Below are 70,430 nucleotides of genomic sequence, written 5' to 3'. Positions count from 1 at the left end.
GGTGTAGTTTCAGATTCCACACTGCAACTATCTTTAAGAAACTACCACTTGGTGCGCCTGGGTGACTCAGTTGATTAAGTGTCTGCCTTCGGCTCAGGTCATGATCTCAGGGTCCTGGGATCGAGCCTGCACCCGGCTTCCTGCTCAGCGGGAAGCCTGCTTCTCCTTCTCCCACTCCCCCTGCTTGTGTTCCCTCTCTCGCTGTGTCTCTGTCAAATAAATAAATAAAATCTTGGAAAAAAAAAAAAAAACCCACTCCTCTCTTTTCCAACTACATATCTGTGAGGGCAGAATTTCCTCAGTCAGAACACCGTATCACAATGGACAGTACAGAAGCAGATACAAGGCTCCTGCAGTCTTCTATGAAGATAGTCATTAAAGAGATTGACAAAAGTAAAGAACACCCCTGCTCCTCCCCCTAAATTTGTTGGATGTTGTGGAAATGTAGACAGTTTTGGTAAAAGTATGTTCATTTTTCATACATATATTTCATTTTATGGATATATTTCATAAAAATATTTTGTTTTCTGTATAAGAAACCCATTACATGCATGGGCTTATTGTTATTTTTAGATGATTCATAGGTATTTCGGTCCTTAGTAATTCTTAAGACTGTTGAGGTGTCCCAACACCAAAAGTCTGAGAACCACTAATCGATGCATCTAATTTGAAAATTGCAAGGGAGCATTTTAAAATGTTTGTTTTGGAAAGGGACGCAAAGGGCCCCCACTTCACACCCACCGAGATGGCGCTAATAAAAATCAGTGTTGGCAGGGACGTGGAGAACTTGGAACCCTCACCATCCACTGCGGGCGGGAATGTAAAATGGGACAGCTGCTGTGGGAAAAAGTCTGGCAGTTTCTGAAATTGTTAAACAGAAAGAGAAACAATCCCACTCCTAAATATATACACCCAAGGGAAATGAAGACATGTATTTGCATAAAAACCCAAGCACAAGTGTTCACAAGAGCATTCCTGATAAGGGCCGAGAGTAGCAACATCTGAACGTTCATCAGCTCGTGGATGCATAAGTAAAATTTGGTATCTTCATGCAAGAAGAGATGATTTTGCAATAAAGAGGAATGAATTTCTGATCCACGCTACACCATGGAGGAACTCTGAAAACATTCTGCTAAGTGACAAAAGCCAGTCACAAAGACCATATACGGGATGATAGCATTTATATGAAATGTCCAGAATGGACGACTCTATGGAGATAGCAGATTAGTCGTTGCCTGGGGCTGGGGGTGGGGTGGGAATGGAGGAAGGGACAGTTAAGGGTTGGGGAGGGTTCTTTTTGAAGCCATGAAAGTGTTCCAAAATTTGATTTCAGTTGCAGACCTGTATGAGTATACTAAAAAATATTGTTTTGAATGGGTGAAGTGTTTAAAATACAAGAATTATAGCTCAATAAAGCTGTTGGAAAATAATCTACTTTTTAAAAAGCTGTGCTTGGGGTGCCTGGGTGGCTCAGTGGGTTAAGGCCTCTGCCTTCTGCTCGGGTCATGATCCCAGGGTCTTGGGATTGAGCCCCTCATCGGGTTCCCTGCCCAGCAGCAGGCCTGCTTCCTCCTTTCTCTCTCTGCCTGCCTCTCTGCCTACTTGTGGTCTCTGTCTCTCAAATAAATAAAATCTTTTTTTTTTTTTTGATGCTCAATTTTTTTTTTTAAGATTTTATTTATTTATTTGACAGAGATCACAAGTAGGCAGAGAGGCAGGCAGAGAGAGAAGAGGAAGCAGGCTCCCCGCTGAGAAGAGAGCCCTCTGTGGGGCTTGATTCCAGGACTCCGGGATCATGACCTGAGCCAAAGACAGAAGCTTTAACCCACTGAGCCACCCAGGCGCCCCTAAATAAAATCTTTATAAAAAATTAAAAAAAAAAAAAAGTTGGGCTTGTGTGCGAGAAGTATTGTGTGGGTGAGTGTTGAGAACCCTGCCCTCTGGTGGCCAGTTGCAGCATAGCATCCGGAAATCAAGGAAACGGGCTCTTGCTAACCCGAGACTTACCACAAGAGGACAGAAGAAGACAACAGTTGCCGGGCTAACCCGTGAGAAACCCGACTCCCAACCTGAAACCTCACACGCAGCCAGGTACCCAGGCAATGGGACAGGGGACCAGGAAGAGCCAAGCTGGGGCAAGCGAGACCTTATAGAGCTACCCACAATAATGATGCCTGGAGTACCCCGTTAGCAGGCTAAGTTATCTCCACCAGCTCCCATGTAAGCTTCCACATACGCCCCTAGGGAGGGGACACCCCAGACCATTAAACCCAGAGGGGCTGAAGAGGATGCAGAATTGAGCAGCAAAAACCTATAAAGTTATTGGACGCCAACTCTGGCCACTACTGCCTTGGCTCTGGGAAAGCCTCAAGTATATAAAATTTTTAGTGGCTAGTAGGTGCTTAACAATAGCATTCGGTCATTCATTTAATGAAGAAAAAAATGTCTGAGCACCTGCAAAGTGCCAGATACTGTAGTAGTCACTGAGGTCACAGTGATGAGGGAGAAAGACCTACGCCCTGCCCACATGGGGTTTCCAGTCTAGTGGGGGGAGATATGCCAGCAGCAAAATCCACCAGGTGAAAAAGAAGAACCAGAACACAGTTTAGGGGCTGTGAAGGATGACAGCTGCTCTTGGGACACCTGAGAGAGGGGCCTAGGACTCCCTCCTGGCAATCAAGAAAGAAACGTAAAGAATGAATGTAAAGCTCCTGGCTGGATCAGTCAGTGGAACACTCGACTCTTGACCTTGGATTTATGAATTCAAGCCCCATGTTGGGTGTGGAGATTACTTAAAAATAAAATCTTTCAAAAAAGAAAGAAAGAAATGTAAAGAAGGTGTAGGAGTTCATCAGGTGATCATGGGAAAAGGAGAGTTTCAGGCAGAGCAAACAGTCTGTACAAAAGCTTGGCGGTGAGTAAAAACATGGCGCCCTCCATGCCTGAAGGAGGCCCGTTTCACTGGAATACTACTCAGCCGTGAAGAGGCTGCTACATACATGCTACATTCATGCTACATGGATGAACCTCAAAAAAATCATGCTAAGTGCAAGAGTTCAATGACAAAAGGTCACATGGTATAGGATTCCATTTTTACGAAACATCCAAGCTAGGCAAATCCACGAAGACAGAAAGCAGATTGCAGGGATGAGGTGGGGCAGGGGGAGGGACTGCTTCGTGCGTGTGGGGTTTCCCTCCATGGTGATGGAATGTTTTGGAAATACACAGGGGTGACGGGTGCACAACCTTGTGAATGTACTAAGTGCCACTGACGTGCGCACTTGAAAATGACTTGAGCCCATGTTATGTGAATTTCACCCCGAGAAAAGAGTCCAAGGTGTGGAGCTGAGTGAGCTAAAGGGAGACGGGCCAGGAAGGGGCAGGCCGGGCAGCAGCCAGGTTCTGCTTGCCTGGGAAGGCAGGGAGGAGTAGGAGTTTGCTCAGGGACAGGGAAGCCATTTAAGATTGAGTGGGGACAAGCTCTGTGTGACTGCTGGGCTAACAGAGATGACATAAGGAGCGGACCATCAGGTCAGAACTGCTGGTGCAGGGTTGTGGCAGAGGAAGGGGCCGTATTTACTGTCCCCTGGAGCATTGCTAGGATCTTACCTGAGTCAGAAGCCCTGAGCCCCGGTGGGTGGGTCAGCTGACATGAGACACCGAGAACTGTCTCAGTCTTCCCCTTCCACACTCAGCCCGGACATCTGTCCTGTGCCTCATCAGGGGCAGTGACAGGAACTCGGCGCCTTCCATGCAGCCTGCTCTGTCACGGGGCTGTTCTGATGGAACAAGAATTCAAGCCCCTCGTTGAATTCAAGCCCCAATTCCTCGTTTTGAGCTGAAATCTGCACCTTCTGCATGTGGGTGTCTCTCTGTCTCTGGGCAGCCTGCACTCCTTCCCACAACAATCCCTGTGGAAGTCAGAGGCCGAGGTCCCTGAGGATCCCCATCCTGATCCCACTTATTGCCCTTTATCTGATCTTTCACGTCACTTCGTTCCCCCTGGACACATTCCTATCAATATCTCTCTTAAGGGGTGATGTCCAGAACGGTACCCAGCCCACCTGGTGTTCTGGGAGATGAGGGCCAGAGAGCATCTGCCACCTCGTTTGCTCTGCACACCGTGCTCCTATTAATACAGTCAGGGAGCCCATCTAGAAGCCCCCTCACCCTGCTGACCAATCAGAGATGATGCCAAGCCCTTAAATCTTGTCTTATGTTCTCAGTCAAGCCACAATACCCTGTCCCATAGTTGTGAGTTGATTTTGTGGGGATTTTGGACTTACATTCACCTTGCTAGGCCTGGGTCCACTTTCTGGTAAGGAAGCAGATGGCTTGGCTCTGGACTAGATCTGACCCCCAGCTATGTGACCTTGGGCAAATCACTGACCTTTTCTGGGCTGGTCCAAGAGCCACCAAGCCAGAGTAACACCAGGGTTAGTGTCTGACTCAGCCTTTCCCTTGCTGTGTGGCTTTGGATAAATTGCCTCATCTTCCTGAGCCCTGCTGTCCCTGCCTATAAAGCCAATGATAACAGTGCTCACCCCTCGAGTGTCAGGACTGAAGGTGATACGGAGTACAGAGCCCAGCACGTAGGCTGGCTCGGGACTGGGTTCTGTTCCTTCACAGGCTGAAGGATCTGGAATAACCTTGGGCAAGTTGCGCCACCCCACAGGAACAGATGGTGGGTAAGGGTCCTACGTTCCTTCCACAGACATTTCTCAGGAGCCCACTGTTCTGTCATGGGCAGATATGCGGGGAGATATCCAGGTGGCCAGTCTGCCAGTGAATGTGGACACGGGCTTGAATAGTTGCTCACACGGCCACCACATGAAGGACCTGGGGAGGCAGAGAAGCAAAATCCTGAGGCCCCAGTCCCATACTCTTTGGCTGCCAGTCCTCTCTCAGGGCCATGATCTGCTGTAGCTGCTGAGTGTGGGGCGTGGATCGCTGTCCTGGGGAGGGAGGAGGTTGCCCAGACACTCTCTATCCCTGGCGAGGGAAATGTGTGGCTGTTTCAGTCTGGCCTGCTCACTCTCCTCCCTCCCTACGGCCTCTCCACCTCTCCTTTGCAGAGTCCCTTACACATTTTCCCAAGGCATTATTATGAGTTACTTTGGGTCAGGCAGTCGAAAAACAATACCACAGTTTCCACTTTCGTTGTTGGGAACAAGGAAAGAAGGAAAGAAATATCACCCCTAGTCCTGCTCCTGAGAACCACTGAGGATGTTCTGGAAGATATCCTAGTTTTGTTTTTTTTTTTTTTTTTTATAATTTGTGTGCATTTTTTTTAATTAATAAAAATTTTTATACAGTGGATTTTTGGTTTTGCATATTTTTTTGTTTTGTATTTTATGCAGTGGCTTTTGGTTTTGTATCTACTCATTCCCATTTAAGATAGGGAAACTGAGGCATAAAGGGTCCAGTGACTGTCAGGAGGAGTCAGAGGAGAGGGTGGGGCACGAAGCCCCTGTTTCCGTCCAAGACTCGTGACTCAGAGGACCACCTGGGCCACCCTCCATGGGGGCCTTGGAGTAGTGCGAGGCCCACATGGAACAGGTTCCCACCGTCTGCTCTCCGGAGTATGGAAGACCCAGAGTCCTCTGTCAGTCGTGCAGAGTGACAGAGATGGGCGCTCCCACAGGAGTGCCTCTGGGCCCATCCCCTACCCGTCCTGGACACACACCTTCTCAGAGCCCCTCATGGGGGCCTGAACTAAGTGTCCCCGATTTTTCCCTTAAGGCTCAAAACTAGGGAAAAAATGGTTCAAAAATCACCCCAAATCCCAGCCCTCTACAAATTATACAGTAAGAAGTGAAATTTTCCATTTTGCCCACCCGTCTGTCCCCTGTCCCCACCCATTTCTAACCAGTTACCAGGTTTTGGGGCATAGTCTCCTCCAATCCTACCTGGGGTATCTAGACCCAACTTGCTTTCTCTTTTCTTTTTTTTTCTTTTCTTCTCTTTTCTTTCTTTCCTTCCTTCCTTCTCTTTCTTTCTTTCCAGAGAGAGAGAGAGAGAACACATGCAGGGGGAAAGGCAGATGGAGAGGGAGAACCAGACTCCATGTTAAGCAAGGAGCAGGACGCGGGACTCGATCCCAGGACCCCGGGATCATGACCTGAGCCAAACGCAGACGCTTAACCGAGTGAGCCACCCAGTCGCCCCTACACCCAGCTTTACATGTGAGTTTACAGAAAGTACTCAGCTGAAGACACTTTTCCCTTTCTTTTCAAAGATGGGATTAGGCTATTAATATTGATCTTTTTTTTCGCTCAGTATATATCATGGACATTTTTTCAGTTCCATGTTTATAGATCTACTTTATCCTTTTAAATCACTGCGTAGAATCCCATTACATGTATGCACATGATTTTCGGCATGACAGTGTTGCCAAAAACACTTGCATCTAAATCTGTAAGTACATACTTGCATACTTGCACCTCTCAGGGGTGGTTCCAGGCTTGCTGTGTTTCTGTGTGATTCGTACCTGGAAGTAGGATGGTTAATTCCATGGAGGGGGTACATGGATAGAACATTTTAGTACCTGCTGTCAAATACTTCCCTAAGGGGTTGCACCAATTTACAGCCCCACCCCCTGCCCCACACCAGATAGAGGATGAGTGTGTGTGTCCCCAAGGGCCCCCAGCACTGGGCTCCATCGGTCTTTAAACTGTCTGCTCCCCTTTCTCCTTCATAAAACCCGAGGCTTACCCTGGTGGGACAGAAGAGGCTGAGTGAGACGGTGTGGCTGGGGGCACTGTCCCCCCCAGGATGTCCACGACGCAGTCCCCTGTGGATGGTACCTACCAGGCAGAAGGGCTTTGCAGAGGTGATGAGGGTTAGTGGCCTTGAGGGAGGGGGACAGTCCTGGGTGGTCTGCTTGGGCCCCATCTCACCATGTGAGTCCCAAACAGCAGAGAACCTTCTCTGGTTGTGGTCAGAGCAAGAGGTGGCCTTGGAAGTAGGGTCACAGAGATGTGACACTGTAGGCTTTGAAGATGGACACGGAGGCGGGGAGCCAAGGACTGTGGGAGCGGGACATGGTTTCTCCCCTGGGGCTTCCAGACCAGGAGGCAGCCTGTCGGCCACCTGGATTTTAAGGAGGGAGCCCCAGGGGGGACTTCAGCCCATAGCACTGCGCAAGGATGACTTCATCAGCTGGTGATCAGCTGTGATGGCAGCACTAGCAGAGGAAATCGGTGGGAAGCCCAGAGCTGCTGGTTGCCCCCATCCCTCGACCAGACTTTCCAACTCCAAGATCCTCTTCCTGGGAGGAGCCCTGTGCCCTCTCTGGTCTCCTCACCACACCCGGACCACACCAGGCTCCTTCCTGCTTCTGGGCTGATTCTCCCACGGAGGGGGCACTGCTTCCTCCTTTTGAACGGGGTCATTCACCTCCCTCCCTGCCTGCTCCCCACCCCGAAGCCTTCCTGAGCCCAGGCGGGCCACAGAAAGCTCTCCTTCCTGTGAGGGAGTGAGGTTGGGCTCACCTGTGTCTCCAGGCAGAGTCTGGAAGCTGAGCAGGCCGGTGGGCAGAGGCAGGATGGCGTTCTCAGCCCGAGGAACAACTGACCCACAAGAGGCTGTGAAGGTTAAAATGGGCGGCTTCCTTGTGAGCAGCTACCAAGGGTCGCAGATGGGCTGCGCTGGCCTTCCGTCTTGGTCTGTTCAGGCTGTCCTCACAAAATCCCGTATGTTGGGGGACTTAACAGCAATCTCATGTGGATGGGGTCATACAGTCCACACTGCTTTTATTTCATGCCTCTCCCCCTCAGCAAGGATGTGGGAATGTCTTCCCACATCATCGTTTGTAAATCCATCATTTGTAAATTGCCCTTTTCAAGAACTGCATAGTTGGGGTATTCGGGTGGCTCAGTGGGTTAAAGCCTCTGCTTTGGGCTCAGGTCATGATCCCAAGGTCCTGGGATCAAGGTCCTGGGATCGAGCCTTGCATTGGGCTCTCTGCTCAGCAGGAAGCCTACTCCCCCCACCCCCCTCCACCTCTGCCTGCCTCTCTACCTACTTGTGATCTCTGTCAAATAAATAAATAAAATCTTAAAAAAAAAAAAAAAAAAGAACTGCATAGTTTCCCGTGGATACATATCATGTGTTTTCCTAATCCCAGTTCAGGACACAAACAACACTGTATAAAATTGTTGTGGGGGGGTCGCCTGGGTGGCTCAGTCGGTTAAGCGTCTGCCTTTGCCTCCGACCAAAGCATAATCTCTCGGTCTGAGGATTGAGCCCCACGTCACGCTCCCTGCTCAGCGGGGAATCTGCTTCTCCTTCTCCCTCTGCCCCCTCCCAAGTAAAATCTTTTTTAAAAAAAAAATCTTTTTGCACAAATCTTTGTGCACTTGACCAGTAATCTCTTGGGATAAATTCCTAGCAATGGCATTGTTGGATCTAAGACATACCCCCATGCCCTCTTCTTCCTCACCCGCTCTTTTCTGAGTCTGTCTCTACAGGAAGCAAAAGAAAAACATAAAGATTTTCCATCTACCTGTTCCCTAGCCATACCCAGTTTCCCTTCCTGGAGGCAACTAACATTATTATTTTCTAGATAATTTTGTCCGGGGGTAACCCAAATATATATTTCTCCCCAGCCCATGTTTTCATGCAAATGGTAGCCGACTGTGTGCACGGTTCCACCTTTCTAGAACATTTTAAATCCCGGGGGTTTAAATCTTCTTTCTTGCCTAGATTGTCTCTGGACAAGTGGCTCTCAGCTGTCGAGGCTGAGGGGAAGGCAGGTAAGGCAGGGCTGGGGTGCAGAGGGCCTCCGGGAGGGGCTGGCACTCCCACAGAGACTCGGGACAGCCCTGCTTGTGGCTGCCCTCTGACCACAGAGCTGCATGCTAAAGGGAGTGTGGCCCTTCCACCAGCATCCTGCCAAGTCCATGTCTGGAGCTGCCCCCGCTCTCCAAGGGGAGATGACGTCCCTCACCCCCCAACCTTGGCCTTGGATTATTTATAGCCATCCCAGTCACCACTTAGCCTGGCAGCCTGTCATTTGGAAGCCTGACCAAGTCCCCAGCAGACGCTCAGACTTCGAGATAGCCCCTTTGACGTGCACGCAGGCGATGCCCTGTAGCCAGAAGTCTCTTGCAAATTAAAGTCAGGGCTCAGTGCTATGGAACCAAAACCGGGGTAAGAGAGGGACTGAGGCCTCTGGATTTCCTGCACCTGCCTCCTCTCTACCACTGAACTAGAATCGGTTATCCTGGAAGTACGCTTGTGCTATCTCTTCTCAAAGGAGATGGGCTAGTGCTGCGTGTGAGGCTGACCTTCCAACAGCGAGGCTCAGGAAGCTGCAGGGAGGCCACTGGGGCTTGGGATAACCTCTGGTGAAGGTCCGTGTACAGTTGTGGGAATGCGGCCTTTCCCGACTAGCCTGGGTTGGCAGCGTAACATGCTGCACGCTTTCCTGCCTCGAGGAAGACTTGAGACCCTTTGTGTGCCCGCCATACTTCTCTGCTAAAACTCAGCTTTCACCATGCTGCTCCCCTAACAGCCACAAGATGAGCCCCAGCTCCCCCAGAAGGAGGAAATCTAGTGTATCACTGAGGCCTTACCGAGAACAGACATAGCTCCAACTGGTTAGCTTTCGGCAGACTTCCACTTATTTAATGAGTGGTTAGCGCCTCGATTTACACGAAAACCCTAAAAAAAGAAAAAAAAGGCTTCATCATAAAATAAAATCAGAAACTGGTTGAACTTATTTGCTACATTGTCCTTTGCTTACTGGTGGCTGAAATAGATCCTTCTTTCTGGCAAGATCTACTCTGTGTGGTGAAGGTTTTGTGGTTATTTGATGCTCACAACATCCTTGGGAGGTGGGCATGCTTCTACGGGGGGTCCAGATGAGGAAACGGAGGCTTGGATTTGGGCCAGGAGCTTCACCCAACCCAAAGCTCCTTTGGGGCGCATTATCTAAAGTAGTCTCCCTCTGTCCCCTCCACCCTGCGCCCCCAGCCATAAATCCTCTGTCCTCTGCCCTGGGTTCTATTTCTCCACAGCCCTACCCTCTGCTGGCCAACACAGCACACCACATTCCTCTTCATTCCATGATATGATTTGCTTATGGCCTGTGGCTCTTATAAACTAAGGCCTCCGAGGTCAGGGAGTTAGTCATGCGCTCTGGTCATAGCCACACCCCAGCACCCAGGACCCCGACAGCCCTCGGTGGGTACTCAATACATTTTGTTGAATGAATTCAGGGCCAAAGCCTAGGTTCAGACACAGGTCTGCAAAGTGGGTGCTTTTTTGGTCCCGCTGTCCTGCCAAAGAAAGCAAGGCTCAGAGTTTCCACGGTGGATGGAGCCAGGTGGAGGCACTCAGGGTTGGAACCCCAGTTCCCCAATCCCAGGCTTTCCCGGTGGGTTTCCCAGGGAGAGAAGCTGCAAGGGAAGGTGACAACCAGTCATGCTCCTTCCTCCCACCATCCACCTGGAAAGTTTCAAGCAAAGGGAATTGAGTGTAGGGTGGGTACCTGGGGTCTTTCCGAGCATGGCAGTAGAGCCTGTTCAAAGTGCTCTAGAGGAGTGGGGGTTACTGACCTGACTACCCTGGTATAAAGTCCCCCCTCCACAGCCACAGTGGCAGACTCCTGCTCAGCTTGGACCCAGCTGCTGGCCTATGGGAAAGTCAGATGTGCCTTTGTGCTCTTCTGCAGCCCCTGGAAGGCATTCTGGTTACCACAGAAACTGGGCCCCTTGGCTTCCCTCTGAAGAAATCTCTGGACATGGGCGCCTGGGTGGCTCAGTGGGTTAAGCCGCTGCGTTTGGCTCAGGTCATGATCTCAGGGTCCTGGGATCGAGTCCCGCGTCGGGCTCTCTGCTCGGCAGGGAGCCTGCTTTCTCCCCTCTCTCTCTCTGCCTGCCTCTCTGCCTACTTGTGATCTGTGTCAAATAAATAAATAAAATCTTTAAAAAAAAAAAAAAAAAAAAAAAAGAAATCTCTGGACAGCATCCCATCAGCCCACAAACCCCCACTTCCCAAGCTGACCCCAGAGAGAGACACCAAGTGGGCTGAGCCCTCCAGGGCTTCAGGACTGGCCTGCTGACCCAGTTTCCAATCAAGATCCCATGGCACACGTGGCTGGCTCAGTGGGTAGAGCATGAACCTTGATCTGGGGTTGTGAATTCAAGCCCCACATTGGGTATAGAGATTACTTTAAAAAAAAAAAAAAGGAAAAAGAAAAGAAAAAGAAAAAAAGATCCAGGGGTACCTGGGTGGCTCAGTTGGTTAAGTGTCTGACTCTTGGTTTCGGCTCTAGTCATGATCTCAGGGTCATGAGATCAAGCCCCACATAGGGCTCCCTACTCAGCGGGGAGCCTGCTTGAGATCCTCTCCCTCTCCCTCTGCTCCTTCCTACCTCCATGAGTGCCCAAGCGCATGCCCTCCCTTTCTCTCCCCCTCTCTAAAATTAATAAATATATTTTTTAAAAGATTTTATTTATTTATTTGACAGAGAGAGATCACAAGTACGCAGAGAGAGAGGAGGAAGCAGGATCCCCGCTGAGCAGAGAGCCTGATGCAGGGCTCAATCCCAGGATCCTGAGATTATGACCTGAGCCAAAGGTAGAGGCTTTAATCCACTGAGCCACCCAGGCGCCCCCAATAAATAAATCTTTAAAAAGCAAAAAAAGATCCAAAGAAAGGAGAGAATGACAGGCATTTGTTCATCTGCTAGGGAAATGTGGGTGGCCAGAAGCCTATGTTCAAGGCTGGGAAACCAAGGTCCTGCAGAGCTGCTGGTCCATAGCTCCGGGCCTGAGGATAAAGGGGAGCCCACCACAGCATAATGACGGTAGCGAGTCAGTAAGCACTCTCACCCTCTGTGCTGGGCACAGTGCTAAGTACCCACATTGCCGAGCCCAGTACGGCCCTATTTTACAGATGCACTTGAGTCTTGGCTCTGCTATTGACTAGTTGGTGAGCTCTGTGGGTGTCAGTTTTCTCCCCTGTAAAACGAGGATAATGAGGGTGGTGACATCAATGATGAAGGGGGATCGGACACCTCTTAGGGGTGACTTTGGATGCCGTTGGCCTCTGCTGTTATTCATTCTGGCGAGTGCAGTGGCAACTAGCTCTGCATGGACTATGACCAGCCTCACTTGGAGGCAACCCGGCAACCCCTGGTCTTGTCCATGCTACGTGCTCTGGCCTCCTGTCCTGGGGCTTCTCCGAGGCCAACAAAGTGTGGGATGCCGGGGGCTCTGCTTGGTGTCTGCTCCTGTGTCAGTAAGAAATGTCTGCTTGGCGGGGGAAGCCTAGTGGAGTAGACATGGCCAACAGGAGCTAGTGGATAGATTCGGCCTCCTTTTTACCCTGGTCCAACGGTTCCGAGGTACATTTTATGTGCCTTTCTTGAAGGATATTCCCAGGGGATGGGACATTCATTCATCAGCTCTACAGGTAGCGACTTGGGTCACGCAGCTTTATTATCAACTCTGCCTCCTTCCCTGCTCCACTGTCTGTCCCTCCCTCCTGCTCCCCGTGGCCACTTCCTCACAAGCAGTAGGCACTAGCCCTTGGCCTCTTAGGCTTTGCTTGATAAGAATCCAGGTGAGACAACCATCTTCCTCTAAGAGTTTGTGAGAAGGTGAAATTAGCTCATTAATGTGAAAGGCTTAGAACAGGGTCTGCTACCGGTGGGCCTTCCGCCTCCCCACTGCTGGGCTCTCCCCTCCCCCTGTCTGGTCAGTCACGAGACCCCACTCACTCCACCTCCTAACGTAATCTTGACAACACCCACCAGTCTCCATCCCCACAGCCACTCTCTTGTCCAAGCCCCCATCAGCTCTTTGCCTGGACCCAAACTGGGTGCCAGTCCAGCCTTCCCTGCTTAGCTCTCCTCTGCTCCATATCCGCAATGACCTCCCTAAAGTAAAAATTTCGTTGTGCCACTCTTCTGCTTGAAATCCTGCCATTTCTCCCCACTGCTCCTCAAAACTGGTTAAGCTGTTTAGTGTTAAGGAGACCCGAGATCGACTCTCCAGGCTGCCCCGCTGGGGCCACCCCCACACCCCACCTTTGCTCCAAGCAGCTGTCTTCCCTTCAGCTGTTCACCTGCACGGTCTGTCTGCTCTGTCTGTCCTGCTTCCCTCATTCTGGCTGACATCAAGTATCAGCAGAAATAGAAAGCCTTTCATGGAACTTTCGACTGAAATTCAAATATATCCCAAATAGAATAGTATACTGAGCCTGATGTACACATTAGCCTGTGCCTCTAGCTTGGATAACGATCACTACGAGGCCGATCCTGGTTCTTCTACACTGCCCCCCCCTTCCTCCTCTTCAGATTATCTGGAAAGAAACCCCACACAGCAGGCATCCCAGGTCATCTGTAACTATTCCACTGGGTACCTCTATAAGACAAGGATTCTCTTTAAAAACCCCATTATCCCATCTCTAAAACGTAACCGTATTTCCTTAAGTCATCAAATACGTTATCAGAGTTCATAGAGTTCATACATGTGTTCGATTCACATGCCTCTTTGATGTCATGTTTTTAATTTAATTTCTTTTAATTAGCAAGTTTCCCATCCATCTCTTTTTTTCTTCCTCGCAATTTTTTTATTCAGTTGCTGTTGTTGAAGTACTAGGGTCTCCCATTGTAGAAATTTCCATTATCTGGATTCTTGTCCATCTTGATGGTTATCCCTTTAGCAATGTTCCTTTGTCTCTTGTATTTCCTTAAATTAGTTGTTCAGATTATAGGCTTGACGAGATTCAGGTTTATTTCTTCTCCTCTTCCTCTTCTTCTGCTTCTTTTTTGCAAAACTAATCTGTCCATCAGGAGATGCATGGTGTCTGGTGATCTTTCTTTTTGTGATATTGCTAAAGGATTTTTTTTTCTCCCTTGGTGCCCAGGGTTCTTGGTCACGCCACTTTGAAGATTGAAGAGGTAGACCAGACAGAGCAAGGGCAGCAAATTTTATTGAGCGAGAGTACAAAGCTCCCGAGGAGGCAGGGGACCCAAGTGGGTTGCCACTGGAGTTTCTAAGTCTAGTTTTAATGGGCTTGTTGGCCAACTATCTTAATCTGCTTGACCCTCCCTGGGCCTGTCATCCAAGCAGGTTTTTGTCACCTATCTATCACATGGGAAAGGGTGGAGGGCTCCTTCCAGAGAGCAGTGTAAAATCCTCTTCAGGGTGGTTTCCTCTTAGGGCGGGGGTGGGACAGGGGGTCTTGTCCCTGCTTGCCTGCCTTCCAACTACCTTTCCTCAATATTAGCAGTCATAGTTGACCAATGCCCAGATCCTTTAACTTACAAGGGATGCAAAATGGTGATATGATTCCTTCTTTGATTACTACCTGGTGTTCTGGAAAAAGAGGTATGTGCAAAATGAACTCCCAACAGCCCAAGGAGCCCTAAAACCAAAGAAAAAAGCCAACAAGTCCAGCTGGACAAGAAATGGTTCATTAAGGGGGTGGCTGCAGAGGGAGTAGATCTTCTGCAACCCCACCTCCCTTAAGACTACCCAAAAGAAGAATGTATCTCCAGGGCAGATCAAGGACAGCGTCAGCCACCGCGCCCCCAACTCCTGTGGGCTTAAAGGTGTGGTGAAACAAAAGGAAAGAATGTGGGAGGGGGGCTGTGCTCGGGAGGGTTTCAGGTCATAGCAAGGTCATCATGGAGGATTTGTCCAAGGATTAGTCTGGTTCCGTTTCACAAGACTTAATGCCAATGATGCACCAATCTTTTCGATTTTCCGGTGTCAGTTGTCTAGTGGATTATCCAGAAGGAGTTCACAGGAACGGTATTTCTCAGGCTCTTCCATCTTCGGAATAGTTTGACTCGTAAACCTGATGGTCAGTGTCACTCAGTGTTAAATCTGTGGTTCACGTGTCCCGAAATACTGTATTATCCCTTTTTTTTTTTTTTTTTAAAGATTTTATTTATTTATTTGACAGAGATCACAAGTAGGCAGAGCAGCAGGCAGAGAGAGAGGGGGGGAAGCAGGCTCCCTGCTGAGCAGAGAGCTTAACATGGGGCTCAATCCCAGGACCCTGAGATCATGACCTGAGCAGAAGGCAGAGGCCTAAACCGCTGAGCCACCCAAGCACCCCGTATTGTCTCATATTAAACATTACATTGTCTTCTGGCATAAAGCATAGATGTAGAAAGTCAGGTGACAGTTTGTTTTTTCTTTCATCAGTGGAGTGGTCTGTTTGGAGTGGTTTGCTTGGATTCCCTCTGTTTTTCTTTTTCTTTTTTTAAGATTTCTTTTTTTAAGATTTTAGGGGCACCTGGGTGGCTCAGTTAGTTAAGCATCTGCCTTCGGCTCAGGTCATGATCTCAGGGTTCTGGGATGGAGCCCCGCATCGGGCTCCCTGCTCAGCGGGGAGTTCGCTTCTCTTTCTCTCTCTCTCTGCCCTCGCCCCCGCCACTTGGGTTCTCTCTGTCTCTCTTAAATAAATAAAATCTTTAAAAAACAAAAACAGGGACGCCTGGGTAGCTCAGTTGGTTGGATGACTGCCTTCGGCTCAGGTCATGATCCTGGGGTCCCGGGATCGAGTCCCGCATCGGGCTCCCGGCTCCATGGGGAGTCTGCTTCTCTCTCTGACCTTCTCCTCGTTCATGCTCTCTCTCACTGTCTCTCTCTCAAGTAAATAAATAAAAATCTTTAAAAAAAAAAAGACATTTATTTAAAAAATAATAATAAAATAAAAACAAAAACAAAAACAAAAACAAACTTATATATTTTTTTAAAGATTTTATTTATTTATTTGACAGAGAGAGATTACAAGTAGGCAGAGAGAGAGAGAGGAGGAAGCAGGCTCCCTGCTGAGCAGAGAGCCCGATGCGGGACTCGATCCCAGGACCCTGAGATCATGACCTGAGCCGAAGGCAGCGGCCTAACCCACTGAGCCACCCAGGCGCCCAAAAACAAACTTATTTTTGAGTAATTTCTGCACCCTACATGGGGGCTCGAACCCACAAGCCCGAGATCAAGAGCTGCATCCTCTTCAGACAGACCCAGCCAGGTGCCCCTTTTTCTTTCTTCAAAGCCCAGCAGTCTTACCAGATTTGAGTCTCTGGGCTGTTTTGCCCAGATGTACCGCTCGCCTCCTCAGTATGAAATTTCAGGCCAGGCTGTCTGCGAGGAACAGTTTTTTGAATTCTAGCTTTGGGTATTTGTTCTGTTCCATTGTTTTGGTTCTCTTTATGGTTCTTTGTGGATTTCTATTACATGGATGGTGAATCTTCCTTTTCTCTGTGTGGGGTCTATCACGTACCCTTATTTTATCCCTTGGTTTTATTTTTATATGTTAAGATACTTTCCACTCGGGTCATCTGGCTGGCTCAGTCAGCAGGGAATGTGACTCTTGATCTTGGGGTTGTGAGTTCAAGCCCCATGTGGGACAGAGATTACTTACAAATAAAATCTTGAAAAAGTAAAGTAAAATGCCTTCCTTTCCATCTCATTTTTCTCTTAGAATATTATCTATTGTGGTTCTTCTCTCTTCTGTTTTTTCTCTTTTCATCCTCATTTCCAAAACGGTGTCTATTTTATATTTAGTTGTTTTCTGACTTTTATCATCACTTTTCCCCACTTTTTTTCTTTTTTTCCTCATCACTTCTGAGTTTCTCTAACTTCGTTTTATGTCATTTCACAACTTCTTTCACATTTTAAAATTTTCTCTAATTTGTTTTTGAAATATTAAGTTACTGTTTCTATCTCTTTTGGGGACATGTTTTTCTGGCACGCTTTTATTATTTGTAGGAATATTATTTTGCTACTTATTGTCCTTGTTCTTATAATTTTACCCAGGATTCAACCCTGGTGCTTTCCCAATGCTCCTTTTAAAATTAGATTGAGGGACGCCTGGGTGGCTCAGTGGGTTAAAGCCTCTGCCTTCGTTCGGCTCAGGTCACGATAGCAGGGTCATAGGATTGAGCCCCATGTCCGGTGGCTCTCTGCTCTGCAGGGAGCCTGCTTCCTCCCCTCTCTGCCTACTTGTGATTTCTCTCTCTCTGTCAAATAAGTAAAAATCTTTAAAAAAAATGAATAAAATAAAATTAGATTGAGTTTCTCAGCACTTTTATTTTATTTTTTGCGTTGTTCTTTTTTTTTTCTTTTTTAACATATAACGTATTATTTGCTTCAGGGGTACAGGTCTGTGACTCATCAGTCTTACACAATTCACAGCACTCCACACAGCACATGCCCTCCCCAACGTCCATCCCCCAGCCACCCCAGCCCTCCTATCCTACCCTCCACTCCCTCTCCTCCAGCAAACCTGTTTGTTTCCTGAGATTAAGATTCTCCTATGGTTTGTCTCCCTCTCTGGTTTCATCTTGTTTCATTTTTCCCTCCCTTCCCCTATGATCCCCTGTCTTGTTTCTCCAATTCCTCATATCAGAGAGATCATATGATAACTGTCTTTCTCTGATCAATTTATTTTGCTTAGCATAATACCCTCTAGTTCCATCCACATCATTCCAAATGGCAAGATTTCAGGTTTTTTGATGGCCGCATAGCATTCCATTATACACACACACACACACACCTACACACACGTGGTATGTGTAAAAAATCTCACATATTCTTTTTTTAATGATTTTTGAAAAGATTTAAAAAATTTATTTATTTGATGGGGCACCTGGATGGCTCAGTGGGTTAAAGCCTCTGCCTTCTGCTCAGGTTATGATCCCAGAGTCCTGGGATGGAGCCCTGCATCGGGCTCTGCTCAGCGGGGAGCCTGCTTCCTCCTCTCTCTCTGTCTGCTTCTCTGCCTACTTGTGATCTTCGTCTGCCAAGTAAATAAATAAAATCTTTAAAAATATATTTTTAAAAAATTTATTTATTTGACAGAGAGAGGGAACACAAGTTGCGAGAGCAGAAGAGTGAGAAGCAGGCTTCCCGCAGATCAGGGAGCCCAATGTGGGGCTTGATCCCAGGATCCTGGGATTATGACCTGAGGTGAAAACAGACACTAAATGACTAAGCCTGCAATTGTCACCCATGTGCCCCTCTACTACATCTTCTTAAACCATTCATCTGTTGATGGACATCTAAATTCTTTCCATAGTTTGGCTATTGTGGGCTATTGTGAGCTTTGCTGCTATAAACATTCAGGTGCACATGCCCATTCGGATCACTGCATTTGTATCTTTAGGGTAATTACCCAGTAGTGCAATTGCTGGGTCATAGGGTAGCTCTATTTTCAACTTTTTGAGGAAACTCCAAGCTGTTTTCCAGAGTGGCTGCACCAGCTTGCATTCCCACCAACAGTGTACGAGGGTCCCCCTTTCTCTGCATCCTTGCCAATGACTGTCTTTTCCTAACTGGTTAATTTTAGCCATTCTGACTGGTGTGAGGTGGTATCTCACTGTGGTTTTGATTTGTATTTCCCTGATGCCGAGGTACGCTGAGCACTTTTTCATGTGTCTGTTGGCCATCTGAATGTCCTTGCAGAAATGTCTGCTCCTGTCTTCTGCCCATTTCTTGATTGGATTATTTGTTCTTTGGGTGTTGAGTGTGATAAGTTCTTTATAGATTTTGGATACTAGCCCTTTATCTGATATGTCATTTGCAAATACCTTCTCCCATTCAGTGGGTTGTCTTTTGGTTTTGTTGACTCTTTTGTTGTGCAAAAGCTTTTTATCTTGATGAAGTCCCAATAGTTCCTTTATGCCCTTGCTTCCCTTGCCTTTGGCGATGTTTCTAGGAAGAAGTTGCTGCGGCTGAGGTCAAAGAGGTTTCTGCGTATGTTCTAAAGGATTTTGCTGGAGGTCTTAACATCCGGAGGTCTTTCATCCATTTTGAGTCTATTTTTGTGTGTGCTGTAAGGAAACGGTCTAGTTTCTTTCCAGCACTTTTAGGAGACATGGGTGAGTAAGGATAGTTTTCTACCTTTATGGCTCTTGAGCTTCAAATTCTGTTGAGTCTACAGTGTGATTGTCCTAATTGTTACTGCTGCATAACAAGCCACCCCAGATGTACTGTATCAAACAATAACCATGATTGTGTTCCCAGCTTCCAGGGCTCAGACAGTCAGGAAAAGTACAATGAGGATGGCGTGTCTCTGCATTTCGATGCTTGGTGGCTCAGCAGGAAGACGGCATGCAGGTGACATGACAGCTAGGGGCTGGGGCCATCTGAAGGCTCCTCACTCATGTGTCTGATGGTGGACGCTGGCTGTCTTGTAGAATACACACATGCGCCTCATTGGGCTTTCTCACGGGATGGCGGTTGACTTCCAAGTGCAACCATATATATATATATTTTAAGATTTTATTTATTTATTTGGGAGAGAGAGAGTGAGCATGAACAGGGGAGAGGGAGCAGCAGACTCCCTGCTGAGCAGGGAGCCCGATACAGGCCTCGATCCCAGGACTCCAGGATCATGACCTGAGCTGAAGGCAGACACTTAACCGACTGAGCCACCCAGGCCCCCCAAGGTATGACCATCTTAAGAAAAAAGGAAGACGCACATGACATGTGAACAGTCTTGGAAATCACATGGCCTTTATGTCCACTGTACTCTGGTGTTCAAGCTGGTCACGGAGTTCCAATCAGGGGAATAGGTCCCACCATTTAATAAGACGAATGTCAAGATGAGATAATTTTTGCAGCCATCATTGAAAAATAAAATCTGCCTCAATGATTACACATACACACATTCTCTCTCACACGTGGCTTTGTACTTCCTGAGAACCCTCCACCCTCCACCCTCCAATCCCACTCTGCCCTGAAACTTCTCTTTCTTTGTCTCTTAGCAGAGTGTCCTGATCACTTTGGATTCCACAAGTCGCTGTGAGAGTCTTGATCATGGAAGAGCTTCAGTCTATTAGTTTTGAGAGTTTATAAGGGAAGCAAGAATGAGTTGACAGGGCCCAGAAGGTTCCAGCACTGTCCCTCGTCATTGTGCAACAGTCCCCTGGCACTCCCACACAAACTGGATTCTGCCAGATTATTTTCCAGTTTCAGCTACTACTGAACAGGTCCGCTATACTTTTGAGCACCACTTGGTGATCTGGGGGTTTACCTGTTTCTGGGACCGCGAGATGCCCTTCCTTCTGCTTCCTCCCACACAGATACCAATACCCACGGGGCTTCGAACTGCTTCTGGCTTGTTCCCAGCCCACCTGTATTTTGGGCTTGTGGGTTTAACCTGTCACCTAGTTTTTTTGGTAGATGTTGTCTGTGGGTCTTCTGATTTTTTTTAACCTAGCCTTTCATTGTTGTTGTTGTTTTGTTTTGTTTTAAGGCGAGGGGGTTCAGCATATTAATTCAAGCTATCATGATAAAACACCACAGGCTGGGTGACTCAAACAACAGAAATTTATTTCCTCACAGTTTGGGAGGCTAGAAGCTCAAGATCAAGGCCTCCTCACTGGGTCCTCATAGGGGTTTTCCTCCGTGGAGGGAGAGAGAGAGATCTGATCTCTCTTTCTCTTCTATAGACACCAGACGCTTCAGATTAGAGCCCTACCTTACGACTTCCTTTACCTTAATTACATCTTAAAGGCCTGTCTCCAAATATAGTCACTTTGGGGGCTGGGACTTCAACACATGTATTTGGGGGAGAACAGTTTTCAGTCCATAAGAGGGCATTTGGGAAGAGACATTCTACATTCCGCCATCATCCCAGAAAAATAGAGGCTTTCTTTGGCTGCAGTCCATACGGGGCAATCCCCCAGGACAGAGAGCACAGTGCAGAAAGGTGGGCAGCACTCTTGGCAGCGAAGGGAAGGGACCTGGCACCTGATGAAGGCCCTCCATGGGTGGGCCTCACCTATGTCCTCCTCTCATCAACTCCTGACACCCACTCTTTCCCCCAGGTGCTCTGGAGACAACAAACTGCCTCTCGGTGTCCCTGTTTCACACAATCATGACCGCCCAGGATGCCCTCCCTACTTCCCTACCCACTTCTATTTCAGCCAAGAGCTGCTGTTTATTTTCTCCTGTCACATTTACCTCAGGCATCTTCTCTAGAATATCTTCTAAATGTATAGCTGTTGGGGGGGACCCACCTGCATTTTTCATACCGTGGGTGTGCATTCACACACACACACACACACACACACACTGCCATGCCACCCACCTGCGCCTCCTCCTTGCACCCTTACTGCTCTGTAACTGTGTCTCCAGGAGTCCTTCCCACTAGACTGTGAGCTTCCTGAGGACAAGACATGGGCCTGGTCACCTGAGGCAGACTGGATTTCTGCTCTTGGTTCCCAATTCTCAATTTCTGCCCTCCCTAATGTTTATTTTTCTTTAGTTTTTCTGAACACTTGAGAGGAAGCAGCAGAAATCATGACCCTAAATGGTCGGGTGTGTATCTCTAATGAACCACATGTCACCTTACAGAACAGTGCAGTCATCACATGCAGGAAATACACCACGGACACAATATTAGCCATCACTTGACCCCCACTCATACTTTCTCAATTATCAAAATAATGTCCTTCGTGGCATTTTTTTTTTTCAGTTCCAGAATTATGCATCATACTTAGTGGCTGTATCAGTTATATGTAGCTGCATGACAAGTCACTCCAAAGCTTCGTGGCTTAAAACAACCATTCCGATCATCCCACAATTTCTGTGGGTCAAGAACCTGGATAGGGCTTAGCTCCTTCACTCAGGATCCCTCGATCAAGGTGTTGGCCAGGGTTCCCATGATCGCAGGGTTCCACAGGGATGGGATCCGCTCCAAGGCTCATTCAGAAGATGTTTGACAGAATTCAGGTCGTCGCACACTGCTGGCCCGGGGACCTCAGTGCCTTGTCACCAGGGGCTCTCCACAGGGCAGCTCTGAATTCAAGCAGGCTGAGAAGAACCAGAGAGAATGTAGCAAGATGGAAGCCTGAATTATGATCTTTTATCTGTCACCTGAATTATGATCTTTTGTAATCCAGAAATGCAACGCTGTCATCTTTGCTCTGCTGTATTCCTTAGAAGCAAGTGGCCAGGTCCAGATGCCCTCAAGGAGAAAGGAGTGGACATCTGGAGGAGGGGTTGTTGGGGGCGGTCTGAGAAGCCTACCTACCGCAGTGCCCACATCCCTTTGTCTCTCCTAGTCTGGAGTGGCTTGGTCGTTTTCTTTGTCTTTGACAGTTTTAAAACATGACAGGCCAGCTCTTTTGTCAATGTCCCTCAGTTTGAGTTTGTCCACTGTGTTCTCATGATCAGATTCAGATGATGCATCATTTTGGGCAGGAATATTTCATATTTGACACTGTAAGCTTCCCAGTGTAGCGTATGGGGAGACACATGATGCTGGCCGGTCCCATGATTAGTGATCTTAACTTGGATAAATTCATATGGTACTCAGGCTCCTACATTCTCACCCACTCTGCCATTCTGCCTCTGGCCTGGAAAGTTCTTTTTTCAACAGGGTGAAATTGTTCAATTTTTCAAACAGGGTAAACAAAACAGTATAACACAAAACCAAACCAAACAATAAAAACGAGACCAAACCTCTTGGCAGAGCAATTGTGGGAAGAAGTTGAGCCTGGAAACTCTTTTAGGATGAAAATCCCCATGTCCTGTCAGGACTTGACCCTCCCCCTCTCATTTGCAACCAAGCTACCCTCAACTGAAGGCCCCAGGCGGGTGCTGGCTGTTATGCCAGCCCAAAGGAACCTGTTTCTTTGAACTGCTGGTCCCATCACTTAGAAAGCCCTGTCCCATCTCCGCCTTCTCATCTGCCTGCAGAACTCCAGTCCATCTCTGAAGCCCAGGCCTGGGGTCTTTGGCTCCAAGAATAAGGCTGCAGGCCTGAACCACTCCAGGGGCCAACAGTCATATAACATTCCATCTGCCTGGGGCCCCCAGAGCTGTGCAAGCCTCTGGTCTTGTTCTGGACACCCACTCCCTTACCCCGGACCCAGCCTCCCCTTGCATAGCACATTGTATCACTAGTATTTATTGAGACATACTTCTGTCTTCTCTGGACGAGAGGTGGGACTAAAGCTTGTCTACGTCTGTGGGCCCCCGTATCCAATACGTGCTCCATAAGTATTGGGTGAATACAGGAATTTCACACGGGCCGCTTGTGCTCCTCCTCCCCACCCCTCCCTCAGTAGCAACGTCCCTGCTCTATAATCTGGGGCTGACACAGTCCTAGGTTTCATCCTTTGTATCCCCTGAAGCATTTAAAAAGTTCCAGCAATGAAAGCCCAGATTCCATGTGGCTGACCAGAAGACCTCCCTTACAAGACCAGCAAGCACAGTTAAATATAGCTTCTTGAAAGATCTGTGAGGCTCCAGAGAGGCCCTCCCTTCAGAGAAGAGATGATGGGGTCTGGAGAACCCAGCCAGGTTGGAGGGCATGCAGACTGATTCTAAAGCAGAGGCCTGCATCGTGTGGATGAGGCGGGAGCAGCCAAAGCTGCTGGCTATGTGGTGAGGGCCTCAGGATGCTCACCCAGGAGGGGACTTAAGGTCTCAGTTCTCACCAAATTTCTTTGGCTGGCCACAGAACTGCTAATAATATAACTGCAGCACCCAGTTGGGTGTTTCTGCCAGAAGAGACACCCAGGTCTCACTTCACAATCTGGAGCAATTTTCCCCAGTCCCTTCCAGCCCACAGTCCTGGGTGGTGGGGGAGGGGGGCAGGACAGCTTGGGCTGGTCCCAACCCAGATAATGAACAGGGACCTCTGACTTCCCCCACCTGTGAGGACTCTCCCCTGGGGAAAAGTCTGGGTGGTGCTCTGTTCTGTTCTGCTTGGGTTTCTTTCTACAAATGCTGAAAATGACAGGGCAGGGAAAGTGCAGGTGTTGAGACTTTCGCCTTTTGGGGTTTTCTGATTTCTCCTTTATAGGAAATAACTTACTGTTCTGAACCCTATACTATCCCATTAAATGCCAGGACCACTGTCTTCAAGAGGCCTGAATTAGCCCATGGCGCTAAGTGCTGAGTGACTCCAGAAGAAAAGCCTCCAGCCTGCGTATCAAAGCCCCCTGAGCCCAGGGCACCATAGTATTCCCGCAGCAAACTGGCAGTCTCCGTCTTCCAATTCCCAGCACTTCGCCAGGCTCCTGGTGAAGTTGGCCTTGCCCCCATGAGCCCGAGCCGCCTAGCTGGGCACTGCCCCACGTGTGGGAGGCAACCCGTCCTCGCTTGTGGGCCAGCAGCACCCACCCCACCCTCCGCCTGAGGCGCCAGCTGCCCAGAAGGGTGGGAAGATAGGGCGAAGCCGCCCTGGCTGGCCCGCGAGGACCCCACTTCCTTCTGGCTTCCCTGGAGTCGCACTAAGGGAACACTTGACTGGAGCCGCGCCAGAAGGCGGTAAGGCAGGTGGGCGACCGGTGACCGCCCAGAGACGGTGTGCTCTGGTCTTTAAGAGCCCTGGGGGACCATCACTTGGACTCCCCCCCCCCCCTTCCCCAACCCGGCTCTGGGTCGAGAACCAGCGCAGCCAGAGGGATGTCTCTGGGGAGACAGGATGGCAGGCCGGTAATGGCTTGGGAGGCTCTGGCAGGGCGAAGCCGCGCGGTCTCCACGCCGTCTCTCCCCCCACCTACCCACCCCGGGACCGGAGCTCCTCCCAGCCTCTCTTGGAGGGGGTGGGAGATCTGAGCGGCCCCCCAGCGAATCCCCGGGGAGGTGGGCGGAGGTGCAGCACGCGGAACAAAGGCCCATAGAGGGGTCCTGGAGCGCGCGGCTCCCCGGGGACGAGGGCGGGCCCCCCTTCCTTCCCCCTCAGCTCCTCCCTCTCTTCCCCTCCTTCCACCCAGAGGCCCGGCCGGCGCGCAGCCCGAGCGGAGCCAACTTCGCCAACGGTTCCCAAGTTGCCGGGCGCGCTGTGCTGGGAGCTGGGTGGGGAGAGGAAGGAGAGGAGGAGGAGGAGGGCTCCCCGGGCGCCTTGGACGCGGTTCAGGAATCCGCCGCCGCCGCCGCCGGCCGCTCGCCGACTCGGGCCCGAGTGGGGAGGGCGCCAGGCAGGACCGCTCGCTCGCTCGCTGCGCAGGACGGCGCCCGCCTGGCGCCGCTTCCCGCTCGGCGTGCGAACCGGCCGGGCCGCGCCTCCCTCCCTCCCAGCCGCCGCCACCGCCTCCGGGGAGGGCGCAGAGCCCGGGCCGCGAGGGATCGGAGCGACCGAGCCTCTTCTGCCGCGTCCTGCGCAAAGGAGGGCAAAGTTGCGAGCGGATGCTGCCGGCGCCGGACCCCAGCCGCGGACAGTCGGATCCGCCCCCGCCGGAGGAGGCTCGGCGGCCGGGGTAAGTAGGGCGCCGGCGTCCCGGAATCGCCTCCGAGGCCCGGGCAAGGCCGCCCAGCCGTGCGCCCCCAAATCTTCCCCGTCTGGGCGGCCCGCCAAACTTTGAAGGAAGAGGGGCCGAAAGGGAGCGTGGGAGAGGGAGTTCCCGGCTCAGGGGAAACTCCACGCAGGCCCCCGCGACCCCTAGACCCAGCCCGCACTCAGATTCACAGTTGCCAGGTACTCGCAGCTCATCATTCAAGCCACAGACACACGGCGCTCGCGCTGGGAGCATACGCCACGCCGACCCGGCACACGCTGCAGGCCGAAATGTACAACTCCGGGGGCGCCGGGGTTTGGATCTTGAGACCAAGCATGCCCTCCTGCCCGCAGATAAATCCACGGTCTTTGTTTAGTGCCCCTTACAGCCCCCCAGTGAGGAGCCCCCAAAATGCTATGGGCCGGGGGAGGGGCTGTCTTGTCTTTGAAAGTCGTGGCCGGCAACCCCGAGGCTGAAAGTGGGGAGGGGAAAGCGGATACTGCAGTCGGATCTCGGGGGTTCATCAGCAGCGAGTCCGGTGTGGAAACTCGGTGTCTTGGTGATGTGTCTGGGTGTGCGCAGCCCTTCCGGAGGCGAGGCCGGGAGAGAGGGGGGAGTGATTCACAAACTCGGGACCCAGCGTGCTGAGGTCTGTGAGCAGAATGGGGAAGGCTGCAGGCCGGTGCTGCTCAGCGCAGGACAGCTGGGTGGTGGCAGTGACAGGGCTTGCCAAGGAAAGTGCACAGACCACCAGCCCCCCTTCGGATATACTTCCTCAGAGGACCTCCAGGAGGACCTGCAGAGATTCCAGCCCTGGATGTCTGTGTGTGTGTGTACACAGGGTAGGGGATGTTGAAGACTCCTAAGGTCTGGAGGAAACCAGGGCAGTGCAGAAGCGCTATTTTCACTGCGTCTGAAGATGCGTTTGCTTTCAGATGCTCTGGCCTGGTGGCCTCAGCTGGCTTGGAATGGGCCTTCCTGCAGAGGAAGGGGCCCTGAGTGGTCCCAAGGAGCCCTGCCTGATTTGTCTGGAGATGTGGCCCAGGCAGCGTGTTCACAGTGCCATGTGGGCTGGTGCTGGGGACTTGAATCTCATCATTGGCCTGTGCTTCCTATTAAGAGGCGCAGTAGGAATGTCTCCATGTGTACATCTGGCTAAGCAGAGGATGGTGTTTGGTGTTTTCTTCCTGGCTCCTGCTGGCCTGGCTGGAAATGGGTCTCATGAAGGGTCTAGGAGCTATGTCCTCCACCAGCAGGGGCTTGGCTCTGCAGTGGCAGCAGGTGGAGGGGTAGTCACTGAGCATAGGGTGTTTTCCTTCATGCCAGCTGGCGTGAGTTTCCCAGAGGAGCTGAAACATGTCATGTTCCTGGAACTGGGATTAGAATCTCTCTTGGGGAGAGATTCCCTGCTGCCATGGGATTGAGAGCATGCAAGAATATGGGACAACCTGGCCATGGAATCACAAGGAAATGTATCATTCCCCTGCCCCTTTGTGGGGCAAAGCATATGGGCAGCAAAGCATATGGGCAGCACCAGAACTGTGGCCCCAGATGAGAGACAGGAGTGACCAGGACTTGGCTGTCTCCAATTTCAGGTGGAATGCTGCAGCCAGTCCTTCCCTATATCACGTTCCTGCCTTGTGTCTTCTGTGAATCAAGACCTCTGTGTACATTGTCTCATTGAGCCCTACATCCCTATGAAGTTAGCGTTTTATCCCTCTTTTGCAAATTAGGAAACTGAGGCTCAGAAAAGTTAAGAAATTTTTTCAAAGTCACACAGCTGATGAGGAACAAAGCTGGGATTTGAACCTGGACAGCCTGATTCTGGAACTCAGGCTGTCTCCACCAAGCCAGGCTGTCTCTATGGTCCCTACTGGCTCTCCATGACAACAAAGAAGCAACATGGGCTACTTACTAACATGGTCCTGGGGCCTCTGACTGAAGTCCTTTTTCCACACACCCTTCCCAGACTGGGTTATACCATGGGCCATAGGAAATCAAAATCTGGGTGGCTCTGGGCTGCTAGAACCTTCCATGTAGGACTGGAGTCTGGAAATGACAAGAGATTCAGAAGTGACTAGAGGGAGATACTTTAGTAATTCCAGTGAGAGATGATTTGCTGCTTAGTGGAGAAGTGGGGACAAAGCTGCCACTTGTGACCATATAAGTGATAAGTTTGGGTTTGTGAGAAACGGCCAGGCAGACATTCTCAAATGGATTATTATATTCCTTCTTTCTTCGGCCCTGACCTGGAAATCTGTCCGACAGGGAAATCAGCCCTCACCTGCCACCTCCTGCCTGGTGAACGTAAAGGAACATGTAGTAGCTGTCCTTCCCATGCCTGCTACGTGCCCAGGGGCGGTTTCTGGTCCCCAGAGAGATGGGTGGGGCAGAGCTGGGGTGGGGGTGATAACATGTCCCATAGAGGGACAGCAGTCACTGTCCCCACTTTACAGATGCAGACATGAGGCTCAGAGAGGTGCAGTGGTCACGAAGCTACGGAACTGCAGGCTGTGCTGCCTCCAGGCACCCCTGCAGGCGCTTTTAGGGGTGACTGTCCTCAGTCTGGTTGGTACTCTATACCCCAAAAGGGCCAAGAGGGGTGCCTCTCATGGCTCTGCCCAAGGTGTCTATACACAGGAAAAATGTAACCTTAAATAAGGAGCAGAGCTTGACCACTACCCAGCAGGCCCTGTGCACCTTCCCCAGGAAGCCCACGTTGGGGAGTCCAAGAACATTGACCGAGCTGAGCTGTAGGTATTAGAACCCTCTCCTGCCTCCACTGCTGAGTGGTCATGCTGGCCAGGGTAGAAGTTGGGAGACTGGGTGTGGAGAGAAGCTGCCAGGGACAGGGGGTGCTCATCTTTGTACCCTGGCTCTATCCCAGCATCTGAGACATGAACGTACTTGGGGACCATGGTCAGGGGATGGGTGAAGCCCAGGGAGGGGCTGCGGGCGAGCGCCTCTGCTGGGAAGTCATAAAGCAAGGGAGCCAAGGGAATCCTCACCATGAGGAAAGGCTCACAGAGGTCTCTGCCTGTCATGAAAAGAAAACAGCTCTGCGTTTCATTCCTTAAACAGAGTAAGAAATGTCATCTCTTCTCTGATGACTAAATACGAGATAGAATGCTGCTTGTTCTGCCTGAGCATGTGGCTTCCACGGCTGGGGGTGGGGTGGTCCCTGGCCTGCGGGACCGTGCTGGAGGTAGACACATTCAGTCTTGGGTTCTGTTGCCCCAAATCTGGCCAGTTGCTCCCCCCACGCTTATGCACCGCCATGGAGAGAGGAGGCAGGCAGGCAACGGCACCCCCTCATTCCTCCCCATCTTGCCTCTCCCCTCCACATTTCCCCTACCCCCCCCCCCCCGACTTGCTCCACAAAGATGGCTGTGTGCTACAGGTCTGTGGGTTTCTCTGCGCCCTGAGACATTTATCACTGGGGTTCTAGAGGACTCTGAAAAGGATTTGGAGGAAAGTGTGGAAAGTAAATAAGCCAGTTCCCAGTTGAGCATCTCCTGAATACCACAAGTAAACAGCCCTCCCAGAGGCCAGCCTGGGAAGCTCTGTGTTGGCCTCCCATGGTTGCACCTGGCTCACTGGCTGCTTTCACCAGCTCCCCCCTCCCTCCCCTCTCCCTGTCCAGCCCCTCCTTGACTTGGGAGCCTCAAAAGTCAGGGAAGCAGACTGCTGGCCTGTCCTTGTGCTGTGAGAGGTTGGCGCGTGAGCTGTGGGGACCAGGAGGAACATGAGGGAGGAAAGGGCGCCTACAGGGCCCACTCAGCCCTGCTCCATCTGAAAGTCTCCTGGCGTCGGTTCCACTCAGCGAGGCGGAGGGTGGTCTCCCAGTGGGTGAGTTGGACTTTGGTGGTAGAGAATGATGGGGCTTTTTCCAGTTTTGTGGCACCTGATGAAGTTTTGTGTCTTAAATGTCTAGAGTAGATGGACCAAAGCTAATTCTCCCCTCTTGTGCACCCCTCCCCACAAAAGGTGGGGCTCACATGTGAAGAAACCCTTCAAACCCGTACATTTACCTTGAAAGGCTTTGGGGACTAACTTGAATGTTAAGGTTCTTTGCTTATGGCTGGAGTCACATCAGATTAGGCCCTATCAGCTTAGGGTGCTGGTAGTGTAAGTTCACACCAGAGGTTTCAAGGAGCTTGAGCACCAGTGTAAGTTGCTATGTCTATAGGGGTAGGAAGCAAATTCATGATCACTTAATAACTCCAGTGCATTTAGTTGACCGACTGTAAAACCCAGCAGCGTCTGGTGAAAAGGGAGAACCAGGGCTCTGGGTGGGGGGAGTTCCTGACTGGGACGCAGAAATGGCTGAGGGGCCTTTCCATTGCATGGGACTGTACCGAGCTGGGTTGGCAAACTGGAACCTCCGGGATCTGGGGAGCAGACACTGCTGGGAGGCTCTGGGTCCCGCCTCTGGCCGGGAAGCTTGGGGGGCATTTGGTTGTCATGCTGCTGCCAGGCTGCTGAGAGAGAATTGGGGTGAGCGCCGTAACTTGCACCCTGGGGGGAGAGAAGCTGCATACCACATACTCACAGGCCATGACATTATCACAGGCTGAAACACACACACACACACACACACACACACACACACATAGGTCCACCACCCACAGATATTTCAGTAAATACCTGGGCACATTATATACCAAAACATTTGTAGGTACAACACAATCATCCCAAATTAGTAATGGTTAAGAGCACATATCCTAAAGCCGGAATGCTTGCAGTCCTGCTTAGTAGCTTGTGACCTTGGGCTAGTTACTTAACCTCTCTGGGCCTTAGTTTCTTAATCAGTAATAGGTCATAGGTAATAGGGCTGTCAATGAATTGATAATATGTGAGGAGTTTAGAAGTGTACGGAGAACTAGGCCAGTGTTAAAGTATGATTCACCACAACCTCTGCCCCAGATACTCAGACTCAAGTTCACAAGACTTCTCAGAGAGGTACCCACAGACTTGTCAGTGAGTGGAATCAAAACCTTTGTATGTACTTTTGGAGCCCTGATTCTCAGAATGTGTGCCATTTGCTGTACTGGACTCAAACTAGAATTTATGAGGAAAATAATTTCATGCTCCCTCAGAAAGCTCATTATTTTAAAACGGTGTTGGTACTAACACCCCCGGAAAGGGTGGAGATTCCTTTAGCAGCAAGGGTTTTCAGACTAGGTTCCACGGAGCCCCAGAATGCAGTGGGGACCCTTCAGAGGCCTGAGGGGAGGAGGCTCCAGGCCTCTCCCCACCTGGTGTGTTGTACACACCGGGCTTCTGAGGGAGGTTCTGGTTCAGAAGAAGGCTCTACAGCTTCTCCATTTGAAAGCCCCCCCTCTCCAGGCGGACTTGCTTCTCTTCCTGCGTTTGTGAGTGCCTGTTCACACTCGCCCAACGCCGGTGAGAGCCCACGCAGCCACCTGACAGTGCTGTCTCAGGCCTCCCCCACTCTTTTTCCCCACTCTTTTTCCCCACTCTCCTCCCTTCCCTCCAGCTGCCTCACCATCTGCAGGATTCTGGAAGGTGCTGAGGGGTCTGAGCCAAAGCAGCGCTATCTGAGGAAATATTTTGAAAACAGACTTGGCCGCCCCCTGGCTGAGATGGCACCAATTTTCAGCAAGGCATTTCACAACTCGCATCAGGCCTAAGGCACGTGAGCTGGGCCATGGGGGCCTGGCTCTGCTCTGGACACAGCCCGGGGTTCATCACTGCAGGGTCAAAGACAACCTACCTGAAGAGGCCCGAGATAGAAACCTAGCACCTGTGAGGAAGGGGAAGTCAGCCTCGGTCCGTGGGGCAGAATGAAGAACTGAAACACCCGTGACCGGGAAGGTCAGGCCCGTCACGGTCAGGCCCATCACTGGGGCTGTTTTTTTATCTGAGAAGAGCTGTTTGCTTTCCACACGTTCCTCCTGCCCTCTGGTGCAGGTGTGGTGCAGGTGCCTAGTGGTCAAGTACACAGGAAGCCCGACAGGGACTGTACCCTTCAGGCCTCCCTGGCCTGCACTCGCTTGGTTCTCAACAGGAAGCTCGTTGGGGAGGCACCCTGGGATTGCCATTTCGCAGACAGGCGCCCAGAAGCCCATAAGCAGGAGAGGTGGCCTGCATCCCTCGACTGGTGTGAGCAGAGCGGAGCCACGCTCCGAGCCCCGCCATGTGTGAGCCACACCGCCAGAGCTGCAGCCTGAGAGGACAGTCACTTCATCACGGGCCGGGCCAGACTGCTGCTTTCTGACCTGGCGGCTCAGGGGAGGCTGGCTTCCGGGGTCGCCACAGCCCTTCGAGGGCCCTGTGGGTGGAAGTTCTAGCCCCGGCCCACCCCCACTTGCACAGAGCACTCCTGATGGTAGGAGGGCCTCTTCTGCAAGGCCGACCATCGGCTGATCGCTGCTTCCCCTTGGCAATGACCTGGGCTCAGGAAGTGGCACAGATGGCAGGGGAAGAGATTTAAACTGGCAAGGTGGAGCTGGCAGGTTAGGGGTGTTCCAGCAAGACAGACCCCCATCCTGGAGTAGGTGCTGAGCTGCTCTGGGTGCCGGTGGCTTCCACGGGCCCTGTGATGTGGATCACATGGCCCAACCTCCCTTCCCCTTGTCTGCACTGTTCCCTGTTCCATACTGTCCTCATTCCCCAGACGCAGGCATCCTGCTCTCTGTAGCCTCTCCAGCCTCTCCTTCCTTCCTTGTGGCCAGCTCCCATTCAGCCTCTGGCCTCCGCTTGAGTGTCCCCTGCTGCGGGTAGTGAGCTCTGTGAGAATAGCATCTGTCTTGCTCCCCTTGGTGTCCCCCCTGAGTCCCCACCTGACTGTGGAACCAAGAGCAACAGATGGGACATGAAAGCTTCACCATGCAGGATAGGACAGTATCCATTCTCCCAGGGTGGGAGGGGAGAGATCGGAGTCTGGGCAAGGTAGGGGGAGTCGTGCAAGTTGGAGGAAGCAGCTGATGTGGACCAGAGGCTTTGTGTGGGACTGGGTGGAAACAGGAGAGTGGGACCCTGGGCACATGAACCTGTTGCAGGCATTATCCTATGTGCTGGGCTGGGCTGGGGTCCTGACAATGGGCCTGAAACCCTCCTAGAGGTGCCTTTGAATTAGGTGGGGGTGGTGGGTGCTCCACTGCTCAACCCCATCAGCAAGTGGTTCTCAGGTCTGTCCCCTTATGGAAGGATGTCTTTCCAGCCCCTCCAGCTCCTCCAGGGTTCAGACCTGCCCCCCAAACAATGTAGGCCTTCCAGCAGAGAAGAGGAAGCCCAGCAGGCACGCTGCCTGCTAGGGCTGGTTCTAGCTGCAGCCCTCAAGATGTTCTTGCAGAAGTAGGGGGTTCCCCCCGAGTGCTAGATTCGCCTCCCCACCACCCAGGGAGCACACATTAGGTGCTTCAGCCTGGGCCTCGCCTGTGCAGGTACTGCATGCCCGCTCAAGCCCGACACTGTGCAGGGTGGCCTGGGGGTGGCAGAAGGTGCCCCCAACGCTGGAACGGGAGAGGAAACTTGGGTACAGATAACGACCTTCAGGTCGAGCTGTGATGAGCCCAAAGAGGTGGGCTGCTGGCAAGAGAAGGGGAGCCCTGCTCCTCACCTGCTGTGTGACCATGGTCAAAGTGCTTCACCTCTCTGTTCCTCAGCTTTCTTGGCTGTAAAATGGAGATGTAACAGTACCTATCACATGGGGGTAATAGGAAAATAAAATGTGTCCCTATACAAGTGTTCAGAGCAGTGACTCCCGTACAGTAAACATTGAGAAGAATGAGCTATTTTTTCTTATTTCTTAAATAAATGCCGCTAGAGAAGTCAACTGAGGTCAGATCATCGAGGCCCTAGAATGGCGTACTTTCCATTTGCTAAGCGCCTGCTTCGTGCCAAGTAGTTACAGACCGTCTCACTAAGACCCGTACAGCCCAGCAAGGTTGTTAGCCATGTGTCCATTTTCCAGATGAGGAAACTGAGGTTCAGAGAGGCAGGTTGACCCACCCTAGACCACTTGGCCAGGAGAAGTCTGAGGCAGTAACGAAATCCAAGTCTGTCTGGCAGTTTACTCTGTCCGTGTGGAGATTGGAGAGACATGACAGAGGCAGCATGGGGGTCACAGCCCGGAGCAACTGCCCTTATGCTGTAGTCATGGGCCCCTGGGGAAAGGGGGGGACAGGAGAGGATGGGGAAGGAGAGATACCTTGCAAGCCACAGGGAGGGCAGGGTGGCACGGAGACAGAGAGGCCTTGAGGCCACAGCGCACAGCTTACCATTTACAGCCTAGGGGCACTACTGAGTCATTCTGGGAAAGCATGACCTCATGGTCTGCCGCCTACCTGCCAGTCTGCTCTCTTGCCCTCTGGCCCTCTGATGACCGTGTGCCTAAAGTCCTGCAAGGGACCCTCTGGCCCCGAGTAGCCGGGCCAGATCAGCTTCCTCCCACCCCCTTACTCATAAGCTTTGCTGTGGCAGAAGCTTCCAGAAGTGGTGATAGGCATGAGGAACTTCCAAAAGTATATCCTTGCCAGGCCTCTGATTGGAAGTCTGGGCATTCCAGTGTTGGAAGCACTTTTAAAAAAGTAAAGCCTGGTTGAGCTGTGTCCCCAGCACTCTGCCAGGTCCTAAAGGCCTCTGCCTTCCTGGTAGGTACAGTTATCTGAGAGCTCTTTACGGACTAAGCATTCTTAGGCTGAGTGATTTATTTTCATCAGTCTTACTGCATGAGGTACCCCTATTTTACAGATGCCAACACTGAGGCCTAGAGAGGGTAAGTGACTTGTCCAAGGTCACACAGCCAAACTGCAAATCTTCAGCTGTCCAACTGTAGCTGTGCCTATGCTTTTAGCCACTCCACGATCCAGCTGCAAAATGAAGTGAGTCACAGGAGGTAGGGTGTATGAACCCAGGCCTGCCAAATGGCGCGGCGCAGACAGGAAGTGCCCAGAGAGTTTTCATCTTTCAGTAGTGTGAATCACTCCCCAGAGTTTCATGGAGATGTTGATCTCCAAGGAAGTGGCAGAAAGCACCCAGCTCCTTGGCCGTGCAGACCCTGATTATGTGGCCCTTCGGAGGTGTATCTTACCTCTCTGGAAGGAACACAGGCATGCAGGGTGTGTCTGTTCTGGTTTTGGTGGGCCAGACCTGGAAAAGGAGTGTGAGTCAAGAGAGGGGCTGAGCGCCAGCTTCCTCAGCCTCGCCCGCAGGCGAAGGATGCCAGGCTGTAGCAGCTGCTGCTGGGGCTCCCAGCTCCGCCCACCCCAGCCCGCCCCAGCTGCCCTAGCTGGAGCCCAGCCTGTGCAAAAGGGTGCCCTCCCCCTCCACAACCTCATGAGGGAGGCACAGTTAGCCCCATCTTCCAGGTGAGGACACTGAGGCTTAGAGAGCTTTTCTGGCTCACCTGAAATTCCTTTGGCTGGAAAGGGGAGAAATGAGACTGTGAAGTCTTCTGTCTACAAGGACAGGAGCAGGGAGCTAGCCTCCCCTCTGACACGGGTGACACGGGTATCGGTCAGCTTTGTTCTCAGGCTTGCATTTCGGATTCATTCTGCAGTCACTGGGCTCCCGTGTTGCTGCGAGAATGACCCTCTGGGGTGAGAGAAGAGTATGAGTTACCATTTTCCCAGGAGCACTTTCGAAGCCTAGGGGCCCTCTGCAGGCTTCCAGGCTTCCAGGCTGGGCCCTTTCCCCAGCAGAGCGCCCGCCCCACCTTAGTGGGCCTGGCCTGGAAACAAAGGGCCTCCACCAGATAACCTGGCTTAGGGGTTAACCTGGCATGTGACTCAACGGACAGGGGCCAGATTCTCAGGGGTCCCTAATCCCCTTTTTAATGCCCAAGTCCCAGGTTAGCCCACCCCCAGGGGCCCTCCCCACAGATATGTGGGGATCCCCCAGGGTTCCATGGTCTTGCAGGGTGGTTCCTCCTGACCCTGCCCTCCCCTTAGCCCTCAAGACCCCTTGGCTTCAGGGGTGGCTATCCCCCCCACACACCCAGAAGGGAGGGGACCCTTCAGGTATTCCCTCCAAACACCACAATAAGAATTTCTGGGCAGTTGTCACTTTTCTTGCAGGGAAAGTAGACTTAAGTTTGACTGTAGGGGCTGTCTCACTTCTCGTTGTCTCCGGATTGTCCTTTCTGGCTTAGCCTCGGCTTAAATTCAAAGGCCTGTTAAAATGTCTTCCAAGTGAGAGTCTCACCCCAAAAAAACTTTGCCTCTATTTCTATAGGTAGAAAACTGTTGCTTGCTTTTAATGTTTGTTTTTTAGTTTGATTAAATTTTATAAATTAAGTAATACATGCCCATGGTACACAATAGGAGAGGTACAAATGGATATAAGGTGAAAGGCACAAGCTGGAGAGTAGCTGTCCCAGACAGTCAGTGTGACCCCTGCCGCGGGGTCATTGCTAAGCTGGTGGGTGCTCCCTCCCAGGCTGTGCTGGCAGCCGCATCCCAGCCCCCCTCAGCAGTCACCTTGGACTCCACTCATGAGACACAAAGGCCCCCGCAGCCCCAGCATCCCCCTTAGCTTCCCAGGGTGGCTTTCTCCTGCATTCCCAGCTGCCTCTTCCATTTTCCCCTCTTGTCTGGCTGGGCTGGGGCCTGCAGCTGTGGCCTGGGGGGTCAGGGCCCCACGCTGGTGATCTGACCAGACATCCTGCCTCTTGGCCAGCCTGAGAGCAGGTTAAGGGTCCCCTAGGTGCTGGGGCTCACACGGACAGGTCCACCCTTCACTGCCATTCCTGGTGAGACTGAGGGTGACCTAGGCCTCCCCTGCTCCTCTCATCTCCCCCCTCCCCTCCCTTCCTCTCTGCATCCTTCCCTTCTTTCCTGACATATTTATGTGGTGCTATATAGCAAATGTTAACTCGAATTCATAAGAGTGGAGCAAGTTAGAGAAAGAAATAGTGCCAGGAGAGCAGTGTGCTGGAGATTTAATGTCAGCAGACCCTGCCCTTCATGCCTTGGCCTTGCGTCTCCAGCTGGGTGACCCTGGGCAGGTTGCTTAGCTTCTCTGAACCTTACACTCTCCTCTGGAGAATGAAGGCAAGGGTGGGGGTAAAAATCCATGCTGGGTACAGGGCTGGCCTGAGGACCAGGAGGAGCAAAAGGGCTTCTAAGGAGGAAAGGGTGACAGAGGTGTGTGTTTGGGGAGGGGGGTGTGCAGTGCTGTACCTCTGGAGGACTGGTTATGGCTGTGGGGACTAGATCAGGGAGCACCCTGGGGACCGTGGGATTTGGGCTCCGCCTTAGGTAGATTTTGACCAGGCACAATGGCCCCTTAGGCAGCTTGGCCCCTGGGCTTCATGGCTGCCTGCCCTACCATGGGAATGCCTTTTCTTGTCTCTATTTCTATGCAGAAATGGACCCTTAGCTTTGTATTTTTTTTTTTTTTTTTTAAGGAATGAGTTTAGAGTTTTTATATTTGTGTTAGATGCTTACTAAGCAAAATTCAAGTAAAAGGGGCAAATAGCAGAAAGCAACGACTCATCCCTCAGTCCCACACCCAGATGTAACCAGGTAACTATTTCGTGCTCATACTTCTCTAGGCACATCTACATAGAAGAGAGGGCAGTAGAGAGGCAGAAAGTTTTTTTTTTAATTTATTTTTAATTGATTATTTATTTATTTTATTTATTTTTTGAGAGAGAGAGAGAGAGAGAGCCCATGTGTGCCAGCTGGGGGGAGAGGGGGCAGAGGGAGAGGAAGAGGGAGCCTATCAAGCAGATTCCCCAGCCACTCTCCAAATCTAGCTCCTTGTCCAGTGAATTCTTCCCTGGGGGTTGGCCTGGCTTTCTCCCTGGGGAGGTCCTGTATAGAGAGGCAGAAAGTTTTATAAACCTGGGGAAATGCACAGTTTAGTTTAATTTTTAGGCCAGTGTTCTAAGGACACTGTGTGTGCCCCGAAGCAGCCCCTCTCATCTGTTGGCCGTGTCTATGAGGATAGTGTGGTGGGGACGGAGTGGGGGGCGGGAGGGCTGCTTGGAGGCGGGGGTAAACCCAGATGCTCTGCCCTTTAAAACTTCCCGATACAGACCAATTACAAAAGGGGAGCCGGTTGAAGTTGGTACATACCAGCTCCAGAACAGTGGTTTTCAATCTTTGGACCAAAACCTCAGACAAAGGTACACAGAACTGAAACAGAAGTCTCATGGAGAGACTTTTCAAATTTTCAGTTCTACACCATTCTGGCTAACTTTTTTTAAAAAGCTCATTGACCTACCAAATTGATTGTGAGCTAGAGTTTGAAAACTATTCCCCCAGAAGAGTGATCTTCAAACTTTACACTAAACTCACCTGGAGAGCTTCCTGGAACCACTTGCTGTGCCCACCCTCCTGAGATTCTAGTTGGAGAGGTCTGTGGAGGGCCCCGAGAATGTGCATTTCCACCAAGCTTCCAGGTGCGGCGGCTGCTGCTGGCCCCGGACCCCAACTCAGATCCAAAAGACAACCAAGATTGTCTTTTAAGGCCCTGTACTCTCAGTAGACACTTTTCAGAGGGTTTGCTTTAGTCAGCAGATGAGAACCGCTGATGGATAACACAAGAATTTGGGTCTCTGACATGTTTGGAGGGTGCCGGTCAAGCAGTGTCTTCAGGATCTTAAATACCACTCTCCTGAAATCCAGCTCACGCTGTTAATACCAAGTCCAAATGCAGAAACCGTCTGCGAAGCAAAGGCACATTTATGCCCAGCCCCGGTTGAATTACCTACCTCTTAAATCCCCAGCAGAACATAAAACCCTCCCAGCCCTTTTGAAAACACTGTTCCTCTATAGGCAATGAAAGGTGCCATTTACCATGTAGATTTCACCTTTTCTGGTTTTTTAAAGGGAAGAAGGTAAGTCAAGCATGACCACCTCACGGAGAGAGCGGTTTCTCCTCCCTCTGGTTGGGGTCTGTTAGGTTTCAGTGGCTGTCCCTGGGTCCCCAGCTTTTCCCGGAACCTCTTCCTGGCATGGCAGGGAAGCCCGTGCGACAGCACTGGGGCCTGGGGCCTGGCTAGGTTTTAAGCTGCCTCTGCTCCTCCAACCAGGGAACTCTCAGCCCCCACTTCTAATCCTCCCCCTTCACAGCCTTGGGGCCCCCTCCCCAGCCTTACAGTCCTCTAGAAGCCAGCCCTCAGCTGGGAGCAGCCTCGTGAGGGAGGGAAGTGTTAAATGGGCACAGAGCCCCTCTGTTCCCACTAACAATGGCCCGTTGATGACTGGATTCTGCCCAGGGCGGGCCCCCTTGACTGGACTTTGGGGAGGAGGACCGACTCCAACACCCGCCTCTCCCAGGCAGCCATTTCTGGGTGTGAAGTGGATCGAGTCCTCGGCCTCTGGCCACAGAACCTCATTCTTCAGGCCTTGAAGCGACAGTGAGAAACCCACTCACCCCTCCTATCCTATCCCGGGGGCAGTTCGAGGCCCCGGGAGTGATTCAGTTCTGTGTAATTCAACAAACATCTATTGGACAGTGGCTGGGCATGGAGGCTCAGTGCTACGTAGCTGTGGGGAGTAAAAATAATGGCTGACATGAATTCAGTGCCTCTTAGAGTCACCCCCATCCCTGGCTGCCCAACAGAGTCCCTAAGGAGCTGCTACAAGTTCCATTGTGCAGCCGCTGCCCCCACCCATCTTCAAGAGTGCACCGCAGGCCCTGATATTTTGTAAAAGCTCTCAGAGGGATCCTCATTCCCAGCTGGGATTAAGCATCCTGGGCCTCTTACTGGTTAGACGCTAAGCTTGCTAAGCATGGAACCGGTCGGCCCCATTTCATGAGGGAGGTGCTTGTGGGAGGCTGAATACCGGCTTCCCGAAGATGTCTACACATAATCCCCCCCTCCACCCGGAGGTTGTGTTACTTCTCAAGGTCAAGGGACTTGGCAGTGGAACTAAGTTAAGGATTTTGAGATAGGGAGATGACCCCAGATTATCCAGGGGGCCCAACGTCAGCATACAGGTCCTGAGAAGAGGGAGATTCAGCATACAGGTCCTGAGAAGAGGGAGATAAGAGGACAGAAGAAGTCAGAATGATGCCTGAAGAAAGCGATTCAACCAGTCGTTGCTAGCTTGGAAGACGGATGAGGGGGCCATGAGCCATGGAAAGCAGGTAGCTTCTGGAAGCTAAGCTGCAAAAGTCAAGGAAGCAGATTTTCTCCCTAGGGCCTCTAGAAGGAAGGCAGGCCTGTGGACACCCTCATTTTAGTCCAAACTGGTCTTGGACTTCTGACTTTCAGAACTCTTCAGGTGAATAAGTACATGTTGTTTTAAGCCGCTGAGTTGATGGTGGTGCGTTAGTGGCTACAGGGAACGAATACGGGCCTCTTCCTAACTTTTTACCGATGAGGCACAGAGAGGCGAGGCAGTCAGCTGGGGTCACCAGGCTAGTGAGTGGCTGAGCTGGAGCAGGAAGAACCCATCACTTGATGTCCCCCACCTCACCGCCCTCCCTCTTTGCCAGAGAGATATGCATCCGAAGGCCCACCCCACTGCGCTCTTTCCTGTGTCCTTTGTTAATGGTGGGGCTCATTGGCTGGGGAGGATTGAGGGGAGGGGGGTTGGGCAGGTGAAGGAAAGCTGGGGTGGGCCAGGTTGGCCCCCAGGTGGAATGCCACATTCGTTTTTTGGTGGTTTCTAAAGATTTTAGTTACCTATTTGGCAGAGATCACAAGTAGGCAGAGAGGTAGGCAGAGAGCGCTGAGCAGAGAGCCCGATACGGGGCTCGATCCCAGGACCCCGAGATCATGACCTGAGCTGAAGGCAGAGGCTTAACCCACTGAGCCACCCAGGTGCCCCAGAATGCCACATTTGAACTGGATTCTGGAAAAGCGGAGCCACAGGCACTATAACCCCATCTTCTCTGCTGCCTGTCATCACACCGTCTCTCAGGGCCACTCTGCCTCTGGGATCTGGCCGCTGGCCACAAGCCGGCCGCAGGCTTGGGCAGGAGCAGCAGCCTTCTACTCAGCTGTCACCCTCAGCCAGCAACAGCTGCTTATCTGGGACAGCCAGCGAGCTCCCATCTTCCGGGAAGCCAGCAAAGGCCTTGTGCCTTCAAAGGATGTTTCTTCCAAGACGCCAAGAACCTTGTATTGGAGGTCACGCGTGTCTCTTTGAGGCGTGTGAAGCAGGCAGAGTCTAGAGGGTTATCCAAAGTCACACAGCAAGTAGGTGACAGGTCCTGGCAGACCAGTTCCCGGCCTGGAACTCTGAGCTGCCTGCTACCGTGCCGCTCCCATGACTGGGTTAAACCTGCTGTCTCAGTGATAGGACACAGTAGTTGCGTTCCTGAACCATGGAGCCAGACTGCCTGGGTTCAAAACCCAGCTCTGCCTTGTGCCCGAGGACAGGTGTTTGTCCTCTCCTTGCCCTAGGTGGGGGTGAGGGGTAGCAGCGAGGAGGGTGCTGCCCCACCTTCCTCCTCCGGTTGTGCTGAGGACCAAATTCCTTTACGCGTGTGAAGTGCTTGGAAGTGCCTCGTTCACGTTCACGGTCCGTGCTAGCTCATCATTATTCAGCTCCTCTAAGACGGGGACTGTGTCTCTCCCTCCCTCTGCCGCCAGCACCTTGAGCCCTGCGTGACCCAGAGCAAGTACTCTGCAAATGAGTTAACGGGTCCTGCCCTATCCCCAGCTTTTATCATCCAGAGGCTTACTAGGTACTTTACTTGACTTTCAGCTTTTTACAAGTTCCTCCTTAGATCAAACCCTCCTCCTGCTCCTCCTTGCCTGGGAGCTGTACCAAGGTTCGAAAGCAGCCGGAAGCTTGCTCCACTCCTTGGTAAATCCCAGGAGTGGTTCAGAGATAACCCAGAGGTCCCATGTTCTCACCGTTGAGTGCCCGTGTTACACCATTGCCAAGGCTGCACCTGGCCAGCCTGCTGAGCTCTCCCTGGGGGGGTCTCTGGGCCCGGTGGCAGCTCCGTTTGCACACTAAGTCTCCTGTAGCCTCACATGGACCCACTGCTTGCTCCCAGTGTCTCTGCTCCTACTTAGAGTCCATGCCAGGCCTTCAAGCCGGTGGTAGGTTAGGCGCTGTCACAGACCGTATGGGTCCCTCATGTCGCCCCTTTCTCTCTTCCCTGCTGTGAGGATGGGGCTTCCTCATCCTCACTCAGCCTCCCCCACAAAAAGCCCCCAAGCATATCCTTGCACATGAACAGACCCCAGGGGTATGGCCAGTTGTGGTTCTACAAAAAGCCAAGCTCAGGGGTACAGTTTGGATTCAACTCATCCAGTCTCTGCCCCAGGACAGCCACTCTGGTCAGTCTTACTGCCTGCCTCCAGCTGTATTTCCAGAGTCCCCTTTCGACCCTGCCTCTGTGATAAGAGACTTTTTCCTTTCCTTCTCTTTTCAGTTAAGCTTTTTATGTTTTTTAAGTTTTTCTTTTCATTTCAGTGAGTTAACATGCCGTGCTGTATTCGTTTCGGGTGTGCAGTATACTGGTTCTGTAATTCCAGACGTCACCCGGTGTTCATAATGGCAGGTATAGTCTGTCCTCCCAAATTGTTAAATGTTCTCAGTTTTGAGATCATTACAGATACACATGAAATTTTAGGAAATCATGTAGAAAGATCCCATGCACCTAGTTCCCCTCGTAACATCTTGCAAAACTCTCGCCCAAGTTCACAGCCAGGGCACTGACATTGACTGACACATAAGATAGAGCACCACAGAGGTCCCTCGTGGCACCCTTTTTATAGCTGTAACCACTTCCCGCCTGCCCCCACGCCTGCCTTTGCTCCTGACAGTACTGATCTGTGCTTCTCTCTTTACAATTTCATCATTGCTAGAATTTGACATAAAAGGGATCATGCAGTCTGTAACCTTTGGAGACTGGCTCTTTATTTTCACTCAGTACCCCCGACATTCATCTAAGTTGTGTGTAATACTCAAAGCACAGAAAGGTTTGAAGTCTCCCAAGAAAGGTCAGTAAGTAGGCTAGAGTGGGAAGGGGCTCCTGAGCTTGTGCATTGAGAGCTTTTGCCTACCCAGGGGTCCCAGAAATGCTGTAGTGGAGTTAATCTTTGCAAAGGGGCAGAGTAAGATGGGAAAGCTGTGTGACCATAAGGAAAGGCAACCCCGTCCCCCCCCCCCCCCCCGCCACAGCTGTCGAGGGCTTCTCCTGAACATGTTCACCTCTGATGCACCCACAGGCATGGATACAGACTTGCATGCATTTCTGGTTGAACTGTTGCAGAGCAATCAGACTAAAACAAAGGCTTCCAAGCCCACGAATGAGCACAGAAATTTGTAGTAATGAGCATGACCAAAATGGAAATAATAAACCACATGAGGGAGGGAAGAATAGAATTCCATGGCTTAGAGATTCCTAGCCTTCTTCGGCTATCCCCCTAAAGTAAAAGCGGCCCCTATTTGACACCTGTGTCCACCCTTTCCCATCCTACACACGTGGCAGACATCACTAATCAACATCACTAATCATTCTGGCTCATGGTGAACAGGCTTGACCTCAGTCTTCTCAGAGCTCTAGGCAGTCAATACCAATTGATTGGCGTTGGGTCACCAGTTGAGGACTGCTTGCTGTGCACAGCTTTAGTGCATTCCCTGGGTGGGGCGGGGGGGGGAGCATGAGCGGGGGGAGGGGTAGAGGGAGAGTCTTAAGCAGGCTCCACACTCAGCATGGAGCCCAGCGTGGGGCTCGATTCCATGACCCTGAGATCACGACCTGAGCTGAAACCAAGAGTCAGATGTTTAACCGACTAAGCCACGCAGGTGCCCCTATAACCACTCCTTTTCTTTGGAAAGAGTAACCAATAAACATGGTAACAAATTCAAACCATATAAGAAGGTATATGCAAACAGTGGGTCCCCATTCCCACCCCTGTGTCCCAGGTCCCCTCAACCACTCTCAACCAATTTCTTGTTTTCCTCTCTAGGGACAGTGTGCATACCAGCATGGCTGTGTCCCCACCCCGACTTTACACAGATACCACAGGACCTCACACACTCTTGTCCCGTGTTTGTATTCCTTGTATCTTGACCAGCCTTTCCCATCAGCCCATACACAGCTGCCTCTCTTTTTAACCCCAGCAGAGTATTGCACTGACAAGTGGACCCTCATTTATCTTGCTAGCTTTTTGTTTGGGTTTTTATGTTTGTGCCTGTCAACAGACTTGAAGGTTATTTTCAGCCTTCTGCAGTCACGAACGGTATACTGTTGTGTGTGGCCTTGTTCGGACTGTGCTCATGGAGCTGCAGGATGAATTTTCTGGAAGTGGAACTGCTGGGTCAAAGAGCATGCACACTTAGAGTTGGGATGGTTGTGCCAATTTGTCCTTCAAGAAGAACACTCCAGCAGCATGACGAGAGAATCCTGTCTATTAGTTAGGATGCAGCAGGCCATGTTGCAGTAACAGACCCTCAGATCTCAGTGGCTTCACCCAACGAAAGCTTATTTTCCCCTCACGCCACCTCTGCTGCAGGTTGGGGGGCTTCCCTGTCCGCAGCTCAGGACCTGGGCTGAGGCAGCTGGAACCTGGGGTCTCCAGTGTGGCTACAGCAAGAGAAGAGAAGGCCTGAGGGACGTGTGGGATCCCCTGAAGGACCAGGCCCTGAAGCAGCTCACGTCGCTTCCACCCACATCCCGCTGATCCCAGAGGCTGGGGGAGCTGGAGGGCGTGCGGGCACTTGGCGAGCCCCGCGTGTTTGCCTGTCTGCCTGTTCTTTCTCCCTAACATTACCTGCACACAGGGTCACGGAAGACGCTGTCTTCCGGTCTGATGTGTAAAAAAAACGGGCACCATGTATCATCTCAATTTACCCTCATGCTTTCCTTAGGCAGCCGGCCTTCACCTCCAGCTGTGGTACCCATAGCGGACAGGTTCACACTCAAGACACACCCCAGGGGGCTTGCCCACATTTTTCACAGAGCCCAAAAAACAGTTTGTGGGGAAGCCCTGAGACTTTTTTTTTAAGTTTTGGCTCTCATTCATAAAAACATATAAAGGCATGTGAGTAATAATATAAAACTAGCCATGTAAAGATCTTTGCCAGCTGTGGTATGGAACGGATTGGCAGTGGTTCTGGGAGATTTCCTAAGCTCTCCGTAACTCCGCCTCCACTCCCCTTCAGGAAGGCACAAACCACGTGAGGGAGAAGGGTGGGGCTGTAGGAACCTTCTATCCCTAGCAATTCTTCTCAAAAAGCGATTTTTTGGGGGGAGGGGGTTTGCAAATGTTTGATGCCTTCGCTGTTCTTAGTAACCTTCCCATGGATTATAACTGGCGTGTTTTCTTCAGTAAAGGGCTTAATGGGCTGGATGGAAGGCTTGGAGGATGGGTGTACAAGGCTCATGTGCTTGAATGGAGGGTTTATGTAAGAGTTTGGGCTGGCATTGCACGGTGAAGTTAGAGTGTAGAATGCCAGACTAAGAGGTGGTAAGGAATTTCATTTGGTAGCCAGTAAGGATCCTGTAAAGTTGGGAGGGCAAATTGGTTTTTGTTCACGGGACAATGCTAACGGATTGGTGCTTCAGAGGGAAGGTGTATGAGGCTACGTCGAGTCTCAAGCTGCAGAGAGGATAGTGATTGATTAGTGATGTCTGCTTCAGTCACAGGACTGCTGAGTGGTGGTGTGTGTGCTCCAGGGCAAGCTGGAGCTAGGGGAAGAGCAGGCGGAGGGCAGAGGGAGAAGCAGGCTCCTCACTGAGCAGGGAGCCGAGACGTGGGGTTCATTCAATCCCAGCACCCTGGGATTGTGACCTGAATGGAGGGCAGACGCTTAACCAACTGAGCCACTTGGGTGCCCTGTCATGAAGCTTTTTAAGTAGGCTAAGCTATGAGAGTCAGAGTGATAAAGGAGGACAGGGCCATCACTCACCTGGGACACAGGAGACCCACGTAGTAGTTGGAGTTTTGTCATCATCCACGGGTATGCCTTGGTCTCTCGGAGCCTGAATTTCTGTAGATAAAAAAATGAGGAAAGGTAGGTTAGAAAATTTCCTGGTGCTGACATTCTTCAGCGTTAGAACAAGAGTCATGTTTTTTCAGGAGTGGTAGAAAGGACACTTTGCTCTTTTGGACATCCTGGACGCCAGCTTCCACTGCAGGCCTTGACTAGGCAAAGCCCAGAGTGCAGGGTCAGCACTGACCCCACCCAGGGCCCTGGGCTTGGTGTGAGAGGTGCTGGAAGGCCCGGAACTATTCTCTGGGGCCCTGTACTTCATGCATCGGTTGGCCTTGGGGTTCACACAGGATGTTTCGCTCATAGGGCTGAGCAGACCCTGATAGAGCGACTCTCAAATGGGGGTAGGGTGTGTTCTCCTTATCTCCACCGAGCAAAACAGGACTGAGGGGCAGCTGGGGTCTGTCCCAGGTGGAGCTGGTGCAGCCCCACCCCCACCAGGCTGGCCCTCTGCCCCCTGGTCCACCTCGTGATGGTGGCCCACAGCTTCTCACAAGTTCTTGGACCTCCACTGCCTCTCAGGTGAGACACACTTTTACCTGTGGCTGCTTCTCCTCTGTCTGTCTTGGCTGAGGTTGGGCCCATGCCCCTAAGGGGATCCTAGAGGGGTTTGTTCTTGGGAGAGGAAGCTGGAGCTCTGGAGTGTGAACAGTCTTGAGGAGGAAGGACGGCCCCGTGGCTCTGGGGCCCAGCAAGTGAGGGGAGTGGAGTTTTGCGGCCTGATGCAATGTCTGGCAGGGCCCGTCCCTTATCAGAGCTCCCGTTCCCAGCAGACTCTGGGACCCCACCTTCCCTTAGGGGAGGCAGGGGCAGGCTGGGAGGCATCCAAGTAGAAAACTGTTGTCTAGTGGGGGTCCCTCGTGGCACAGGGGGGAGGCCTGGCCAGAAAGGCCCCCAAGGGGAGAGGAGGGTAGGAAGGTTGGTGCATAGAGCTAGGGCCTTAGCCCAGCCTACTCTTTTTATTCCTTCTCTAAGATTTGTCTGGAATACCCCTGGGGCTTTTCTGCCCTCCTCCCATTATTAGCGCATCGCTGTAGGGGCTTGAACTGAAAGCCCCAGGGCTTGGTTTCTTCATCCTCAAAATGACATCCCGGATTGATAGTGATAATTCAAGAGACCCAATGTTTGAAACCCCAAGTGTGAAGTTTTGCCCATGGCACACACTTCTAGTTACTTGCCTGCAGTACACACTCGGGGTGTATACTTGGAGCACACACCCGTAAGCACACAGGTGGTTTATTCATCTAGGGAACAGCTGCTGTTCCTTTTTCCTGTGTCCTACCAACTTAGGAGTGAGCATCTCCCGCCGGGCCAGATGCTTTGGAAAAGGCATGAGTGCGTTCATCCGACAAGCATTCTCGAACACCTGCTCTGTGCCCCATGCAGACAGAGCTGGGCACGGGGATTCTGGGCACAGAATACAGGGGTGGAACAGATGGACGAAGCTCTCCTGTCACGGAAGCTACGTGCCAGTGGTTGAATCTGGCAAGAAACCAGTACATTTCTGTCCAGGAAGGAAATGAAACAATCTGTTGAGAAGGGAAGTGTTGGGGGAGGGGAGATGGTCCCTGGGAAGTTGGTGGTCGGGAGGGCTCCAGGGGAGGGCTCCAGAGATGAGCACTGGGGATGACTGGACCAAGGGCAGCTGTCCCACCCTCTGCGGCCTCCTGGCAGAGCTGCACTGGCCCGTGCTTCTGGCCTTCTTCCCCATTGACCCTGGCGCCCTGGAAATGGGACCTCAGCTGGCATCTCACCTTTTCCTTTGGCTGTCACTCCACTTGCTGGGTATCAGGGGAGGAAAGGTATTGAGTACTCCACTGGCAGGGGGCATCTGCCGAGAGAAGCACAAATGTTTCATTCTCACCATGAGCGAAGGAAGAGTGCACCCTGGGTTTTGGGAGGGAGCATCACAGAGGTTTGACTAGCCTTGACAGAAGTCATAGACCCACTTCTTAGAGAGGGCCTCTGCTGGGAGCTTTGCCAGGTGACTCCCATCTTGGCCTCATCTTCCTCCCTGGTGACCCTGTGACCTCCTGGCCCTTGTGGCCCTCTCCCAGCTCCTGGGTCGGAGGACCTCCCACATTGCCCCTGGGACCTCTAAACCTCCCTCATCTGCCTGCCCACCGTCCACTGGGCCTCTGGAGCTAAGGCTAAGAGCAGCCTGCTGGGCCAGGGCGAAGGAACCCGCAGCCTGCCTTGTGTTTCCTGTCAAGAGTTTTTACCATTGCTTCTTCCTTTTAGGGCAATGCTGGGAAGGTTCTTAGGAACCCTGTATTATTCAGGGGGGCGAGGGGACTGGGATGGCAACTCAAAAATAGAAACAGTGCTTGCAGAGGAGGGGAGGAGAAGGTGCGGAAACTTTCTATCATCGAGGCGGCTGAACTTCTGATCTTATCAAAGACCCAGAAGGGAGAGGACAATGAGAGCAACTCCCCCCACCCACCCCTGCCCTTTCTCCCCTTGTTTCTCTCCTATCATAGTTAATGAGCACTTACCGTGCCCCAGATACTATTCCTCATGGCAGCCTTATGTACAGGTTTTCCATGCTACAGGTAAAGAAACTGAGGCTCAGAAAAGTTAAGTCACTCCTACAAGGCTACACAACATGGTAGACACACAGAAAGGACTAGAACCCAGGACTCCTGGTCCCAGCTCCTTTTGCTTCCCCTTACATCATCAGATACAGGCAACTCTCCAGCCAAGAGATGAAAGGGCGGGAAGTCAGGATTTTAATCCCTTTTGCTCTGCAGACTCAGCATTGAGTCTCACCCTTCCAGAGAGATGGATGGCCTCATACCCCATGGGGTGTTCCGCAAACTCATGCTGACAGCCTGCCAGGCACTGAGCCAGGCATCAGCTTTGACAGGTTTGCTCACCTGTGTTTTGTTGGGCAGCTGGCATATGCTGGGTGCCGTTTTAGATGCTGGTCCCTGCTTCCTGGAGCTCAGATTCTGGGAAGGGAGGACAGGCAGGCAGACCATCAGCTGGAAAGCCCAACCATATATGCTATAGTGGGGGTGACTGGGGAGCCCTGGGAAGCTCAGACGACCTGGGTCTTGGAGGGATGATGAAGGCTCCTGTTGGGGGAACCTTGGACAGTTACTTAACCCGTCAGCCTGTTTCCTCATCTGTAAAATGGGATAACTGCTCCCTAACCGGACTCTGTAAGGGTTGGAGAAGAAAATGCAAATCAAGCGCTTAGCATGGCACGTGGCCCAGAGCAGGAAGCACTCAATGAATCTCAGCCACCCAGCTCATTCCAGTTGGCCCTTCCAACCCGAGTGTCAGCTCCATGAGGCCAGAGACCAACTCTGCTTGCTGGCTGCTGTATCCCCAGTACCTAGACCAGAGGCTGGCACAGAGTGGGTGCTTACGGAGTCGTTGTTTAATGAATATGTGGGGAAAGGCCCAGAAGAATTAGGAAGGGGCAGGAATATTCTAGTTGCTCTGGAGCTGTCTCTGCAGGTCTCCTCTCCCTCCCCCTGAGCCGCTCCTCAGTCACCCACACTCAGGAAGCCTCACCACCCCTCTGCCCTGCACAGCTGGGGCACACCACTCTGCTGCCAGCTTCCACATCTGCCTTCTGGTATTGCAGAGCCCCTGGCCCACTGCTTTCCCCAAAGGACAGATGCACTGGCTGTCCTTCTAGTCACTTCCATTGTGTGACGAAGGTGTGACCCCAGCATCTACCTTCCTGCCTTCTTACTCTCTCATCCATGGCAGCTGCTTCCTGTGGGGAAATCTTTTCCAGAAGAGAGCTGATCCTGGATGCACTGACCTAGGTCACAAGCCTTCCCCACACTTGGAGCAAACAGTATCCCATGAATGACCGTCCTCATGGAGAACGCATAGACTTTTGGATGGAGTTGGATGGGGTGGTGTTGTGCTGGAATCTGGGGTTCATGATGCAGGACAGGTGTGTGTGATGGTGCAGATGTGTGCAAGAAATGGGCTCCTTGGGGAATGCTATATTTGCTCAGCTATTAAAAATATATATATATCTTCCGGTGAGAGTCATCTATTCCTTTATTCCTTCTGTTGTTCGGCAGCCGTGCTCGGGTGTCTCCTGTGTGCCTGGCCCAGTGCTAAAGGATAATGAGGGGCCTGAACAAAACCCCCTTACGCCACAAAAGGATGATCAGCGGTGAACAGATCTTACAAGTCGGCTCACCTTATGACAGTCTCAGATGCTAATGGGAGTCTGCATGGTGGTGGGACCCGCGGGAACCCTAACCTAGGTAGGGGCTGGCTGCTCCAGGAGGGGCTGTGTTGCAAAGGCTGAGGCCATGTGAGGGATTTTGGAAGGACCCAGGTGAAGGATCTCATGTAGATGTGTATATATAGCATTACAATAGGTCCATCTCCATTTTTTATTTAGGTATTTGTAGTCTTTTCTTGTTGCAAACATTTCTAGTTCAAGGAACATTCTTTTCCATCTCCTTGCCCTTGAATTATGTGTGAGGTCAAAGGATAAGTTGATGGAAGTGGGATGAATGAATTAAAGGGCTGATTAGCATTTTAAATGACCTGATTTCACCTCATCCATTGGGAGAGTGGGTCTGGGATTCTGGCTGCTAAGCCGGGCCACGGCCCTCAAAAGTTGGGTGGGAAAACTCTTCATTCTTCACCTCCAGACAAGGTTGTCCTGACCAGCGGTCTTTTCACAGGACGAGGGTGTCGCCCACCTGAAGACGGCAAGCCAGATCCTGAGTGATGCTGCTGAGCTGACAGCCCACGGCCCCACCGTTCCCCATGGAGAAAGGACTCGCTTTACCCCAGGACTGCTGGGACTTTCTGCACAGCCTGAGGATGAGGAGCAAATATGCCCTTTTCCTGGCTTTTGTGGTGGTGGTTTTTGTCTTCATTGAAAAGGAAAATAAAATCATATCAAGGTGAGGAGTACAAGTGCCTGAAAGTCTTCCTTATCAGGGAGGGGTGGATGGGGCAAAGAGGTAGCCATAGGGCTCTTTGTGGACCTACAAAGGCAGTCCTTAAACTGGTAATCATAGGCCCCTCCTGTGCCCAGGCAGTGGTCCTGCACACGTCCCTAGGAATGCACAGGGGAGACACTGGGGCTCTGGACTCAGGCAACCTGCGTTGCAATCCTGATTCAGGCCCTTTCTAGTAGGGACAGCCTGGATAAATTCACTTTTCTGTGTCCTAAGTTCCTCTTCCATAAAATATGGCTAACGATGGGGCTTTCCTTACAAAGATTAAATTAGGAAATGTAAAACGTTTAGCTCAGTGGCTGGCATGCAGTTGGTACCCAGTATTTGATGACCATGATTATTATTATTAATCTTGGATAGGATGATGCCTCACATTAACAGCACATCTACTACACCAGCCGAAGCCATGGGTGAGGGTGAGCCCATGGAAAGGCAGGGGTTGCTGGTACACATTCCCTGGTGGGCAGGACTGCCATGTGCAGCTGTCCGTGTTATATACTGCTAAATTCCAGGGGTGCGTACTTATCTTGGCTTCACTGGGAATGTTGCCCTCCTGGAGTTGGCAGTATACTAGTGTGTGCAAGGTCTCTGCTGTGTCTCTGCTAGCCACAGAAGGATTTCTTAGACCTATTTTCCTAACACAACACCCTGCAAGAAAGTAGCCACCATGGATAGATTAGGAATTGGGCTGTGTAGCAGGCACTGTGTTACTCAGCATGGACTATTCGTGCCCACGGGGTCCTACTGCAAGCCCCTGCAGCTCTCCACCACCAAACTTCTTCTCTACCTGTACACAGTTAAGCTAGGACCCGCAGCCAACACCAGCTGGCCTTTCATGTCCCTTGGGCAAGAGAATCCTCCAGTGTGTTCTACACGGTCTCCTAGGAGGCCCCAGGGGGACTGGTTTGCCCACAGGCACAGCCTGCTCACCCTTTACAGACCTCTTTTTCTCCCCACCTCACTTCCTATCTCTCTACCAGTTCTCCTGCGATCATGTCCCAAATAAACTACTTAACAGCCCTCAAATCCTTGCCTCCAAGTCAGCTTCTGGGCAAACCCAGCTAAGATAGGCTCTGGGTGATCAGGCCGGGAGTCAGCTTCCAGGTGCACAAGGGATGGAGTCCCTAGTCACTCGCTGACTCCGATTTCCCTTTGTCCTCCTATCCTAGGGTATCAGACAAGCTGAAGCAGATCCCGCAACCCCTGGCTGATGCCAACAGCACCGACCCAGCCCTCATCTTGGCCGACAATGCATCCCTGTTGTCCCTGAGTGAGCTCGATTCGGCCTTCACCCAGCTGCAGGGCCGCCTGCGAAACCTCAGTCTGCAGCTGGGTGTAGAGCCGGTGGGGGAAGAGGCTGGGGCGGAGGCTGAGGTTGCAGCTGGGGACGAGGGGCCACCGCCACCCCCGGGGGCCGGGCCCCGGCGCCACGTGCTGCTTATGGCCACCACGCGCACCGGCTCCTCATTCGTGGGCGAGTTCTTCAACCAGCAGGGCAACATTTTCTACCTCTTCGAGCCGCTGTGGCACATCGAGCGCACGGTGTCCTTCGAGTCGGGAGGTGCCAGCGCTGCGGGCTCAGCCCTGGTCTACCGCGACGTGCTCAAGCAGCTGTTTCTGTGCGACCTGTACGTGCTGGAGCACTTCATCAGCCCGCTGCCCGAGGACCACCTGACCCAGTTCATGTTCCGCCGCGGCTCCAGCCGCTCGCTATGCGAGGAGCCCGTGTGCACGCCCTTCGTCAAGAAGGTCTTCGAGAAGTACCACTGCAAGAACCGCCGCTGCGGGCCCCTCAACGTGACGCTGGCCGCCGAAGCCTGCCGCCGCAAGGAGCACATGGCCCTCAAGGCCGTGCGCATCCGGCAGCTGGAGTTCCTGCAGCCGCTGGCCGAGGACCCGCGGCTGGACCTGCGCGTCATCCAGCTGGTGCGGGACCCGCGCGCCGTGCTGGCCTCCCGCATGGTGGCCTTCGCGGGCAAGTACGAGGGCTGGAAGAAGTGGCTGGCTGAGGGGCAGGCGCGCCTGGGGGAGGAGGAGGTGCAGCGGCTGCGGGGCAACTGCGAGAGCATCCGGCTGTCCGCGGAGCTGGGGCTGCGGCAGCCCGCCTGGCTGCGCGGCCGCTACATGCTCGTGCGCTACGAGGACGTGGCGCGCTGGCCGCTGCAGAAGGCGCGCGAGATGTACCGCTTCGCTGGCATCCCCCTGACGCCGCAGGTGGAGGACTGGATCCAGAGGAACACGCAGGCGGCGCAGGACGGCAACGGCATCTACTCCACGCAGAAGAACTCCTCGGAGCAGTTCGAGAAGTGGCGTTTCGGCATGCCCTTCAAGCTGGCGCAGGTGGTGCAGGCCGCCTGCGGCCCCGCCATGCGCCTCTTCGGCTACCGGCTGGCGCGGGACGCCGCCTCGCTCACCAACCGCTCCGTCAGCCTGCTGGAGGAGCGCGGAACCTTCTGGGTCACGTAGGCGGCCCCGGGCTCGCGCACGCGCACTCCCCTCCTTGGGAAAGACCCGCCCTTGCCTGCCTTGCCCCCAGGACAGCCGGCGGTGAGCTGGTGGCTCCGGTAGAGGGCGGCCAGGCGGGTGAGCGGCCTCCAGCGGGGCAGGCAGCCTTTCTGGAGCAGTGGGCTCCCCCCATGTCGCAGCCTGGGGCCTGGGGTCTCTCACCGAGAGCGGGACAGCGCCTGTCCCCCAGGGCTGCCAGGCCAGGACCTAAGGCGCTGTGGTCTCCTGAGTAGGCATCCAGGCCCGGAGCTATTGACAACAAGCCTTTCTCTGTCTCTTGTCTCTCTCTCTCTCACACACACAATATAAGAAACATGCATAAATGCCTACAGACACTGTGGGCCAGAGTCCCGGTGTTGATCTGGAAGTGGCTGTGCGCACAGACAAGTCAACAGCAGCCCTCCCGTTGTACTCAGCCTTCATCGTTCAGTTTCTGGATTTCTACACCATCCAGTGTGGAATCCTCATGGATCCCTGGGGAGGGACTGGAACCGCCCAGAATGTCAGGGGATGGCAGTTGGGGCTTTTCAACCAAGAACGGTTCGATATTTTCACAAATGGAAGAGCTGGGCCGGTTATGAAATCAGGCCTACAAGGAACTATAAAACACACACGTGTGTAAAAATAAGGCCTCTATGTATACCACACATAGACCCAAACAACATAGAAGTCCAAATCCACACACACATACACAGGCAAGCTGCCCTGTTGCTTTATTCCACAGAATTTAACTATCACGCCCCTAATGTGGAGCCTTTCATTACATTTTTAGAATTAGCTGGGGATGGGGAAGGAAACACCATCATGAGCCATGACCCTGCTCCTGACCAGGTTTGAACTGAAAGGTAGACCCAGAAGGGCTGAGTCTGCAACCTCTGCCCGCCTTGGTTTCCCCTGGCTATCTCCTCTGGCCCATTCATGTCCTCCCTGCTGGCAGGCAGGATGTTTTGAAATGGGGTGGCCAGCCCTCACATGACTGCAGCCCTAATACCCTGTCCCAGCTGGGCTGGCTCCCTGAGAGCATGACCCTGTGTGAAGGCTGCCCCAGGCCTGACTGGAGGCAAAAGGCAGCTGGCAAGTCCTGCCATTTTTGCCAGGCCTCATGTGGGGCAGGGCCCAGAAGAGAGTACAGAGAGCTCTTGGGGGAGAAGTCATATCAGGATACCCCCCTACCCTGGAAAGACAGGGTACAGAGGTCAGCCTTGCGGTTGGTCACCGTGGTTACATGGTTAGTGTCTGGAATTCCAACTTTCAGGGCTCTGGGAAGAGGGTTGCTCAACTTGGGATAGGCTGGGTATTCTACTTGTTTTGTTTTGGTTTTTTTTAAGTTATTTATAGTTTGGTATCTTGTTTTATGGCTCTGTTTTTTAATTTTCTTACTGCAAGAGTGCAGCTTCGAAGCAGTCTTGGCATGAGGGGGTTGGGAGGACCAGCAGGGAACACCCTGGCTCCTGCTGGAGGGAGAGGAGGAGGAGGAGGAGGAAGGATCAGAGCCTAGGCGGCCACATGGCAGCCTACAGTGCCCCACGGGCTTTTCTGTTTGAGCCTTGTGTGAAATGAGTCTCAGAAGCCACCTGGGTTCTTTGCTGTGTGTCGAGAAGCGACATAAATTAGCTCTCGCCCTTTCCCAAGACAAGGCCAGATTGGAACATCTCAAAGTCCAAATGAATTTCCTTGGGGTGGAGGGGGTCAGGGGCCTGTGGCCAAGCAGCAAATGTCCCCACACTGGGGAGTAGAACTCAGTCTCCCTCAGACCTTGAAGAGCTGCAGAGTTCACTAGGGCTGTTTCTGATTTCCTGGACAACTCCTCTGTCAAATCTGTCCTGTTGTCAAACCCAGAGGGCTGAGTTTCAGTCTGAGTAATTCGGACACAAGGGAAACAGGATCTGAGTCCAGCTGGTTCTGCCATGGGGATTGTGTCCTGGCCAGAAGCTGCTGTTTGAGACGCTGAGGACCGTAGCCATTTTGTGGGGTCTGTGCCCATTACCACATTGGAGCTTCTGGGTCTCCCATCACCGTGGACTACAGTCATTCAAGGATGTCTCCAGTCTTGGCTTTCCAGTCCCAGAATAAGTGGTGCAGGGGCTCGAATTTGGGGTCCAAAGGGATTCCAGCCCTGAAAACTTGACTCTGGGGCAGAGTGAGACCCAAGAGCCTTCTGGTGAGCCCAGAAGTGCTGGCTTTTCCTCCCCCTACCCCACTGTGTCCCACCAGTAGTTGGTAGGGATGGGGGCAGGCACCTCCCTCTGGGGCTCTTCTTGCCTCCCCGCCCCCTGCCCTGGTGTGGACAGCAGACTTCTTCCTTCCTGTGCCTCAAGCTAAGGTCTCCACCCCGGAGCTCTGAGGACAGTGCCGAGAATGGACCTTTGGGACTTCTCAGGACATTGACAATTTGTACACTACGAGTTGACTTTATTTATTTTGTGACAAAGAAGAGACATAAAATACCTTATTTGCAGGGACTCAAAGCTGTACCCAAATCAAGAAAGACGAGAAACCATAGTAGAAACTCGCGCCATACTCGGAGTACACTCCAAGAAGACGATTCAAAATACAAGAGAAGAGCAAAGCCCAAGGACCGGGGGTGTTGGACTGTCCTTGGGGCATTGTTTAAGGAGGTTCCTTGTTTTTTTCTTGTAGTTTTGATGATGCGACATTGAAGGCCCTTTCTGCTGTATTTCCCTTTGCCCTGGTGTCTGAAACAGGACACAACTCGAGAGAGTGCTCAACAGCGCCCTGGGAACCCTCGGGGTTTGAGGAAGGACAGGGTGGGGTGACTACTGACTTTACACTCGGGGGGACCTGGTTCAGGTATGCATTTGGGGTTTTCAGCAGGCAGCTGGGACGAGGATGGTGGCCCATTTGGGGCAAGTGTCTCCCCTGTCACCTAGGCCAGCCCAGGCGTCTCTGCTCTTGCCAGCTCTAGTGTCCCCCTCCCCACCCCCTGCACCGTGTTCACCTGCATTCAGATGGAGGGAGCAGCTGAGGCCTCACCTTCGGGGCTGCCAGCTTCTCCAGAACAAGAGTCCCATTCAGGAATGTGTGTTTACTCATTTTCTTTTTCCTGATGAAGACCTCTTTAGCCTGGCCTGTATAAATAGTTCAGAACATTTCCAGGCCTTAGTGAGACAGGGCAGTGTCTTAACACCCACAGGCTGTTACCGCAGCTGCCTATTCCTGGCTTCTCCTCTGGCCTTGTTGGTAAATGCTGGAGGGGATAAAGGCGCCAGGTTGGGGGTAGGGGTCTTTGGGAGCAGGGTTCCTGAGTCCCCACAGAGAGGAAAAAAAGCAGACTCTCAGCTCTGTGGCCCTCTCCCTCCCCACCCCACATCACTGCACGTTATCACCAAGTTCTTACTAAGGTTGAGGGACATGAACGAAATTAGCCTTAGGTCCCTTTATGTGATACGTACACTTGAAAATAACTAAATGAATAGAAAGAAATGTTTAATGAAGATTGGCTTCCTGTCTGCCAGTAGCCTCAGCCTGGAAGCTTCTGCCAGGTGCTCGACTAATGGGGCAGCTGCTGACAGGACCCCTGAGAGCAGAGGGCCCACCCAACCCATTACAGTAGCGTCTTTCCACACCACCACTGTCCTGTCTGATGATGGAGCAAGTTCTAGCAGGAAGTCAGGGATCCCTGTTCCAGGAGATGAGCGCTTGGCCTGGTGAGGTAAGCATCAGATGGTCTGGTCCTGACCCCAAAGGTCTCTTTCCTGTTTTAATTGACTGATGGCCTGCCCTTCGCTAGGCCCTGGATTATGAAGGAGAGGACCAGAAGAGCAGATGGCCGCGTCCCTGAGGCAGTCCCCGGCTCCTGTCTCCAAGGCTGAAAGCAAAGGCAGGTCCCGAAGGGATGGCTATCTGGGGCAGGAAGAAAGGAGGGTGGGCAAAGGGAAATGCATCTGCAGAAGCCAAGTAAGGGCAAGTAGGGGTTGCCCATCTGCACAAAGTAGAAGGAGCATCCCCTGAGCTCCAAGGGCCCCAGGTTGGTAGGTTTGCTAGTGGAGATCGCCAGGCTGTGGTCCAGTTGGATGAGAGGCAGAAGGCTTCCTGAACGTTTCCTGAATGCAGCCACATCCCCTCTCAGCAGCCCACAGTTTCAGGAATTGTGGAAGCCGCCCTTAACCTCAAAAAGAGGAAGCAGAATTGGCAAATTCAGTCTTAAGAGCTGGGAGATCCAGATGCTTTGGTCTGGGGTCCTTGGTCATTCCATGACTGTGCCTGGGGGATGAGTGAGGTCTGGGTTTCGGAGGATATGGACACCGTGCCATCCCCGTGGGCCCAGCTCACAATGTACACCAAGTATTTTATTTGGGAAAAGACCCCGCTTCCTCTACCACTGGGCTTGAAGTGGGCACCCCAGAAACCTCCATCTCCTCTGTTTCAGGCAAAGTTTGCCTGGCTCCCCTGCCCCCTCCTGGATCCCACAAACTCATTGCCAAGCTCTCGGCCCTGTGTCACGTTTCATGGCCACGTGGTATGGGACACTCCCTTTGTGGCCATGTGTGTCCACACGTATGTATGTATACTGCCCGCTCTGCTCAGCCACGTTGCCCCCAGCCCTGCCGCTGTCATATGTCCCAGATGTCCTTGCCATGGCTGCCGTCTGCCATCTCCTGGAAACACAGGGGCCACCGCCGGTCAGGGTTCGCTTTGTGGAACAGAATGTGAACCATCACTTGATGGCTTACTTGACTTATTTAATTAAAAATGAAAACACGGAGTGAGCAAAATCTGAAATGTGTCTCTGCCTTTCTTTTTGCATTTGTTCTCAGCAGCAATCAAAAATTAATGAGAAAAAAAAAATGAGCAGCAGTGGAAAAGGGATTACTTTAGCAGGGCAGAGGAAAGCTCCCGAGCAGTGAAAGACACGGAAGGATGGCTACACGCAGGGGCTCTGATGATCCTTGTCTGTGTCACCAAGATGGCAGAGCTGGTGGGAACCGTGTCTGGAGCTCCCAGCCAGAATTCAGGCTGAGACATGAACACCCAGGGGTTATAGGACAGGGACAGGAGCATTGACAAGAGGTCCGGGCACCTGGGGACAAGTCCCAGTTTTGTCACTGTCTGATCCTGTGACCTTGGACCAGTCATTTCCTTTCCTTGAGCCTGAGTTTCCTTGAGAATGAGACAGGTAATCAGTGGTTTACAAGCATTGTTCCAAAGTCAGCTGAAAAAGCAGGCAATGAGGGGCACCTGGGTGGCTCAGTGGGTTGAGCCTCTGCCTTCAGGTCAGGTCATGATCTCGGGGTCCTGGGATCGAGCCCCGCATCAGGCTCTCTGCTTAGCAGGAAGCCTGCTTCTTCTTCTCTGCCTGTCCCTCTGCCTACTTGTGGTCTCTATCTGTCAAATAAATAAAATCTTTAAAAAAAAAAAAAAAAAGGCAGGCAATGATTCCCTCTCGCCCACAGCACCTGTACACTCATCTGCTTCACGTATTAAAATGGCACCTAAGATTCCTTTGGCCTACAACAAAATCTCAGAAAACCACATGAGGAGATTGCTAAAGACCCTTTCGGGTAAGAAATTTAACACAGCCCTTTCAGATTGTTGCTCTGTGGCTCTATCAGTCCTCATAACTGTAGTGCAAATTAAGATTTTTGGCCCTTTTGTCTAACAGCCACCTGGAGGCAGTAGGCATTTCCCCAGGGAGAAGGGAGGCCGTTCATTCTGGATCACAAGAAGATTGAGCTGGTAAAGCTTTGTGGGTTTGGGGGCCCAAGGGAGACGGGGACACAAGCATCCTCGAAGAAACAGAACGGCAGAGCAAGAGCACTGGTGAGCAGTTGAGTATCTGGGGTGAGGGGGTGACAACAGAGAGAGGCATGACGGGAAGGAATGGGACCGCTTCCCCAAACTCAAACCTGTGCCTCTACCACTTCAACCCAGGCAGGGCCTTGGGAACTCAAACAGTTTTTCCTCCCAACCCTTAAAACTCAGCTGTGTGCAACGACATCCCAACCTGAGTATCTCTGCCGCCCTTCCCCCCACCAGTCAGGCGCCACCGCTGTCCCCACTCTTCTGGGGACTGGGTATATTTAGTTTAATTTCTGGGCTATGTTTCCTACCACAAATGACCTCTTGGAGAAACAAATTGCCATAATCGTAGAGCAGAGAAGCCGGGAGAACTTCCCACCCATTCACCCCCTCGGTCACCACCCCAGGCTGGAGCCATCTTTTCTCTCTGCTCTCCGACCTTTTGGGACTACTGATCTTCCTCCCCAAATTACCCAGCCCTGGGAAGGAGCCAGTACTTCCTGAGGTCTCTGAAGGAGTGACAGTCTGCAGGATCCATTTGGGATATGGGGGCCTGGGACCCATGTCATTTGCTCGTGGCAGGCCTGGCACCGGAGTCCACATCAGTGTGTCCCCAAGTGTGTCTGGAAGAACTGTGGTCACCTAACTGCTCTTGGGAAGTTATAGGGTACATTCGCATATTAAAGGCTCTGAGAAGTCCTGCTCTCCTTTGCCCCAGCTTACCAGAATTCACTTCAAACCATTTTTATGGGTAGAATTCTTTCATCGTGAAAAATTTGGGGTATTTTTTTGTTTTGTTTTTTGTCTTTTGGGGATTTTTTGGTCAAAATGCATTCAAGACTCTGACATTCTATAGAACACTTTGTAGCTATCAGAAACCTGCAAATTGAGGCACCAGTGTGGCTCAGTCGGTTAAGCATCAGCCTTCAGCTCAGGTCATGATCTCAGGGTTCTGGGATAGAGACCTGCATCAGGCTCCCTGTCAAGCAGAAAGGCTGCTTCTCCCTCCAGCTCCCTCTGCCAGCTGTTCTCTTTCTGACAAATAAATAAATAAAATCTTCAGAAAATAAAAGAAAAACCTGGAAATATAAGCCTATGGGACTAAAAGCCATGACAAGCAAACAAGAAGGTTGTAGGCCAAGAGGGTGAGGAGAAAAAGTTCAGGATCGAGATTGAGGACCCCCTCCCACCTTTAGGCCATTTCCAAAGAGCTGCAGGCCCGGAGCAAGGGTTGGCCTGTTGAGACTGTAGCAGCCGCAGGGGCACTGGGGGTCAAAGTTCAAACCCCAAGGCATCCATGCTGCTGTCGTAAAACCTCCTGGTCACCTGATAGCCCGGGTCCTTGGCTTCCTCAACTCTTGGCCCACACCCACAGAACCTCTGTAGCCTTTCCCAAAAGGTCTGGTAACCCCCACAGAGAACAGGGACCCCGGGGGAAGCAGGCCAGGCATAAACACCACAGGACCTGATTGATCTGAGCTTGGAGGTAACTCTTAAAGGAGCCATTTCTGAAACAGCTGGGCAAAGGTTACCGACAGTAAACAGGCTCCCTGGAGAGGTAATCCTCTCCTAGCTAGTAAACCCTGTGCTAAACGCTGCTGTGCGGTTTATTGGAAGAGCAAGCAAGTAGTAAAGGCGCAGCGGGAGAGGCTTGCCCAGGAAAATCAGACCGTGAGAAGGAAGGGAGGAAAAGCAGCAGGGGGTGAGAGCAGGGAGGGGGGGGGGAGTGACAACAAGGAGGGGGCGTCCTTATGAGATGCAGGGGGGAGAACAGCCAGGGTGCCCAGAACACCCACAAGGACAGCCACAGCCACAGCCACAGTGTCCAAGCACCCAGGACCCAGTGCGCACGCAGCCGTGCACACCACCGGCCACACGCTGGATCTATCCTGTGCATGCATGGCCCACACAGGGTCCCGTTTTGTTCTTAACCATCGGCATTAGAGGCCCACACTTAAAAGGTAAGGGGTTTTATTTGAAAACCAGCTTTCCGCTTCTTCTAGAACATTAGGTATCTTGGTTTGACCTCTGAGATAAGGGTTAGAGAGCAAAGGGATTATTTGAGTTGTGCAGACAGCCCACGGGGGAGGAGGGGAGCAAGGCAGCCAGTGAAGGGTGCACTGGTAAGCCAGCCGCCCTGTTGGGCAATTAGAGCAGAAGCCCCCTGGGAGGTATAAAGCCGGTGCCTTAGAATTATTCTACCGGAAGAGGAAGATGAGGGAGCCCAGAGTTTTCCTGCACCAATCCTTGTCAGACTCTAGCTGGAGGCTGCTTTTGGGGAATATTAATTCCTCAGCACAGCCTTGCTGGCAGAACAGCATTCCAGAATTCTGGAACAAGCCTTCAGGCCCAAAGATGCAGGCAGCTGGAACTTTCCAGAGTGCAGTGTAAGTATGCGAAGCAAGGCGTGGGGGGAGGGGTCTGACGGCACCTGCTCCTGGGCTGTGTGAGGCTTCCATTCCCGTGGGGACAATGGGCTGCAGCTGGGGGAGGGCAGCAGTCCCTCGAAGGGGAGAAAAGCCAGTCTGTCTCCCAGGGCCCTCCCACATTGAGGTACTACTGACTACCGCACTTACCCTGACATTCTACCTCCGACTCAGACATCTCTGTGAATCTGTGCACAAGGCCCCTGTTGTGACTCGAGGCTCATTATAATAGCTCCCCAGGACTCAGAGGCCTCTGCTGGAATTCCTGATGGCATGCTGGGGTCTGAGTAGGCTTTCCCAGCAAGGCCTACCCGGGCTCCTTAACACTTAACCCTGAGGAATAAGCCGGTTAGTCTGGAAATGGTGTGCTCTGTCCATCTGCCTGGTCAAAACAGTGAGCTCAACTGCCGCATCTGCTCCCACCTGGGTTTCTCCCGCCCACTCCACCCCCGGAGCAGCTACTGCTCAGCTTCGCAAGGGGCCAGAATGAGCAGTGAGGACGAAGCCAGGTGGTTTTGTCCACCTAGAGGCTGGAAGAAGCCAGCCTGTGTCCAGTCCATGCCGGAGCTGCCCTCCCTGGAGAGTTTTCAACTCCTTTCTCTTGGATATGCACAGTGGGTGATGCCCGCCTGTGGGGTACACAGGTCCCCTGGGTGTGCTCTTACAGTGATCGGTGTGGCAATTGCTGATGCCTGTGTCCAAATGCTTCCCTATTCTCTCTCACCCTGGAACGCTCAACTGAGGGGCCCAGGAGGCAGCAGGTGCAAGGGCCTGGAAAACAAAGAGGCTTGGGAGTGCTTGTGGCCCAAGAAACAGCTTGCTTCTGAGCAGACAGGAAGCTGGAAAGCAGAGCTGGGCCTGAATTATTCAGGAGTCTCCAAGCCACACTAGGTAGGGGCTGGACTTGATCCTTCGAGCTAGGGAGCCACTGAAAGTTGGAGGGAAGCAGAGTGGCCTGCTGTGATCATTTCACAGATGAGAAGAGTGAGGCCCAGGCAGCTGACATGACCAGCAAGTGTCAGGATATGAATCCATGTCTCTCATCCCCACAGGCCCTTCTGTCCCATCCTTTGCCTCAAGTGTCCCACTGCGATCTGTTGAGAGCCCACAGGTCACAGAAATGCCAAGGAGGCACATGCGCAGACCAAAGGCTTCCCTTCAGGGTCATACAAAACAAGTCCCACCCCTTTTCTAAGTGCCCACTTTGCAAAGTCAACCCCTGAGTCTGCTCTTCTCCAGCCTTAAATAGCAGCAATGTGTCCTAGCTGTGTGACCTTGGGCCAGTGAATTGCCCTCTCTGGGCCTTAGGTTGCTTTTGTGTAAAAGGGGCAGATATCAACCTGAAGGATAGGGATGTATGCCGTGTGCCTGGCTCATGATGAGTCCTGAATAAACAGCTTCTGCTGTCACCTGAGGCCCTTCACTCCATGCTCGCCTTCCTCTGAACACCTCTCAGTTCATCAGTGAATCGACAAATATTTGAAGGCTGGAAGGGAGGCCCAACTAGAACTTATAATGGAACCCAGGGCCAAAGAGAATGGGTCCCTCAGCACTTGCCCCAGACAGTCAGGCTGCCCTCTGTCCTAAATCCTGAAGAACAGAGCTGAGCTTCAGGGACAGACCTAAGATGCCCCCACTGAGTTCCTCCAGAGTTTGGGTACATGATCAGGGACTAACCTTGCTTCCCCTTGTAAGTTTCCATTAATTCCCTTTCTTTAACACTCTCTTTTCCCCTGGTTGGATAGTGATTTCTTTAAGCAGCGTCCCTTCTGGGAGAACATGCCTTCTGCCTTCTACCTGTATGGGTAGAGTGACTGACGCTGGGGGACCAAGAAGATGTGGGCTGAGGTCAGTTCATTCAAAACATTGCCTGATGGGAGCTGCTCCCCACTCCCCTGGCCCCAAATAGAGGCATGTTCGCACTTGGCTTGGCGCCCACAGCTTCCTGACCCATGTCCTGCTTGGCTAGGGAGCAGAAGAACAGGGAAAAAACATGTGTCAAGATTTGCCCATGCAAGCAGGAATCCAAGGAACCCGATAACAGGACAATGCTCCTGACATCTTACTTCCAGATGTCAATGCCCCCTCCTCGTTCTCCTTAGAGAGTGGTTAAGCCTCAGGAAAAGGCTTGAGCATTTCACATCGGCTCCCACTTTGCCTGACACAGTGGGATCGCATGCACGCATGCATGAATGAATGAGTGAATGAATGGTATACTGTCAGTGACATTTAGTACATGCATAATGTGCAGCTGCTACCACTCTCTAGCTCCAGAATGTTTTCATCACCGCAGAAGGAAGCCCCATATTCCCTGGCTTTCTGGCTCTAGAGATTTGCCTCTTCTGGACATTTCATGCAAATGAAACCATATGACACGTGACCTTCTGTGTCTGGCTTCTTTCCCTGAGCATCATGTTTCTGAGGTTTAGCCACCTAGGATGTCTCAGCACTTCACTCCTTTTTTTTTTTTTTTAAAGATTTTATTTATTTATTTGACAGAGAGAGAGATCACAAGTAGGCAGAGAGGCAGGCAAAGAGAGAGAAGGAAGCAGGCTCCCCGCTGAGCAGAGATTCCCGATGTGATGTGGGCCTCCATCCCAGGACCCTGAGATCATGACCTGAGCCAAAGACAGAGGCTTAACCCATTGAGCCACCCAGGCACCTCTTTCACTCCTTTTTAAGGCTAATATACTATTCTGTTGTATGGATGGACCCCATTTTGTTTACCCATTCATCCACTGATGGCCCCTTAGGTCCTTCCCGTCTGCTGGCAACAGTTTTGCTTACTAAACATTTCCTCACACCTACTACTACCCAGGCGCTATGCTGGGCACTTGCACGTGATCTCTTCTTAAGCCCTCAGAACTGCTCTCAGCTGGGTGGAAATTCTCTCTGCATTTCACAGATAAAGGATCTGAGGCTCTCCAACGTTTAAGGAACTTGCTGAGATACAAAGTAACAGAAATAGTTGAGTCCAGCAAGCATCAGCTGCCAGCCGGCTGTGTACCAGCCCCCACGCAGAGCTGCAGGGGAAAGAATTGCAAGCATAGTCCCCTCAGACTTTCCAGGTCCGGCTCCCCATTACTTACTTTGATACTTTCCAATACCCAATACAAGAAATTCATTGAGGTTTCTAATGAGGCTTACTTTGTAACCATCTGTACCTAAAAATTCACAATGGGGGAAACCCACCATCAATACCTAGTGTCTATGTTAAACCCTACCCCCACCCACCCATACGCGCACACACACACACACACCCCCACCCCGGCCCCAGCGTTGGACAAGAATGTCCAGATGGAAATGGCTGGGGCCCCCGGCTCAGGTGTAACTCACCAGCTCCTTTTCGCCCTTGACCATGCTACCTCGCTCAGACTGCATCACAGACCACAGCTCCCTGAGGGAGCTTTATAGGTCTCCTCACATGGTCCAGGACCACTCCTGCCATGCACTTTATCTCAGACACAGAAGAGGGACCAGACCCCAGTCCTGTGGGGGCTCAATGATTTCTCAGCATCGCGCCTAGAGAGCCCTCTACAGTGTGGAGTCTGGAGGACCTCAGAAGGAGAGGGCTCCTGCAGGGCCCTGCCAACACCTGAGTTACTGAGGCCCCCAGGGTGGGATCCAGCAAAGAGGCACCAAATGGTAGGACCTGGAGGGCTCAGAGCCTAACCCTTCGTGTTTTCTCTCAGACACTGCAGGAAGTTCAATGCCTGTCCTGGGAGCCTCCCACAGAGCCCCAGCTGGGCCACGTATGACCTCTTGGAGTATACACTGAAGTGGGATTTAAGTGAGATTGGGCATTTTTTCCCCAAGTAGACAGATGCGCCCACCACATTTGCACAAACTTTAGCATCTGTGTAGCCTGGAGTGTGCAATCTGGAACCAGCCTGCCTGTTCTCCAACCCTGGCTCCGCCCACATCCATGCCCTAGGATCTTGGGCAAGGCATTGAACCTGTCTGGGCCGCAGCTTCCTCATCAGTCAAATGGGGACACAGATGATATCTACCTCAGCAGGTCACTGTAAGCTAAGGATGAAGTCAAGTAATACATGTAAGAGGCCAGGCACACTGTATGTGCTCATAAATGTTAGCTATTATGTTAAGAACCTGGTCAGAGGTGGGGATAAAGAGAATAAAATGGACTTCTGATGAATTTCCTTCCCACTCTTGGTTGAGTGCCCATGAACATTTCAAGCAAGTGACCATTGGTATTACTGTTTCTCACTCAAAATACCTCCCTTGAAGCCTTCCAGATACAACCGAATGGGAGTCATAATGACGAAGATTTCTCGAGCATGTCTAGCTGCTAGTCCTGGGCCCCGTGCCTCTCATGCATGATCCTCCCAATCTGACACAGACACTTGAGTATCACCTGTTTTACTGCTGAGGGAACTAAGACTTGCAGAGGTGAATCGAGAAGAGATCCAGGTTGCGGACCCAGGTCTTCCTGCCTCCAGCGCTTGGCCTCAGAATGGCTGTGCCACACTATTGCAGGGACATCTGTGAGCTCCGGGACTTCCCTTGTCCCTCTTCTTGGCAGCCGGACAAATAAAAGGCACTTATTCATTGGCCTCATGGTCTGGGATCTTGGGCATCCCTGCAGATGTTGTCTGCCTCTGTGAACAGCGCTCTTGAAATTTTGACCCGGACAAGAAAGAGGCAGTGGGACCTGAGACTCTCTTTAGAACTTGGCTTTCAATGACAGAGGCGTGGAGCTAAGGCAGGGAAACATCACACGCAGGGCTCCTGGAGGAAAGGTCACCTGATGCCCTCAAGACAGATACCCATAATGAATAGTGGAATAAAGCTCAAACTCAGCAGAGACCCAAGAATTGTGAACAGAAACAACAAAGACCTCTTAAACTGGCAACAAAGTTTTTAAACTAGTAAACACCCCTGCTGGGGAAGGTGTGGAACACCCTTTCATCTTAACCGGAGAACCCAGGAGCAAAGTTTGTATGTATATATGTTTGTATGTATATATCAAACACCTTCATATTTTTTTGATACATTTTCACCCAGAAAATCCAGTACAGGAGTTTATCCTAAGGAAATAACTGTGGCTGAATTCTATGATTTAATATTGTTGAACTTGAATGTTGCTTATAACAGTGAAAAAGAGGAAAACCACTTAAGTGTTGAATAACAGAGAATTGGTCACATAAATTGTGGTTACACATATGATGGGATTCTCTGCAGCCATTAAAATGATCATGCAGAAGACTTTTAATGACAAAGATGTTTAGGAAAATTGCATGACGGAAGTATAAAACAGCAAGTACCATATGACTCAGTTTATAGAAACTATTCTCTGTACTGTGAATACATTTGCAAAGAGAAATGATCGGAAACACATAAGTTAAACTGTTGACAGTAAATTACTTATCTGAGTCTTCAACAATTTCTCTAACAAACATGTATACTTTGCATCTGTCACTTGGCGTTTAAGCGTGTAGCCTCTGTAGTCAGGCTTCCTGAGTTCAAATCCCAATTCTTTTTTTTTTTTTTTTTTTTACATTTATTTTAGAGAGAGAGTGAGTTGGGGGGTGGGCAGAGGGAGAGGGCGAAAGAATCTCAAGCAGACTCCCTGCTGAGCACAGAGCTGCCTCGGGACTTGATCCCATGACCCTGAGACCATGACTTGAGCCAAAACTGAGAGATGCTTAACCACCTGAGCCACCCAGGTGCCCCATCAGATCCCAGTTCTACCTCTTTTTATTTTTTTTTTTTTTTTAAGATTTTGTTTATTTGACAGAAAGAAACACAGCAAAAGAGGGAATGCAAGCAGGGGGAGTGGGAGAGGAGAAGCAGGCTTCTCGCTGAGCAGGGAGCCCGATGTGGCAGCTTGATCCCAGAACCCTGGGATCATGACCTGAGCTGAAGGCGGACGCTTAACGACTAAGCCACCCAGGCGCCTCCCAGTTCTACCTCTGGTACGCAGAGATGTCTCTAAGTTTCTGCATTCAAGTATAAAATGGGGATAATATCAGTCATATCAGAGCACCTGCTCCAGGGGAGCTGGGAAGCTCTAAGAGAGACGGTATGTGTGAAGTCCCTAGTACAAAGCCTCACAGTGAATTATCATCACCATTGCTATGATTGCCATGACTAATTATTGTTATGATTACCAGCATAACTCTCGCAATTAGGAAGAAGAAAAGCCTGAGTGTTTGCCTGCTTTCTCTGCCCACCTAGCCAGAAAGCCATCCCCACCAGCTCATCCCCAACCCCCAAGGCTGGCAGTTGCTCTCTGACCTCCCACCAGTCCTTCCACTCACACTCGCCAGGACTCCAGTCCCTGGGCACAGAGAGAGCTTGGAAGAAACGGCCCAACAAACATTGCTCTGCTGGTCCCAGAGTGAGGCACGGAAGCTTACAAAAATGCATAAGCAAATGTTTGATTTGGGAGGAGAGAAGGAGTAAGAAAGGAGACTTTTCAGTAAGGCCCAGGAAGAGACAGTCATCGTTGTTGGAGTCTCCTTGTTTGTCCTGCCGGTTTCCTCACTCCATCCTGACCACATCGTTTGCTGTGAAGCATCTGGCTCCAATATGGGGCTGATTTTAATAAATCCAAGACATCTCCCTTAGCCCAGCAGACTTGGAAGAAGCCATGGAGAAACCCCGTGTTGCCAGCAGGAGCCCTAAAAGGCAGAGATGGAGAGCAATGAGGAGGGTAGTTAAGAGCCTTCGGGAGGACCAGGGTGCATCTGGGGCGGGGAGGCATGTCCACGTGACTGAGGTATTTAGAAATCAGGAGGGAAGGGGCCAGAGTGAGACATGCTCACTGGAGCCAACAGCTGCCTCTGGCAAGCATCCACCTGCCCTTGGTTTCTATCCTCTTCTGTGGCCCCTCGTGAGGCAGCAGCTGGCTCATATGGTCACAGATTTCTCCAGACATGAGAGAAGAATAGGATCATGGAACATGTTGTAGTTGTTCCTCTACACACACACACACACACACACACACACACACATACCCTCCTTTGGGACAGGGTAGGCAAAAGGGGTTATGGGGTTTTCCAGTCAGATTCCATCCTCCAGTGGGTTTAACCCAGAAGGATGCCTCCGAGTTCCACATTTAATGCGGAAGGATGCGGGTGTTCATTTTGTGGAGCCAAGGCAAAGCAGAGTACCCATCATTGTTGCATACAGCATCAGGAAGGGTAAACAGAAGCATCAGGTTGAAAATGAGAGAAAGTGCATTAAAAAAGCTGTGATTCCTAGAAATTCCCACTCCACCCACTTCCCATAACTATTCTATTACTCCAGAATGAGAAATTAATTCCTCCAGGATTAGGATTGTGAAGGATGTGCCAAAACCCGAAAAAAGGCCTTATGTTTGCAGGGCGTGAAGTTGGCTCAATGGAGCTCATGCAGAAGCAGCTGAGGCAGCCTGTGCTTGACTTCTCTGCGTATCAGTAAAATCTCAAAAATACCGTTGGTCAAGGATGTCCTGAGCAGGTTTGGGGTCTGTTAGTAATGGGACAGATTGGGCAGGAATATTAATTGCCTTGCTATCCCTGATGTGTGTAGAAGATGTTCAAAGAAAGGGCAGGTCACATTCCCTTCCCCCTCCAGGAAGCAGAGACCCGATGCCTTCATCCTGAACCCTGGGGCTCAGCAGGGAAGAGATAAACCATGGTCCACTGTCCGAAGAAGCCACTCAAATCAACACTCACCCTTTGACTACTTATTTATTTTATTTTTTGAAAGATTTTACTTATTTGACAGAGAGAGACACAGTGAAAGAGGGGACACAAGCAAGGTGAGTGGGAGAGGGAGAAGCAGGCCTCCCGTTGAGCTGGGAGCCTGATGTGGGGTTCGATTCCAGGACCCTGGGATCATGACCTCAGCCAAATGCAGACGCTTAACGACTGAGCCACCCAGGCACCCCTTTATACTACTTATTTAACAACAGCAACAACAAATAGAGCTCCCTAAACCCAGTGGTTTTCAACTCCGGACACACATTAAAATCACCCACTGGTTCTCGGGGAGCCTGGCTGGCTCAGTCGTCGGTTAAGTGTCCAACTCTTAATTTCGACTCAGCTCATGATCTCAAGGTTGTGAGATCAAGCCCTGCATCGGGCTCCACCCTGGGTGCGGAGCCTGCGGGAGACTGTCCCTCTCCTCTGCCCCTCCCCCGCTTTTCTCTCTCTTAAAAAAAAAACACATCACCCACTTGTTCTCAAACTTTCCTACACATTAGAATCTCCTGGAGGACCTGCTAAAACACAGATTTCTGGCCCTAACTTCAGAGTTTCTGACTCAGTGGGTCAGGGCGTGTCAAACGGGGAAAAAAAAAAAGCCAACCTTAAAATAGGGTTTTTTTTTTTTTAAGATTTTATTTATATATTTGACAGAGAGAGATCACAAGTAGGCAGAGAGGCAGGCAGAGAGAGAGAGGAGGAAGCAGGCTCCCTGCTGAGCAGAGAGCCCGATGCGGGACTCGATCCCAGGACCCTGAGATCACGACCCGAGCCGAAGGCAGTGGCTTAACCCACTGAGCCACCCAGGCGCCCCAAAATAGGTTAATCATGCTTTATTTGTTGTCTTACCAAGGTCCTATGTGCTTGCAAGCAATTCTTCAAGGTATAATTGTGCATCGTAAGATATAATTTGTTCAGGTGTAAAAATTAAGATTTACTGATTTCCAAAGAGTTACATAGATTTTCCATAATATTTCTTAATACATCATGGTTCTCTCATACCTGATTTTTAAAATAGGTTTCCTGCCCACCTCTGCTGAACTGGTTTTCTGGCCCTTCTTGGTTTGGCTTCTCCTTGAGGTCACTTGAGATGGTGACAGAGGCTGACATCAGTCCCCTGTCTTAACACACGGAGTTTTAATGCACAGGTAGGGCCTGAGAAGGGCTGCTAGTCCCCAGGCCACACTTGGAGAACCACTGCCCTCCTGCTGTCCTCCCAGACTAGGCAACTGGTCTGGAGTGAGGTCTGGGCATCTGTTATTTGAATGTGCCCAGAGTGGGGCACCTGGCCAGCTCAGTGGTGTGCAGCCTGCCACTCTCGATCTCGGGGTCATGAGTTCAAGCCCCACATTGGGCATAGAGTTGATATAAAAATAAATAAAGCAAAAACAATAAAAGTGCCCAGAGGATCCCAACCTCCTTCACCTCCAGGGCCAATTAAGGTGAGATGAGCTACAAGAACACATAATAAATGTAAGTACAAACATCCAGTTCAGTTAAGGACTAATGACAATCTAGCTGTTCTCAACCGTGGCCTTATCTCACTCCTGTTCCTTTTTTACATCAAAGAGAAATCTTGACATCTTTCTCCGACTTGACCTGTCTGCAGCTTCCCAGGGGCCATTTCCGCCTTGTCTCTAATTTGCTCCGGATTCTGGCTGACAGCAGGCATCAGCGCTTGGTCCCAATCTTAGCTCTCAGTTTGCAGGTTCCTTGGTGTCTTCCTGGTTCCCCCCTTTCGCTTCGTTCCAAGAGAAATGTTCTTCTTGCATCTGGTGCAGAGATCCCCTTCTGATAAGGAAAGCTGACTTGCCTTGATTGGTGGAGGAGTCAAAGTCCCATGAGCCTGGGCGGGCCCAGCTCTGGGAAGGCAGCTGCTGACATCCTGATCCTTGGTCTGCCTGGGCCGAAACCCCCATCCGAGGTCAGGCAGAAGGGGAGCTGTGGGCCTCCAGCCCCCGCTGTGGGAAGATTTACAAAACAAAGTA

At 51.6% G+C, this 70,430-nt stretch overlaps 1 protein-coding gene and 1 long non-coding RNA gene across 2 annotated transcripts; one reads left to right on the top strand and one right to left on the bottom strand.

Annotated features, from left to right (window-relative positions):
• Window positions 1–25,061: 25,061 nt before the first annotated feature.
• CHST3 (carbohydrate sulfotransferase 3) lies at window positions 25,062–52,857 on the top strand. The gene is made up of 3 exons (XM_059169993.1): window positions 25,062–25,189; window positions 49,758–49,982; window positions 51,209–52,857. Exons 2-3 carry the CDS (start codon window positions 49,843–49,845, stop codon window positions 52,503–52,505), a joined length of 1,437 nt encoding a protein of 478 aa, XP_059025976.1. The 5' UTR covers window positions 25,062–25,189; window positions 49,758–49,842; the 3' UTR covers window positions 52,506–52,857.
• Window positions 36,833–45,747, bottom strand: LOC131828855 (uncharacterized). The gene is made up of 3 exons (XR_009352596.1): window positions 45,630–45,747; window positions 45,007–45,087; window positions 36,833–36,990 (listed from the first exon to the last, which is right to left on the bottom strand). It is a non-coding gene; the product is annotated as an uncharacterized LOC131828855 (long non-coding RNA).
• Window positions 52,858–70,430: the final 17,573 nt, after the last annotated feature.

Source organism: Mustela lutreola, chromosome 4, assembly GCF_030435805.1.
Source record: "Mustela lutreola isolate mMusLut2 chromosome 4, mMusLut2.pri, whole genome shotgun sequence".
NCBI classification, from domain to species: Eukaryota; Metazoa; Chordata; class Mammalia; order Carnivora; family Mustelidae; genus Mustela; species Mustela lutreola.
Note: the sequence above shows the minus strand (reverse complement) of the source record. Positions and strands in the feature narration are given on the sequence as shown.

What these genes read in the sequence shown, in the direction of transcription:
- CHST3 (XM_059169993.1), top strand. Translation starts at nt 49,843, where the DNA reads ATGGAGAAAGGACTCGCTTTACCCCAGGACTGCTGGGACTTTCTGCAC. An exon ending in GAAAATAAAATCATATCAAG is followed by an intron (nt 49,983 to 51,208) that starts GTGAGGAGTACA and finishes CTCCTATCCTAG; the next exon opens with GGTATCAGACAAGCTGAAGC.